Here is a 72089-nt window from a genome sequence, read left to right on the forward strand (position 1 = left end):
TTTTCACTGAATATCATGAACGCGACTGAACCCGAGCGAGCGGAGCGAGCTAGGGGGAGGGGAGGGTGTGGGAGGGGGGTGTCCCCCCTCCCACGGTAAGAACTTTTTGCATTTTGATGTTGCAAATGGTGCAATTTGATGCATTTTTTGCGCGTTTTATCGACGTGAAAGTCCCACTCGTTTAAGGTAGCAGTTTATTTTGATGTAGATTATCATTGAACAATTTGCCTATAAAATGGTATAATTTAAATAAACTTCTTGTATTAATTCTCTTCACTGAATATCATGAACGCGACTGAACCCGAGCGAGCGGAGCGAGCGAGGGGGGAGGGGAGGGTGTGGGAGGGGGGTGTCCCCCCTCCCACGGTAAGAACTTTTTGCATTTTGATGTTGTAAATGGTGCAATTTGATGCATGTTTTTGCGCGTTTTATCGACGTGAAAGTCCCACTCGTTTAAGGTAGCAGTTTATTTTGATGTAGATTATTATTGAACAATTTGCCTATAAAATGGTATAATTTAAATAAACTTCTTGTATTAATTCTCCTCACTGAATATCATGAACGCGACTGAACCCGAGTGAGCGGAGCGAGAGAGGGGGGAGGGGAGGGTGTGGGAGGGGGTGTCCCCCTCCCACGGTTAGAACTTTTTGCATTTTGATGTTGCAAATGGTGCAATTTGATGCATGTTTTTGCGTGTTTTAACGAGTTGAAACAGTCCCACTTGTTTAAGGTTGCAGTATATTTTGATGTAGGTTATCATTGAACAATTTGCCTATAATATGGTATGATTTAAATACACTTCAGGGCTTTTTACACTTGTGTTTCTTAACCCCGGACTTTCTCTGACCCAGGACTATCGTTAGTCCCGTACCAATTTTTCAGCTTTTTACACTCGCCAATTAGTCCCGTACTATCTCTTGTCCGGGGCTAAGGAGAAAACTGACCTTTTTACACTCGTATTTCTTAGCCGCGGACTTTCCAAACCACATGAATATTCATAATTACGCTGTGTACTGTGCACGTACACGCACGCACCGGCAGCACTTGATTGCCTCGTTTCTGATTGGTCAGTGAGGGTCGGACTTCGTCTCCGTCGCTTAGCCCAGGATTATTTTTTCGTTCTGTTTACACTCACTTGCTTGGCACCGCAATTGCGGTGCTAACCCCTGCTATTTGGTAGGGCCAGATAGTACCGTACTATCGGTGGGGCTAACCCACTTTGGCAAACGAGTGTAAACAGAAAGTGGGCTAAGGATAGTCCCGTACCAACGGTGGGGCTAAGCAAAATTTTACAAGTGTAAAAAGCCCTTTCTTGTATTAATTCTTTTCACTGAATATCATGAACGCGACTGAACCCGAGCGAGCGGAGCGAGCGAGGGGGGGGGGGGGAGGGCGTGGGAGGGGGTGACCCCCCTCCCACGGTGAGAACTTTTTGCATTTTGACGTTGCAAATGGTGCAATTTGATGCATGTGTTTGCGCGTTTTATCGACGTGAAACAGTAACACTTAATTGTTTAAGGTAGCAGTATATTTTGATGTAGGTTATCATTGAACAATTTGCCTATAAAATGGTATCATTTAAATAATCTTCTTGTATTAATTCTTTTCACTGAATATCATGAACGCGACTGAACCCGAGCGAGCGGAGCGAGCGAAGGGGGAGGGGAGGGTGTGGGAGGGGGGTTTCCCCCCTCCCATGGTGAGAACTTTTTGCATTTTGATGGTGCAAATGGTGCAATTTGATGCATGTTTTTGCGCGTTTTATCGACGTGAAACAGTCCCACTTGTTTAAGGTTGCAGTATATTTTAGTGTAGATTATTATTGAACAATTTGCCTATAAAATGGTATCATTTAAATAATCTTCTTGTATTAAACAATTCTCACACTGAATATCATGAACGCTGTCTGTTCAGCAATCAAACAGAGAAAGCACAGGGTGTAGATAGGGGCATATCCCCTCCCACACGAAGGTGATTTTGCGTTTTCAGACCTGAAATTCAGCGATCATGTGTAAATTTTTGGTGCAATACTTTTTCATCGAAGTGAAATCACGGAATTTAGCTCTTATTCCGAATGTACACCATCTGTATGTATAAAGTCTAGTGAGGTAGAGCTTAGGGGAAGGGGGATTCCCCCTCCCGCTCGCGGAGTTTTTGCGTTTTTAGAATTGAAATAAAGCGATCTGGGTATAGCCACAGTCTTTTTCTATGCATGGCGGAAGGGGGGGGGGGCGGGCGAGCAGGGAGAAGGCGTGGGCGAGTGTTATCTCCACCCTTCTCTTCCGATGGAGCTTTTGCCTTTTTAAGGTTGAAATTGAGATATCTCGTATACGCATATTTGATGGAACCAACATTTGGGAAATCAAAAAAAAAAAAAAAAACTGATGGGGCGGGGAGACTGAGGGAGGAAAGGGTCGATTAAAAGGGGAAATTCCCCTTATACATGAGGGAAGCTTGAGTTTTTTCGGAATATAAGTGATAAGTCTTGTGCACTCAGAATTATTCATATTTTTTATTTTAATCTAAAAAGTGTACTAAGCTAGGGAAAGAGGCACAGAGGGGGAGGGTTTGGGAGGGGGATACCCCCTCCCAAGCACGAGAAATTTTGCATATTTTGAATTGAAATTCAACGATCTGGTGCACACTTTGAGTGAAATATTCAAAAAATATCTTATTTGATGAAAGGTTCAAAAGGAGACCCGCTTCATGTGCATGCATACAATATACACGCATTTTTTTTTCCGCCTCCCAAATCCCCGGTCCAAATCTTAGGGGGGGCGACCGCCCCCATCGCCCCCCCTGGCTACGCCTAGTTATATAGGCTTTAATAGATATTCTACCCTCCTGCTTAGACGTTTTGGAGTAAGATCTATTTGTAATTTTCTCTGTAACTACTGTAACTCAACTGATTAAAACGTTTTATATCACAGGGATTCACCTCGATTTGTGATTTGTGTTATTCTCCTCCAAACAGTACAATTTTTTTTTTTTTTGTGAAATACAATAGCTGTTTTCATGGATGCATTTTTCCCGAATCCCTAACGCTACCTTGATGGACGATTACGTTATTTCATTTTTAATTAATACTATAAATAAACACCCTCGCAGCTTTATTATGGAAAGATCTGGTGCACACTTTTACTGAATTTTGTTCATTTTTTTCACAAACACACTCCCATGAAAACACAATTAAATATCCTGATCATTTTAGGGGGTGGGGCAACTAATGGGGTTACACCCTGGCAACTCTTCTTTTCCATCTCTCATCTTCTTATGCCAATATCAGGACACCCTATACAATTTATTGGTCTATAGGTGGCGCTGTTCATCCTGTCGGTCTCGTGGGCCTTCTTTGCTAAGTGTCAGTCTCGTGAACCTCTTTTGCGTAATGTCGGTCTCATGAGCCTTATATGCGTATAGTGTCGGTCTCGTGAGCCGTATAACTCGTGGGCTTATTTTACTTGATGTCGGACTCGTGGGCTTTATTTACACAGTGTTGAACTCGTGGGCTGTATAATCTGGTGGGCTGTATGACTTGGGAGCTGTATGACTCGTGGGCTGTATGACTTGTGAGCTGTATAAGTTGTGGGCTGTATGACTCGTGGATGTCGGTCTCGTGACGTGCACCCAAAATTTCTTGCTATTTGTGTTGACAAAAAAAAAAAAAAACTTACATGGAGAGATCATGTTCTCTGTAAAACATTTTCACGAAATACATGTATAGGAATAATCAATAGACTGAAATATTTTTTACTCTCTTCCACATTAACTATGCTTTACTCCAGTTTTATTTTACCGTACTTGAATTATGGAATTTTAGTGTGGGGCAACACGCATCAATTCCCCTTTTCGATAAAATTGTATCACTGCAAAAAAAAAAAAGTCATTGAGAGTAATCTCTGACTTAAATCCGCGTGCTCATACTGAGAATTTTTGTTTTGTGATAACGAATTATTAAAGATAAATCATTTATATTTATTTCAGTTGGGTCTATTCATGTTTCAAATATAATAATAATAAATCACAAGTATTTGATCAAATCTTTTGTTGCAATGATACGATACACAATTATCATACTCGATGTTCCAGTAATTATCACTTACCATTACTACGTATACAATTCTCGCCCAAAATACATTCGTTTTCATTGGCCCGAGGTTCTGAAACAGCCTTAATAATACTCTGAAAGATGTCCTGACTTTTCCTTCCTTTAAATCAACACTGACAAAAAGTATTTTTGTTATCCTCAACACGAAAACAAACAAATAGATAAAAACAATCTTTTTTTTTGGTTATTTTCATGAAAATAAATAAATGAATGATAAGTATTTTTGAAATCATTACGAGTGTGTTTTAAGCCAAATTTGAATAGAATCTTAAGTTCTTCTTCATGCCTTGGTGACCTCTCCAGATAACTGAATGTAGACATTGTCTTGTTTTGTTTCTCTCCCTTTCTTTGACATGTCTATCTTTAGTTTGATTTTCTGTCTGTTCCGTCCCTGCTTTCGTTCTTGTCCTTGTCATAGTCTTTTTTTCTGATGATTTTGCCTGACATCAGGATATCAAAATTTTCATACATGGAGTCCTTGACGGATCTTGAGATGCCCTCACCTTCGAGAGTAATTCACAGATCTTACCAGCTATGCTTTTCTTGTGAATTCCTCTTTTCCATGTAGTTATAAATTAAGATTGTATTGCTTACTTGTTTAGCTATATAAACCAGGGTTGATATCATTATAATAATTGTATTCATGAAAGGGAGATATTATTCAGAGGGGTGAAGGTTCAGGTATGAGTTTCTTCATTTTGTCTCCCTCTATATGAAATATGTTAAGATCGCGACTGCTGATCTGTAAATTAACAAACATGTCGGAAAAAGGAACCAGTGGGACTCGAACCTGTCATCTACTGCTTTCCGGGCAGCGACACTACCACCAGGCTGTCCCTGGTTGCCGGCAGTGACACGATGAACATGGAACAAATACCCAAGCTCCGAAATTCCGACATTGTTATGTTAAGTAGTCCAAGGCGGACAAGGCATATTTGATGAAAACATGAAGAAACTCATACCTGAATTGTATTCATGTTTTGTTGAAACTTACGTGATTCAAACTTCTTTTAATTATTGTGTACCCATGTAAGCGTTATGTATAACTTTGTATCACTTTTTATGGGAATACAATCATTTGAATTGAATTGAATTGAATAAACATCAGGGAAACAAAAAGAAAATAAGAGTGTGAAGGAGGGGAGAGAGAGAGGGAGAGAGTACGGCATACTGGTGTGGGCTGAGTGAGAGCGAATGCCTGATTGTCGTTGTTTGGATTTATACAGTTTGTTATTCCGAAGATTCGTTTTTCTAAAGATTCGTTAATCAAAAAATGAAATAAGATTCGCTATTCCGAAGATTCGTTAATCCGAAATTGAAATAAGATTTGTAATTTCGAAGATTTGTTAGCACGCACCGTTTTTACTTTTTCGGATTAACGAACCTCATCATTTTTGGATAACGAATCTTTGGAACAACGAATTTTCGGAATAACGCCACAAAATGTTCGGATTTACTTTTTATTTTTGGATTAACAAACCTTTATCATATAGGCATAGGAAATTTGCGTTTTTTCGGAGTAATGAATCTTCCAAATAACGGACATCACCTGATGTTTGTGTGCGTGCTAAATATAAAAGTAGACGGAGCTTTTGAAATGGGGGGGGGGGGGGGACCTTCTCCTCGGCAAGATTGTACCATTAGAGGCATAAACACGCCTCAGACCCCAGCCTCACAGCCAACGTTTATCTTAGCGTTAAATCTGTCATATGTCTGCACTCGCAGTTTGCTTAGAGTATTCAGTTCTGCGGCGCCTCTTCAACTTCTTTTGCCGTCTTATTTCGAATGTAATGAAGCGGTCCTCGGCGAAGTACTTCTGGTAAAGCGGTGCGAAGGCAAACAGGGAAGCGGAGATGACGTACATCACCACAAATGATAAAATGGCGGCACTGTACGATCCTGTTCTGTCTATCGATTGACCTGACAAAGAATATAGAGAATCAGGAATAACTTTATTGGGGCTGCTTTTCTCCATGCTATATCAAAGTGAACTTAGGATGTTGCATGATTATAATCAAAATGGTAAAAATTATGGTTACAGTTATAAGCAGGTGAAAGCACAATATATCATGTATTCATGTCATACGCCTGTCACCTTCCCCCCTTGGTGGTGTGAATGGGTGGGGAGTGTGAAGTGAGGTAACGTGATTCATGAAGTATTGGAGGAGACTTTACCCCCAATATCAGATATTCTTATGGTACTTTTTGGTATCATCTGACACCACTTGACATATCGCATCACCACACAGATACCACAGCCAGCTATTACACCAGCCTGTGGTACAGTAACACACAGAACTCCTACGTGTGCTATAATATTTGTGTGTGGTACATGTGTGATACCGACCACGTACCACACGGAGTACCACACGAGCCAGGACATGATCTTAGGGGGGGGGGGGGGCGGTTACTATGAGAGGGAGCGAAGCGACTGAGCCCGAGCGAGCGAGCGAGCGAGAGGGAGGGGATGTCCCCCCCCCCCACACGGTGAGAACTTTTGCATTTTGATGTTGTAAATGGTGCCATTAATTGATGCATGTTTTATCGACTTGAAACGGCCCCACTAATTTTTAAGGTAGCAGGATATTTCTATGTGGATTATTATTGACCAATTTGCCTATAAAGTGGTAGCATTTGAATAAACGTCTTGTATTAATTCTTACAATGAATTTCATGAACGCTGTCTGTTAGGTAATCAAACAGAAAAGGCATGCACACGAGGGTGTACATATTTCTCCTCCCACATAAAGGTGATTGTACATTTTCAGACCTGAAATTCAGCGATCTGGTGCAAATTTTTGGTGCAATACTTGGATTTTTTTCCAGCCCCACCTCCCCCCCCCCCCAAAAAAAATAGTGGAAATAATTACGACTTTTTCAGGAAAGTGTTAATAACAAAATCATGGCGTGACTCTCATTCCGCGAGTGCATCATCTGTGTCTATGTACAAAGTCTAATTAGGTAGAGGGGGAGGGTATGGGAGGGGGTGCTCCCTTCCGCTCGACGGAGTTTTTGTGTTTTTAAGATTGAAATAAAACGATCTGAAGCACACTTTTTGTGGGAAATTCGGAAATTGTCATTCCCCAAAGTGTGCTAAGTCTATAGAGGGGCCATTCAATGGGAGGGTGGCAAGATACCCCTCCAATATTTGAGGGATTTTTTTTTTCATTTTTAGAACTCAAATTCAACAATCTGGCGCACACTTCTGTTGGAATATCTGGAGATTTGTCAGAGAAGTGCAAGTCTGTGGAAGGAGACATAGCAGAATGATGTGGGAGGGGATAAGCCCTATTCTACCTCCTACATGAGGGAGATTCTGTACTTTCTGATCGCAGTTAAACGTTTTGGTGTACATTGTGGCATATATTTTTGAAACCTCAAAGTGTAGCCATAGTCTATATACTTGTATGCATAGGGGGGGGGGGGGGGGGCAAATAGGGAGAAAGCGTTGGAGAGTGGTATCCCCACCCTCCCCGTACGAGTGGGCTTTTGCCTTTTTAAAGTTGAAATTGAGATATGTCGTATACGTATATTTGATGGAATATTAGGGAAATTATCCAAAAAAAAATGATCGGGGAACTGAGAGAGGAAAGGTTGATTAATAGGATATATTCCCCTTGTACATGAGGGAACTATTGATTTGTCGGAATGAAAGTGATAAGTCTTGTACACTCGGAATAATTCGGAATCTTAAGGGGGGGGGGGGCGACCGCCCCCATCGTCCCCCCCTTGCTACGCCGGTGCTTAGACGGGAACTTTATGTAAGGGCGGAATCTTTCGAAATTCAAATTCATTGGTGTTGTGATATTTTCCATGACTTTTTAAACTTGTTTTCTTGTTTTCTTTTCTTTTCTTTTTACTAACCAAAAGTGTGTGCTGCACCCCTCCCCCCCCCCCCCCGGTTCCGCGGCCCCTGCACAGTACCTGTGCTGTCATATGTTTGTGTGGTACTACATGGTGTGTTGTACCACAGGGACTACCACACGAGCCTGTGGTACAGTAAAACACAGTTCCTGTGGTAACAAGTTGTGTGGTACATTGTGTGGTACTGTCAAGTAGGTATACCACAGAGAGTACCACAGGACTTTTTTTGTTAGGGATTGTCCGCATATAGACTGGTTGCCAATTTAAAAAAAAAAAAACAGTTACGAATGTAGCTATAGCGAGGTCTAATTCTGACGAATATTTACTTTACAAAAAGAGCAAAGAGCCCGAAAGGATCAGAATGTTCATTTATGTTTTATGAAATACAATAATGAATGGTAATTATATACAACAAAACTTAAAAGTTGTTTTGTGGTTTTTTCTTTTTGTTTTGTTTTGTTTTTGCTTTATTCTGTTCACGTTTCAAGGTCTTCAATTTCGTTGCTTTGACGCCCTGCCAAAACCCCGTTAAAAGGTCGACATTGAACGACTGGACACAACGTCCACTGAGACTACATTACTAAATACTGATTTTGTTTCGTGTTATAATATTCCTAAATTTGCGTCCCTACTGTCACTTATCGTCTCTCTTGAATGGCGTGCGCGTGGAAAAGTGAATACATTTAAGATATAAATGATTACTACTGGTCGATATGTTGACTGAAGGAAAGCTGTGCATGGGATTTACCACACGATATATTCAAGCATGTTGTATATTCTCACCCGCAAGAGATCCCAAAAGATAGCCGATTCCGTTACAGCAGACAATAATAGACCAGACCGGGGGCGCGCTCTCCGCCCTGAAGAAGTCGTGAGGGATCGAGTAGATTACCGCACTAGTAATAGGCACCAGCACTCCCCCGGCAACTGATGGCAGTTGGTAGAGAAATTGACAGAAACAAAAACAAAATAAAACAAATTAAAACAAAAACATTAAAAAAATCTCAGTGTAAGTTCTACTTTTGTCATTATACAGCAAAATTCAATAGAATTTGCCTTTTCGATGGAATACAAATTAATCTAATTTCATCAAAAATTCAATGCAATCTGATTTTAATTACTTAAATTCTTGGATCCGCGCCCCTGATAATAAGAGTCAGGGCCTGGCTACGTTTTTAAAGTAAGGGGCCGACTTTATGAGAACAGGGAGGTCGATTCGTTTTCAGGATGGAGGAGGGGGGGGGGGGCACTTTGCGGCAAGTTTTGTACCAACATCGACTGACAAGCTCGATCGACTGCTCGACTTCTTCACAGAAGTCCTTATCTTACCTGTCCTTACCTTCACAACTTATACTACTTCCATCAAATTTCCTTCGATTCTAAAGCCCGCCGCACACTACACGATTTTGCCCCGATTCACCGGTCTTAAGACCTTAAGACTAGAAGTGTGACGTCACAGTCTTGCCATTTTCTAGTCGTACGACTGGGTCTTAGCGCCAGTCGTAGAGATTTGACATGTTGAATTTCTACGACCAGTCGGGAGCTTCCAGCCATTCACAATGGAGTAAAATGCAAGCGCACGCAGTGCGCACTGCGCGCGCTTTACAGTCGGGTCGTATAGTGTGCGGTGTCCGGTCGTACGACCGGTCTTAAGACCCAGCTTGGCTTAAGACTTTAAGACCAGTCTGATCGTGTAGTCTGCGGTGGCCTTAATCCTCTACCAGTCAGCCTATACCTTGTATCATGACGACTTACCGGAAACAAGAGCCAAGATTATGGTGATGTTGTCCACTACCAGAAGACAAGTCATGACGGCTGCCCCAACGAGTGATCCGAACATTGAAAGGAAGATGTTTGGTAGAGGGAAGAATTCACCTAGCAACGACATGAACAACTTCCCCACGAGGTTAGACACGCCTACGATGACGAGTGCCAGAGAGCCAACTTCGATCGAATAACCAATTGAGACAATATAGCTGACCTTGAAAGCAAGACGGAAATGTTGGAATAGAAAAAGTGCATAATTATTTAATGATGATTGTTACATAATAAACAAAACATTAGGAAATAGCATTTATTCATTGTCACCATCGAAATATACAGATATATATATATATATATACACACACACACTCGCAAAGTATAACTGAGACGGCATTTGCCCGACATGTCAGTTTCTACATGTGAGTTGAACGTCAAAGACTATTGAAATCAAAATGATTGATACCAACAAAATGCACATACACAGGACCGGTATCCTTGACAATCACTTTGTTTGTTTGCTTGCTTCATTTTTTTTTTACATAACAGCCAATGAAGTCAAAGGTAAAATACACATGAGTAAAATTGCAACGGGGGTTGATACTTGTACATCATTCAAAGAAAGCAATAGTGATCAAACCTATTTATCAATAAGACAAGATCGTGTCTGGGGATACACATCTTTCTTGATAAAGCAAAAGTGATCAATCCTAGTTATCATTTCAGACAATATCGTGTCTGAGGATCGTGCCGGGGCAAGGTCAATGTTCCTCACCAGGTTGACATAGTAGAAGCAATCTGTAACCCCTTGCAGGAGGTAACCAAGGGAGATCATGTACACCTCCGGGTACATCAGAACCTGTCGCCACCTACTGGCCATAGTTTTGAACTGCTTTCCTGAACTACCCGTCGTTTGCTCGACCTCATGTTTAATATCCACCTTGTCCTCCCCATTGGCGGTTTGAACCATAGCTTCACCCAACCCTGTATGGCGCTCGTCTAGAGTTTTCTTGTCCTGCGAGTTGGGAGCAGGGAAACAGAGCACACAGGGTGTCCCGACTACGGCCAGCAATGCCGCCAATATGCGCAAAGTTATCCGCCATCCGAAACGCTCGATGAGAAACGTCTCAAAACGCGGAAAGCTCAACGCACCTGCAGTAAGGAAAAAAAAAAAAAGAAAAAAGAAAACTATCCGAATTTAGCATTTCATTAAGCGATGACATTTCGTGCAATTACATCATAATACAGTAGTACGTGTTTGTCTAACTTTTTCTATTGCAACAAGTTCAACTAAAAATCTTCTCTTTCAATCAGATTAGACAAAGCCTTTAATCTTGAGGCACAATATCTGGTTGCTGATGTGCGTTTTCAAAAACAAAGGAGTCGCGTTGGTTATCTATAGTATACAAATGATGCACACACTAACGCCACGAAATAATCCTGTGCATCAATTGTTTTATAAAATGGGTCGAAAACTAACAGCATTTTTCACGTACCTTTGTGGGTCAATACCAGTCAGCTCAAGAATCGATGTCCGGAGATGTTCGTCCCAAACATTTACGCACGTCGTACTCGGAAATCCCGCACATATAAGTACTGTACGTATAAGAGCATACGTACGCCACACATGTTATGCACACAAGAAAGGCCGGCCGGCAGCCCGAACTAGAAGTTGTTTACAGGATTGACAGCGCGTATAGTAGCGCGCGACGCACTTGTAACAACTGATTGAGTGCGCACTGCTAGTATCAGGCCTTGCATGTTAGTGAGAAATTAATCCACGCACACGTGACTCATTTCAGCGCTTCCAATTGGCTACATTCTTGAACCCATTTTATAATATACAAATAGTGAATGGTCACGAGTGCAATTCGCCTCGTTGAATAGAGCGCCTCTATCTTTCACCTCGTGCGAAATCTCGTTCCATTGCACGAGTAAAGACCATACACTATTTGATTTATGCAACGTCCAAGTAGATCTTTTTGGTCTAAGTAGGCCTAGAAGTCTACATATGTATGAAAAATATAGCCATACTTACATGTGTATCCACTGCGATTCTCTTTCTGGCTTGTGAAATCAGTGTAGATACAGGTCACGTACACTAGCACTACGTAGGCCTACGTCCGCGCATGCATGTACCGCACACGTACACTGCGCTAGCTGCATGCGATCCTCAATATGCAACACACAGTACACGCAGTACCGTACAATTTCTCGAACCGTGGAATAGAACGAAAAAATCGAACCAAGTTGCACGCAAAAATAGAACCAAAATTGCACGGCGCGTTGAATGGAGTACTTATTGAATATCACGTCACCAACAATCCTCCAATCAAATTACAAGGATCTACTTGGACGTTGTATAATATACAAATGATGTACAGGATACCTGTGCATCATTCTTTTTATAAAATGGGTCGAAAACTAACAGCATTTTTCACGTACCTTTGTGGGTCAATACCAGTCAGCTACATGTAGCACTCGCTCATCAAGTCAAAAAGTCAAGATGTCCGAAGATGTTCGTCCTAAACATATTACGCATTTCGCACTCGGAAATCCCGCACATATAAGTACTGTGAGATGTGTACGTATAAGAGTATACGTACCATGCGTACGCCACATGTATGCACAAGAAAGGCCGGCTGGCAGCAGCCCGAACTAGAAGTTGTTTACAGGATTGACAGCGCGTATAGTACTAGCGCGCGACGCACTTGTAACAACTGATTGAGTGCGCACTGCTAGTGTAAACATTGTGACGTCAGGCCGTACATGTTGGAGAGAAATTAATGCACGCACACGTGACTCATTTCAGCGCTTCCAATTGGCTACATTCTTGAACCCATTTTATAAATGGTATTAACGCAAATGCTGAATTTTTGTAGACCCATTAATACATATGCCAGCTTTAGGGTAACTGAAGTTTCGGGTGCGGGGTTTAGCAAATCAAGTATACCCAATTATAGTTACTTGACATCATTAACATGGTATCTATGACATTAATGTCTAATGAGTATCATGGAAATCTCATCCCCCGTGCATTAGAAGAAAAAAAAAACCCTCAAAATTAAGGTGAAACTTGTTATCGATCACGAGTCTGGTATAGGGTCCATGCTCCTTCCTTCTCTTAATCTCGGCTTAAATGGGTCTTTCCCTATAACGCCATCTTGCCTCACCGGGCGGCGTAGGCCTACTTGTGGCAACAGAAGCGAGAAGATCGACAGTCCTCGAACGAGCGGAGAGATATTAAGCCGTAGCGGGTTGACGGGATCGCTGTCTTTCCTATTTTCTTTTAACTATAGTCATGCTCTGAAATTCCCGAATTTTGCTACTCGTGTTTGGCAGCAAAATAAGCCAAGAGCAGAAGGCTAATTGAAAAAGCCTATGCTCAGGTAGAAGTGACTTTCTTACTAAGGGCATTTAATAAGATTGGTTCAAGTTTTCTCCACCCTTACGGACATGATAATATAGATTTTCCCGCCCAATTTCATCAGATTTGCATTCGAATGAATGAAAAGGCGTTCAAATTCAAGCGATTTTGTTCACTGCTCTACTCTCACGGTTCATTTTAATTCTTTGAGTATTCAATCTCATTTCATGTCATTCCTTTTGGATTTTATTTCATTAAATTTAGAGAGAAATTCAGTCAATTTAACGACTCGAAGTTGGCATTCAGTTGGATAGACGTTCAAATTCGTGACAATTAAATACCAGTTTTAATTTCTTTTATAGGAACACAACTTTGCACTTTGAGCGTTCGAATTCAATCAGCATACACAACTTCTACGGGCCTTTTTTTTTACTGTGATACGATTAGATGATACAATTTCATTTCATTTCAAAGTCTCGTTTACTTATCTTAATTGTATTGGATGTATTTTTTCCTGTCGACCTTTCTGACACTTTCAACTCATCCCTAACAGTACTATGGATGTAAAGCCCCGGTCACACAGCACTCCGCGTCTAAATCACGTACAAAAAGTTATGAAAATCCGGTGGACGTGGTCGTAAGTGATAATTTTTTTGGTCAATTTTGGTTTGGCCGTGCTTTGTACGGAATATGGCCGTTGGCGGCTGTTCCACTGCTGAAGCACTGCCTAAACACGGCTAACCGCGTCAAGCCACGTGTATGTACGCGGAAAAATCCATTTGTCAGTGATAACCCGCTATTTCCCGTGATACCAACGCGTAACACGCGTCAGATGACCGTGCTCTGCCCGTGACAGACCGATAAACTTTCGCGTCTTACCCACGTCTTACCGCGTCTCCCCAAGTTGTAATCACTGCCGGAACACGGATTATCACGTGTGTTTCACGTTTTTGCACGTCTTTACCACGTTTGCCGCCCGTGGTTGTGCGCGGAATAAAGTTTTGAGCAGTTCAAAACTTTTTACCGCGTCCGACGCCGTTCCAATTTTCCCACGCGTCCTGCCACGTCTATAAATCGACCGTAGCTCGTCTTAAACTCGACATCAACGCGAACAACATCGTCTGCTTCACGGGAGACCACTTTTTGACGTGTTTGGCCGTGATTAAGCCGCAAAGCGCTGTGTGACCGGGCTTTAACATTTAGGAAAATAGCCATATCCCAGAATACATAAGGGATTCTATACGTCCAAATCAATAATATTGAACCATTTTGATACCATTCCTTAGTTCCCCGTGTCCATAACATAAGTTGCCGCAATCGGATCAGTTGTAGATAGACCTATTTCACCAAAGGGTTATATGGCCAGTTTGGCTGGTTGTCAAGGTCATGTTTCATCCACTAATTCTGTCCGTATTCGAGATGTTCACGCATACTCTGTAATGCAGCAGCGGCTGGACACGGGGAACTAAGGAATGGAATAAAAATGGTTCAATATTATTGATTTGGACGTATAGGAACCCTAATGTATTTTACTTTATTTTAGTTTAGCGTTCGCTTTTGAAAGTTTGTTTTCAGCTGTGCAATTTCTGTGTGATTTTTATTTAAATTTTTAACTGATGTATTTATAATCCATTTTTCTTTAATGACGTGCAGTATATTATATATTTTTATTTATCTTAGGGACTGTAATGGAATTAACAGTTTTTACTGTTTCTTTTATTTATTTATTTCAAGGTGTAACTGCCAAAAAATTTGTTGTTGCAGTTGTTACATGTATTTAACTTTTGAATCTAAGATTGTTTATGTGTTTAGTATCGTTCTGTTTGTATTGTTGCGTATACATGATTTTAATTCTAGATGTATGTATTCTTCGCTTTTTACCATTATGTATGTATGTATGTGGACCCCTATGGAAACCAGCTCTGCTGATCAGGGTGTTCCACCCCATGAAGAGGAAATAAATTCAATTCAATTCAATTCAATTCAAAATCGTGTTTGATTAAAGTTTAAATGTATGTGTTTGAAAGTGGGGCTATACGAGTTATTAGCTAATATGAGTCAAAAATCACATTTCAAGGTATATTAAGTATGCATATTCAAACAGCTGAGTAACTTCAAAGAATAAAAGCAACAATGAAAAAGACTGCCCATACTTTGTAATTGTTTGCCTTATCGTGAATTTGAATTCCTTAACGCTCTCCGCGGTGGTGCTGATGCGAATTTGAATGGGTTTCACTTGCGTGTTTAATTTGAATGCCCTTTTTTCACCCTTGTGTGAGAAACTCATGTAATCGCATGCTCATGAAATTAAACTGAATGAACTAGTTATCTTTTTGAATGTCGATCTCGGTGATCATTCAAATTCACTCGAACTTGAATGACCGCATATCGTTAAATTGGGGTCATCATACAAGACCGACACCCACGAATCATACAGCCCACGAGTTCGACATTGAAAACAGGTCCATGGGTCATACAGCTCACGAGTCATACAGCCCATTAGTTCGACACTAGGCAAATAAAGCCCATGAGTTCAACACAAAGTAAAAACAGCCCACGAGTTCGACAGATACAACACGGGGCTTTTAATGTGTCGGTCTCGTGGGCCTTGTTCGCTGTATAACTCATGGGCTGTATGACTCGTGAGCTCTATGACTCGTAGGCTGTATGACTCGTAGGCTGTATGACTCGTGGATGTCGGTCTCGTGACGTGCACCCGTTAAATCGAATGCAAATCTGATGAAATTGGACGGGAAAAATTATAATTATTATGTACACTCACTGATCTAAAAAGGCTCTCGAAATAAGGTTCATAATTCAGCTGGCTCATTAATCCGAAAACGAAATTAGTTTTGGTATTTTGACGGTTAATTCCATAAGATTCATCATTTCGAAAATGAAATAAGGTTCGTAATTCCGAAATGTACGTTATGTGCTATTAAGACGAACTTTTCTTTTTCGGAATAACGAACCGCATTTCATTTGCGGAATAACGACCGTTCGGAATATACGGACCTTAGGAATGACAAACCTCCGGAATAACCCCACAAATGTTCGGATGAAGGACCCCTTCTTCATTTTCGAATAAACGAACATCTAGGTTTGTATAATTCGTGTGTTTTGGAATAACGAATATATGACCCGAAAAATCATAGTGTGAGCGACGATTAGTATTATCATCCACCTATACTGCTCCCGCTCTGCGTCAGAGCAACCGCCCGTATGGCGTTAGTTGTTCGGAAGTGCTCAGTCACGAGTGCCACGGTGACAATGCCGAGCGTTCCCGAGCCGATACCGCATAGGATGCTGTAGGAAGCGAAGATCGGCGGGAACTTGGGCATGAACGACGTGGTGAGAATGCCGATGGTTGCCGCTGCGAGGCTGACGAGAAGCACGGGCCTGTAGCCGACGCATTCGACCGCCATGTTGGCAGGGGGCGCCAGGATGACGGTGAATGCTAGCGGTAGGGCACCAGCCCATCCTGGAATAAGAATATAACACAGTGTAAATCTACATCACATTCATGTTGATATATACGAAAAAGTATATCAATGGAACATGAACGACACCATAGGAGTTGGGTAGCAAACGACTGAAAATCTGAACATTATGAAATGTAGGGCCTAGAGTTTTACATGACAAAATTGTTGTCTTTGTTATTGCATTTTTATTTGCTATATTCTTAAGATTTAAGCATGCATCATCTAATACAGTACAGATTACGATAATTACTGTTGTATGGACTCTTTCAATTTCAGAACCATTAAGACGGACCAAAACACAAACACACACACACACACACACACACACCAGGGGCGGATCCAGGAATTCCGTAAAGAGAGGGCGCGTTTACAAAATTAAAGGGGGTCGCACGCACCCCTCCCCCATTTTTTCTTTTTATTTCTTTTGTTTCAACAAAAAATAAAGGGGGGGGGGGCGTACGCCGGTTGCGGTCCTCCCTGGATCCGCCCCTGCACACACACGCACACGCACGCATACATACACACAAACCAGTGGTAGACTGATGTGGTTGTTCTTTTTTTTTTTCAAGATTATCGTTCCCGTGAGGAGTGTGCATATTGACTATCAGTTAGTAGAAAGTACAATTTTACGTCTGACGAAGATTCTACTAGGATCGAAAGCTCATGCCCCTTTTGACTCTCCATTTTACTCCACTGTGCTATGTCACCACTATTGAAAAAAAAAAACCTTTTTTTCAGCAGCTTTCTTTGTTTAAAGAGTTTATTCAATCGTTTTCCAAACAAGCTCCGAGTTACATCATTTACCTGCTGAAAAATAAAGTCGAGAGAGAGAGAGAGAGAGGAGAACACCAATAGAGTAAGAGCTGTAACCATGTTATACATTCGAGTTCAATCAATGATATAGAACAAGCTGCTAACAAAGTAAAAGACACAGTGTCAGAGGTAAACGGCACGGAAAGGTTTTTTTTTTTTCTCCTTTTCTCCTACCCTCTGGTTTACGGTGGGCTACTGTCTAGGTAGAAAGAATTTTTAGGCCAACAGCTGGCGAGATCGAGGGTTTGCAAGCTGCGCCCTTCTCGCAGCACGGTAAGAAATGCTTGGCTGGGTTTCCCGCGAATTTTGTTATGATTCATTTGGTTATCAATAAAAGCCGCACCCCGGTATTTGACTAAAGAGAATGTAAGTGACAGTGAGTAGTCAAATTACAGGTTATTATTGTATTGGTATGGGAGTGAAAGGTTAGAATTAAGGGAATCGCACTGATTGGCGAGTGATAATGTATGCAAGGTTAAGAGCGAGAGAGGGAGCGTGAGAGAAGATAAATAGCTGTGAAGGAGGAATAAGAGGGGAGAAGCTAATCCGACGCGAGAGTGGAAAGACCGTTTGTGCCCATTGGGAAGGGTCCAGGCTCGTCGAAATAGGATGGAGTCCAGGATAAGACTCGGCTGAGATCCGAGCTAAAAGGCTGTGAGGGAGAAAGCGAGAGAGAAATTGAACCTGTGATACTCCGAGGCTAAAGTATTCCTGCTGTTGAGCGGAATTGGCAGACGGGGTACTGGACGACAACTCCGAGGGCAGACGGCAACTCTCCGCGCGGGTGCAGGGCAGAAATAACTCCGCATCCTTATATTGTTACGAGCTGAGACAGCCGCATTGCTACGAGCTGAGACAGCCGCAGTGCTACGAGCTGAGACAGCCGCACTACTACGAGCTGAGTCCGGGACCAGCCGCTGCTCGGTGACGCAGTCACGGTCGTCAACAGAGACGCTGTCATCACTGGCAGGGCCAGACGGGTCGACGTCGGCACCGACGCTGCACCCTAGCGATCTACAAGACGCACGAGGGCGCCCTCCAGCGACGTCATAGGACACAGAACTCGGCAAGATAACGCCTGACAGTTGATAGTTACAGGAGCTCCGTAGGCAGTAGTACAAGTGTAGTGTAATTGTAACAGGGAGTTTGATGAGGTTGATTTGATCTAATGAATTCAGTGGAATATTTGATTTAAGTATATAAGCAGATAATTCATTTATGTTGCATTGCGTTGTGATGAGATCTGTCAGAAAACATAGAACCCGCAGAGGAATTAAAATTTTGTTTATTGCATTTTGAATCCAAAACAAAAATCTTCACGCTCGGTTATTTACGTGGTCTATACTAGAGTAAAGTAGCGCAGTAAGTTCCCCCTGACAATTTCTGGCGACCAAGAAGGGACCTTATGTTTGGGGAATAGTGAATGATTATTGGAACTAGGTGAAATTATAAGGCAGAGTGTTAGAAGGTAGGCAAAAAAAAAAGGGGGGTGAGGATTGTGCAGTTATCAGTGTGAAACTTTATTCATGCATATTCTGGTATGGTAATCATGTTACAATAGAGAATTGTGAAGGTAATTAAGAGTGTTGTGATAATTGTGTAGGGTAGTTGTGAAGGGTTAGTGACAATTGTAGACTGTAACCGGTTTGCCTGTATGAGTATTTTTGCTTAGCACAGGACGGTCCGTCAGAGCGCGTTGCGGTTTGGGAGAGTGCTGCCTGCCCCATCAATTCGTCCTAACCTCATCTGCCTATCCGTGAACGAGCTACAGTCAGTGAGTGTATTCTCCGAGGGAATTGACGAAGCAGACTGAGTGAGATGGAGCTTGAGAGATTGGCGAAGATTGGTGAGTCTCTTGGGTTTAAGGGTGATGAGTTGCAGGATTTCATAACCAGAGAACGGGAGAACGCTAAGGAAGAGCGGGCGAGAGAGAGAGGGAAGCGAGGGCAGAAGAGCGAGAATTAATTAAGTTAAAGTTGGAATTAGAGAAGGCTAAGGGAAACTCAAATAATGGGAACAATAGTTGTACTGGTTCAGTTGTACAGGCCCCAAAGCTACCGACGTTTAATGATAGTAAAGATCAGATGGATGCCTACCTTAACAGATTTGAGAGATACGCAACCACACAGCGGTGGCCGGAGGAGGCGTGGGCCACGAATCTCAGTGCTCTACTTACGGGGAAAGCATAAGAAACGTACTCAAGGTCGAGTGATGTAGAAGCACAGGATTATGGGGTTGTGAAGAAGGCGCTTCTTAATAGGTACTCTCTAACAAGTGAGGGATTCCGAAAGAAGCTACGGGTGGCGAAGTGTGACAATGGGGAAACTGCCAATCAATTTGTTGTTCGAAAGCGGAGTTATTTAGACAAATGGGTAGAACTAGAGGGAGCAAAACCTCAGTATGAAGCGTTAATAGAGTTGATGTTAATGGAGCAATTCCTTACTAGTTGTTCGCAACCAATGGTACTGTTCATTCGAGAACGTAGGCCGACAGCCCTAAGTGAAATGGTCGAGATCGCCGACCGCTTCGTAGAATCACAAGGGCCCACAAACCAGGCCTACTCCGAATCAGAGTAGTCGTCCCAATACAGGTACCGCTCGCCCAAAGCCGGACGCCAAGCCAAAGGAGGAGACCCCGCGAGACAAGCCCGGATGCTTTCTATGCGGTAGCACCCGACACTTCGCGAGGAACTGTCAGAAACGCCACAAGCCGGAGAAGCTGGCCGCGGGAGTCGACAAGTCGTCCTATCCACAGGCGCGAGACGGGAAGAGTTCGGGAGCGACGGCAGCGACGGACGAAAAAGGAGAGAGGGACGTGGTAGCTGACAACCGTCGAGAGGGAGACAAGAACCGGCGAGGCACGGGTGAGAAAGGGTATCTATTAATCGACTCGTGCTTTTCATGTAGTCCCACCACACAGGTACACGAAAAAGAGCAGCGAAAGGATACCATGCTACCGAGTGTAAGTGCCGCCTGTGGAGCGAAGCCAGTTCGGGCAACGCCAGTAGTTAGCGGACTTCTCAACGGCAAGAAGGTGACCGTCCTGCGAGATAGTGGATGCTCGACAGCCGTCGCCAAGGCCGAGTTGATCGACCACCAGCAGTTGACAGCGGAGGTTCGCACGTGTGTCCTGATTGATGGCACGGTGAGAGAATTCCAAGTCGCTAAGGTACACGTGGATACGCCCTACTATGAAGAGAAATTGGAAGTGTTGTGCGTGACTAACCCGATTTATGACTTGATACTAGGTAATGTCTCAGGAGTGAGAGAACCAAGCCAGCCAGACCGGGAATGGACGCCAACTGAGCCCGACGAGGATACAGCCCTAGCAGTGGAGACTCGGAATAAACGTCGTGACGTTACCAAACCACTGAGGGAACTGAGGGTGCCTGGTCAGAAAGAGGCGATAACGGCGGAGCAATTCCGGCAAGAGCAGGAGAAGGACGCCTCGCTCGGGAACATTCGGAGACAGGTCGAGTCAGGAGAAGAGAAGGTGAGCCGAAAGGGCAATACGACTAAATCTGTCATGAAGGGAAAGTTGATGTACCGGAAATTTTCATCCAGTTATGCAGACAGCAATGATGCAACATGGCAGTTGATTGTACCGGAAAAACTTCGACGACATGTCTTGTCCCTCGCTCACGAGTCCTTGTTAGGTGGACACCTGGCAACGAAAAAGACTTCGGAGAAAATCAGCGCAAATTTCTACTGGCCGGGGATGTATGCGGACACTCGTCGATTCTGTCGGTCTTGTGACGGATGTCAGCGCTCACTCCCCAAGGGAAAAGTCAGTAAGGTGCCCCTCGGCACGACCCCCTTGATCGACGAGCCATTCAGATGCGTCGCGGTTGACATAGTCGGCCCAATTACGCCGGTCATTGGACGAGGGAATAGGTATATCTTAACTTTGGTTGATTATGCCACCAGGTACCCCGAAGCGATGGCACTACGTAACATCGATACCCAAACCGTGGCGGAGGCTCTTCTCAGCATGTTCTCTCGGGTAGGCTTCCCGCGCGAAATGCTGACAGATCGGGGGACCCAATTCACGTCAGGGGTCATGAAGGAAGTAAGTTGACTGTTGTCCATCACGCATCTCACCACCACGCCCTACCATCCCGCGTGTAACGGGCTAGTGGAACGATTCAACGGCACATTAAAGCTTATGCTCAAAAAGATGTGTGAAGAACAACCCAGAGAATGGGATTGGTACCTCGACTCACTTCTGTTCGCCTATAGAGAGACGCCCCATGACAGCACGGGGTTCGCACCCCTCGAATTGTTATACGGCAGAGACGTTCGGGGACCCCTCATGATCTTGAAAGAACTGTGGACAGACGAGGACACGGTCCCCGAGACGAAGGCGGCGTACCAATACGTCATGGACCTCCGAGAAAAGCTGGAGAAAACGTGTGAAATAGTAAGCCAGGAGCTGATGAAGGCACACGAAGGGTATCGCAAAAACTACAACCGGAGAGCCAAGTCACGATCGTTCAAGGTAGGAGACGAGGTGTTGTTACTATTCCCTACCGATAAGAACAAGTTACTGATGCACTGGAAGGGGCCGTTCCGAGTGGTAGGTGTCGTGGGTAAGATGGATTACCGCGTCGACACTGGGCAGAGGGTGACAACCTTCCATGCAAACCTGCTGAAAAGATATCTGCGGAGAGAGGATGACCAGCAGGGCAATGTAAAAACAGGCACCCCGTTCGACGTCGCCGCAGCCTCGGTCGTCGAAGAGGATGACGACGAGCCCCACACCGATGACGCCGAAACGCACACGGACCAACCTAAACCAAAGCTTCTGGAAGTACCAACGCTACAGCAAACTCAAACCTTTGAAGACGTGAAGGTAAGCCCTGATCTCACGAGTAAACAAAAATCAGAAGTAAAGCAATTACTGAACAAGTACTCTGATTCGTTAACAGATGTCCCCGGGGTTACCAACGCTGGCTACCATGACATCGAGCTGACAGATCCGAGGCCAATCCAGAGTCGGCCATATCCACTGCCCCACGCCCTAAGGGAAGTCGTGAAGCGTGAGGTAAAAGAGATGCTCGACTATAGGGTCATCGAGCCTTCGACGTCGCCATACGCGTCGTCGATTGTCTTAGTGTCCAAGAAAGACGGGACCAATCGATTTTGCTGCGATTTCCGGAAGCTTAATGTCGTCACCGTCAAGGACGCAGAACCGATACCGGACCAAGATGAGATATTTGCCAAGCTAGCAAACGACCAGTACTTCTCGAAGATAGATCTGACAAAAGGATATTGGCAGATGCCACTAACAGATAGAGCAAAGCCACTGACCGCGTTCGTCACCCCGGATGGCCTCTATCAGTTTCGCACTATGCCATTCGGCCTCGTCAACGCCCCGGCGTCGTTTAGCCGCTTGATGAGGAGCATACTTCGTGGAGTGTCGTGCGTCGATAATTTTATCGACGATATCCTGATCCACACTGTCACATGGGAACAGCACCTGGACGTGCTTGAAGAAGTGCTGCGTCGTCTGAGACATGCCAACCTCACTGCCAAGCCAAACAAGTGCTTCGTCGGCTTCAACACCATCGAGTTCTTGGGCCACCAAGTAAGCAGGGGCTGCGTGAGGCCCACGCTCGACAAGGTCGACTCCATTGTGAGCGCCCACGCCCGGAGACGAAGAAACAGCTGCGCTTCTTCATCGGGCTAGCAGGATACTACCGCAAGTTCGTGCCGAACTTCTCGGCGACTGCGTCCCACTGACAGACCGCACTAAGAAGGGAGAGCCAAACAAGGTAAAATGGTAGAAGGAACAAGAACAAGCGTTCAGGAGTTTGAAGGCCGCACTGGCTAACGCACCCATCCTCCAACTCCCGGATGTCGCCAAGCCATTCATCCTCCGCACCGACGCATCCGACAACGGAGTGGGCGCTGTCCTCCTACAGGAGACCGAAGGGGAGAAGTTTCCAGTCGCTACTAAGTTACTACCTCGAGAACGTGTTTATTCGACGATAGAGAAGGAGTGCCTTGCCGTGGTGTGGGCGGTTCAGAAATTCGAGCCTTACCTGTACGGGCGTGAATTCGTGTTAGAGGTCGACCACGAACCGTTGCGGGCGATGAGAAAGGGGAAGGTAGCAAACGCCCGAGTGCTCAGATGGTCGTTAGTCCTACAGCCATACCAGTACCGAGTAGAGGCTATCAAAGGGAAGGAAAATGTCGGGGCAGACTATTTGAGCCGCATTCATCCCGATGAGTAGGGATAGGGCACAAATACAAAAAGGTGCTAATAATTAAGAAGTAAGTAATATCGCAAAGTTGAGCGAAAAGGGAGACTGAAATGTGTAGGCAAAAGGTTGGAGCATATACATAAAGAGAAAGAAAAACATAAGAAGGGGGTGAATTGTCAGAGGTAAACGGTACGGAAGGGTTCTTTTTTTCTCCTTTTCTCCTACCCTCTTGTTTACGGTGAGCTACTGTCTAGGTAGAAAGAATTTTTAGGCCAACAGCTGGCGAGATCGAGGGCTTGCAAGCTGCGCCCTTCTCGCAGCACGGTAAGAAATGCTTGGCTGGGTTTCCCGCGAATTTTGTTATGATACATTTGGTTATCAATAAAGGCCGCACCCCCGGTATTTGAATAAAGAGAATGTAAGTGACAGTGAGTAGTCAAATTACAGGTTAATTATCATTGTATTGGTATGGGAGTGAAAGGTTGGAATTAAGGGAATCGCACTGATTGGCGAGTGATAATGTATGCAAGGTTAAGAGCGAGAGAGGGAGCGTGAGAGAAGATAAATAGCTGTGAAGGAGGAATAAGAGGGGAGAAGCTAATCCGACGCGAGAGTGGAAAGACCGTTTGTGCCCATTGGGAAGGGTCCAGGCTCGTCGAAATAGGAGGGAATCCAGGATAAGACTCCGCTGAGATCCGAGCTAAAAGGCTGTGAGGGAGAAAGCGAGAGAGAAATTGAACCTATGATACTCCGAGGCTAAAGTATTCCTGCTGCTGAGCGGAATTGGCAGACGGGGTACTGGACGACAACTCCGAGGGCAGACGGCAACTCTCCGCGCGGGTGCAGGGCAGAAATAACTCCGCATCCTTATATTGCTACGAGCTGAGACAGCCGCATTGCTACGAGCTGAGACAGCCGCAATGCTACGAGCTGAGACAGCCGCACCACTACGAGCTGAGGCAGCCGCAGTGCTACGAGCTGAGACAGCCGCACTACTACGAGCTGAGTCCGGGACCAGCCGCTGCTCGGTGACGCAGTCACGGTCGTCAACAGAGACGCTGTCATCACTGGCCGGGCCAGACGGGTCGACGTCGGCACCGACGCTGCACCCTAGCGATCTACAAGACGCACGAGGGCGCCCTCCAGCGATGTCATAGGACACAGAACTCGGCAAGATAACGCCTGACAGTTGATAGTTATAGGAGCTCCGTAGGCAGTAGTACAAGGTGTAGTGTAATTGTAACAGGGAGTTTGATGAGGTTGATTTGATCTAATGAATTCAGTGGAATATTTGATTTAAGTATATAAGCAGATAATTCATTTATGTTGCATTGCGTTATGATGAGATCTGTCAGAAAACATAGAACCTGCAGAGGAATTAAAATTTTGTTTATTGCATTTTGAATCCAAAACAAAAATCTTCACGCTGTGTTATTTACGTGGTCTATACTAGAGTAAATTAGCGCAGTAAGTTCCCCCTGACACACAGGAATTCAGTGAAGAAGATGTACGTAAAATGATAGAAATAAAGCAATGGGGGGGGGGGGGGATAAGCGCTAGTAGAACAAGAATGTTGAAATTCTATAAAGGTGCAGACTCACTTGTGTGAAATAAACACATCGTTTATCTCACCAAAAGAAAGATAATTTATTCAGCATTAACATATTCAGGCACTGTATGTACGCTGTTAACATCCGAATACCGGTATAAAAGGTAAATATACAGGAGCACATGCAGGAAAGAGCCAAAAAAAAAAATGTGTGTATGTCGAAACAATTAAGTCTCATATTACTTTCTTGCCGTATATTATGGGTGAGTTGACTTCAAGTTTTATTCACAAAAGACGCCCACTAGCTTCCATGAGTAAAGACAAAAAACAAACAAACTCATTTATACTGTTTCTGTCGTTATCACTAGTCGAGAAAAATTGGCTATTACCGTATGGAATTTCTCGAACTACAGAGGTCATCATGTAGTCAAGGTATTGTCACAAAAGGTGATTATATCACTAACAAAATTACTTTCATACAATGAAAGAATAAAGAACATGATTCTAATATGTATGGTACGTAGAGGGCCTATTGTTGGATTGTGAAGGCTATGATTATGTGGAAGAACCGATCGCATAATCGGCCATCGGGGAATCATGAGCATGCTTATTTACAGATCTGCTAGACTGTTTTACGTGCTGAGCTCATAACATAAAGAACGATTCAGTGTTGCGTGTGTGTGTGTGTGTGTGTTTGTGTGTGTGCGCACGCGTTTGTTTGAGACGCTGATGGCGTTGTTATCTATCACAAGACAATCTTGATGTCCATGCATGGTTGAAGCAGGGAGGTAGAAGAGCCACTTCCCTCGTTGAATATGAGTCTAGCTCTTGAGTCTGGACCCTTTTCATCGATTCTATTTTCGCTGACTATACGCATCAAGCCGAGTGAGGGCGCGATCCCGAGAACTGCGCGACCGAGGGTCCAGAGCTAGACTGTGGTTGAAGTCCACAAGAATCGCTTTATGGCAACTGTTTTCTTGTGGGAAAACTCGATATCTTATCGTTGTCCGGTACTTTGGAGAAGTCTCGCTGTAAAATCAAGCATTAATTGCCTCCAGTAGCACTAACTTATACATAGGAGCGTCGCCATGTATGTAGTAGATTCTGTTAGTATGTACTAAGTGGTACAAAAAAAAAAAAAAATCCCACCTTTGATCCCTAAGGGGCTGCTCCAGTACTGGTTGAGGTGGGGATTCTTGTTTTTTACATTCCTAAGTGAGATAATGAGAAACCTCTTATGAAATATGAAAAAGTTTCAAGTTTAAGAAGGATTTGATGAAAATTGGTTTTCAAATGGCTGAGATATCAAAAACAGTGATAATGATAAAAGATTACAGGCCACGCCTTTTATTAGGATCTCTTTTTTACCTTGTTTTTTGGATGTCTCGGCCATTTTAAAACCGATTTTCATTAAATAAACTTTTAATACCCCTATAGAATTGCATGCTCTTTGACATCTCATAGAGTGGTTTCTGAATATCTCGCAAAACGTTGAAAGCTAAATCCTTACCTCGACCAGAACTGTACACACCTTTAATAATTCGAAAACTATTATATCAGATGACACTGTCATTGATATGAGCGATAGCTGAATAGTGTACAATTTAGTCGGAGGTGATTTGAATATGAAAGCATGAATCACATTATTTAAACCCATGATTAATCTTAAAGTTAGGTTCCATATTTTGGTCAAATTTGAACCCCCTGTACAAAATTGAACTTTACACACGAACCAATGATGTGTATTTGAGTGTGTACTTACAATGAACCTGAACAATAGACATGAATGCCACCTTTTCAGAGCTCTGCTGACTATAGGCTTCTGATGTCTTGCTCCAAGGCACATGAATGCTTTATTAACAGTTCATGATAGATTGCCCTGGGCTCTGCTAGTCTGAATTCATGGTAAAGGATAAAATGCATGTACATGAAAAAAAAAAGTAAGCACATGTTTTCATAATATGCTTGCATGGTACACTACATTTCAGGATGAATAAAGACTAGCTGTTATAGTGGGATTTCTCATTAATATGCAATAGAGCATTCAAACCCGGGGCATTGTTCAAGACCATTGTCTAAATGTTAACCACACACTCCCTTACACACCAACTGACTCCTGTGCAAAATCTAAGTTTTGTACAGAGGTGATAGAGCAAAATCTGTAACCTTACTTAAAAATAAATCTTGAATCTTATGAAACTTTTTTACGCTTTTATTCTTAAATTAGTTAACAAAATTGTGCACTATTCAGCTCTTGCTCATATCAATATCAGTGGTATCTGATAGTTTTTGAACCATTAAGGATCAAAAGTAGGAAACGTTTTTTGTAACACCGATATATAAACGACAGGTCTTCTCCTCCCCCCTTTTTTGTGTGTATGTGGTTATGTGCATTGTCTCTGTAAATTAATGTGTGTGTGTGTGTGTTTGTGTGTGTGTGTGTGCGTGTGTGTGACATGTGTGTGTGCGCCGTGCATTCTTTAAAAATAGCTTAAAGCCATAGATACGGAATGATGAAAAGGGTAGGGTGAAAGCTTCAAGACAGAAAGCAGTGTCCATATATACGGATGTCCTTCATTGCTTGATCAGCTAATCATAAGATGTTTTGAAAAGATACTGTATAACCAAAGGAACTTCGCTGCGAGGACCATCAGCACTACGAAAACACACACACACACACACACACACACACACACACACACACACACACATATATATATATATATATATATATATATGATAAAGCCCTGGAAATTGATTTGATATCTCTGGGGACAAGTAACGGCCGATTTGTACAAAAGGAATTAAAGTATCTTACGCCCCGTAATTTACTGAAAAGCTTTTACCTGTCGCAGTGGCACTGCTGTTGAATTCCTGTTGAAATGCAACGAAAAAGAGTCCATACGAGAGCAATGTGCCGTACATCACCAAGAATAACAGCCCACCGCAGGCTACCGTTATCCATCCCCGGGAAAAGTTGAGGTGTGCTTTTAATCCCGAACATACCGACATTTTGAATCACTGGACGCGGCTAGTCGTTCCGAGTCAAGAGAAGTATTACTTCAGTATGCTCTGATACGTTAAAGATCTGCGGTATTACAGGTTCCTACCTCCCTCTAAGAGCGCGCAGGCAAAACGATACTGTGGTGTATACATGTCATGTATGTTCATTGTCCCGTGTCACATGCGCTATGCGCTCCTCTTGTGTGCTCATAATATTCAGGGGTGTATTTTCACGATTTTTTTTTTTCTGGGTGGGTCGTAATCATATTTTGGGGGCCTTTTTACCATTAAAGATACGCAAATACGTTTAACGCGCACTCGCGAGCCTTCGTGTGCACAGCATCTCCCTAATAATAGACGTTTTAATACTCTGCATGCATTTTATGGCCCATTTACACTGGCGGCTTAACATCGCATTGTTTCTAACTTCGAAAAGTTAGGGTGAAAATTGGCTTCAACCTCAGAAATATGAATGTTCAAGAACAACGTGAGTGTCAAATATTGTATCTGTCACCTCGTTTCCCACGTGTGTGTTTTCTCTTTGTTTTAAGTCTACAGAGATAGACAAAAAGGAGAGGGGTATATTAGTCCAGTCAATCTAGCGCTTTTTAGGGGGTAACCCACCACTAATTGCAACAGTAGGAATTTCACTGCAGTGCAAGTCGTTGAGGCCTCCTGAACACCATACTAAAAGTCCCAAAAAATCCAGTGGGGCAAAATAGTAAAATTTGCATAATATGCAAATTAGCACCTGTAATGAGAGAAAATTGACAGATCTTAGCTTCCCGTTATCCAATTTTAAAGATTTAAATGTATAAACTTACATTTTGTAGGTCAATGAACACGATGGATGCCTTTTCGAATTGGTCATGCAAAAATAATTTACATAAAATGCAAATTAGCGGTAGCTGTAAGAGTACATTCATAACAACAGTACTCACGTTGGCATAACGCACGTTTTGCATAAGGGGACGCGGGGTTGAGGGGGTAACTTAGGGCGCCTCACAAGGGGCCGCTTTTAATGTGCACCCCTTTTTACTATATAAATATTGTAAAGCAATGTATCCTGCATTGATTACATTGCATTTCTTGGAAACAAAAGTACCCTTGCTATAAGGCACGATCGAATTTTGATAGCATGTACGTTTGGAACATATATATTTGCGTTATATTATGATATTATATGTTTCTATATTGCCAAGTGAATAAAGGGCACTTTGGGGGCACATGCCACAGGATTGACCTTCAATAAGCACCCTCTTTATTGCGTACATCTTATAAAGCAAATCTTCTTCTATCATTTTCGTGACTTTTCATTTATATAAGAGTGTATTTTCTGCATTGCCGGACCTGCTTTTAAAACCGCTCACGCTAGAACAAATGTATTTGGGTTGCTAATATCTGTATTTCGTAATAAAGGGGTGTGCGTAGGCGTGCATTTAGACACCTCCCCAGAGATTACCTTTGATTGTTCACCTCTTTGACAATGTAGTTATTGTAGAGCAATGTTTCCTCTATTAATTAGTTGCATTTTTTGGAAACAAAAGTGCCTTTGCTATAAGGCATTTCGAATTTCGAAAACATGTACGTTTGGAACATATATATATTCGCATTATTATGATATTATATGTTTTCTATATTGCTGTGAGGGTGCGTTGTTTTTTGGCACATCCCACAGGGTTGCCGTTTAATGCGCACCCTCTTCACTGTATAGATCTTGTAAAGTTAAGTCTCTTCTATCATTTCCATTACTCGTCATCGATGAAAATTGTGTTTGCTGTATTGCCGGGACTACTTTTACAACCATTCACGCTAGAACAACAGTATACGCGTTGCTAATATCTGTGTTTTGCACTTAAGGGGACGTGAGCGTAGGTGTAAATTTGGACACTTCCCAATGGATTACTTTTGAATGTTCATCCTCTTGACAATAAAGTTATTGTAGAGTAATGTCTTCTCTATTAATAAGTTGCATTTCTTGGAAACAAAAGTGCCTTCGATATACGGCATGATGGAATTTTAGAAACATGTACGTTTGGAACATATATATATTCCCGTTGTTATGACAATAAATTTTCTATATTGCCGTGATGGTGGAATATTATTTGACACATCCACAGGGTTGTCGTCTAATGTGCATCCTCTTCACTGTATGGATCTTGTAAAGTTAAGCCTCTTCTATCATTTCCATGAATTTTCATTGATAAAAAGTGCATTTGCTGTATTGCCGGGACTACTTTTAAAACCATACATGCTTTATAGAACAATGGTGTTTGCGTTGCTAATATCTGTGTTTTGTCTTAAGGGGGCATGAGCGTAGATGTAACTTTGGACCATTCCCAAGGGATTGTCTTTTGATGTTCACACTTTTAACAATATGGATATTGTAGAGCGATGTCTCCTCTATTAACTAAAACATATTTTTGAAAACAAAAGTGCCCTTAATGTACGGCGCGATCGAAATTTGAAAACATGTACGTTTGGTACACATAGTATTCGCGTTAATGATATTCAATGTTTTCTATATTGCCACGAGGGTGGTGTACTTTGGGGCACATCCCACAGGATTGACATTTAATGTGCATCCTCTCACTGCATAGATATTGTGAAGCAATGCTTTTTCTATCATTTCCACGACAGTCACTGACATAAAAGTGTGTAACTGTAACAGTATTGCCGGAACTACTTCATGCACGAAAGCACTTCGGTATTTGCGTTCATAGTATCCTTGCGTTGTAATTACGAGGCTTGAGGGGAGGTGTAATTTTGGAAGACTTCTTAAGGGATTGCTTTGGATAATTGTTCACCCTTTTGACAATATAGTTAATGTAGAGCAATTTTTCTTCTTGTAATTAAATTGCATTTCTTGAAAACAAAAGGGCAATTGCTGTACAACCGTAACGACTATATGAAGGCATGGTATATTGGAACATATTCGTGCTATGTGGTAGTGCATGTTTCCTATATTGCCCTGGGGGTTAAATGACTTTTAACACATCCCACTCTGTTGCCTTTGAATGTGCATCCCTTTGACTATATGATTATTGTAAAGTAGTGTCTCTACCATTCAAAAATCATGAAAAGTACAGTGTCTTATTTACCACCCGGCAAAACGACTTTCTATATGCATGTTCAACTGAGTTTGATTTGGCATATAATGCATGTTTTGTTAACCTGTTTTGGGACCACGACGGTCAGGGTAGGAGTATCTGGGCACTTCCCAAGGGCTTGCGTTTGAATGTCCACCTTTTTGACAAAATAGATATTGTAAAGCAACGTCCCCTATTACCTTAATTGCATTTTAACGAAAATAAAAGCGTTTGTGCTATACAGGCGGAAGAACTTTTCAGAGGCATGTACCCATGGAACATTTTTCGCGGTTGTATATTGTACCACGTTTTTCACTGCCGTTACTTTGAGCACCTCCCACAAGGTGGTCTCTGCAAGTGAACCCTTTGTACTGTATAGATATTGTAGATCAATGTTGTTATTTTATCTTTACCCCGGCAATTTTTATAGAAATAAAAGTGTCTTGATATGGCAGGAATTAAATTCAATACAATAAATTATTCAATTCAATTTTTATTTCATTTTTCGACAATAGACATCACTTTTTTGGAACAGAAAATGAGGTGCGTAAAACTATGTAGGATGAAAAGAATGTACAATGATTGTATAGCACCTTATAAATATTTATACGTAGTCATAAAACTCAAGTGATAGTCATAAAACTTTTTGAGACATGCACTTTTTGAACGACTGTAATTGCGTTGGTATTTGCGTTATAAGGTCATGTATAGAGGCAATTAATGTGGGCACTTCCCATATAGGAGGCTCCCTTCGAATGGTCACCACTTTAACTATGTCAGTGTAAGTCAAAATTGCAGAGCAATATATCTTCTGTTAACCTCATTGAATTTCATTAAATACAAGTTTCTTTGCTAGAGGACCAGAAGGACTGTTGAAAGGCATGTACTTATAGAACATAATTATGTATTTGCGTCGGTACATGATCATTGCATGTCTTAGACTGCCTTTGGAAGGGGTAACTTTGGGTACCCTCCACGTGGTTGCCCTCGTATGTGAACTATTTTTACCTTATTATATTGTGAAACAATAATTCTTCTATAACTTTCACTGAATTTTAATGGATAAATGAAACAAAAAGGACGTTATAGAGTTTTTTTTTTTTCGCTTCAAACAGCTGTATTCACGTGCGTATGATAATGTTTTGTACCGGGCCGTGAGGGTATAGGGATAAATTTGGGTACCTCCCTGCGAGTCGCTTTGACTGTGCACCACCTTTTATTCAAAAAGATATACACATTGTAGAAAAATATCTCCGCTGTCAGTGCCAATTCTATTTCATGGAAATAAAAGAGTCTTTGCTAGACGGCCGAACGACTTAAAAAAAAAAAGTTGAATGTTAGAACAACCGAAATCGCGTTGGTTGATGCATGTTCTGTAATTCGTCGTGTCGATAATATGATCGATAGGGGTAACTTTGGTCACTACCCACAGGGTTTCCTTTGACTGTGCTATCTTCAATATCTCAAAACCCTCAAGGATGCAAGAGCTGAATCATCAAGATTCGAATAAATCACCCTCCAAATAGAGTTCATTCATTACAAAATTGGAGATATAGATGTTGACACTTGTTTAATTTCGTACTTTGATTCTACGTAATTGATGGATTAGCTATCATTATCTGTCTGATGACAAAATTGTAATTTGCGTAATATTATTCATGCTAGGTTACTAATGCTGTAGAGTTTATTTTTGGTGAAGAGAAACTGAAATATCACATTTGAACACTCTTAATATGCTCATATCGGGCGCTTTGAAGCATTTGAATATTCCGTTGGCTCGGTACCCTTTCCATATCATGCAAACGAGGCCCAGATTATGTACATGGAAATATTTGCAGCGCACTAACTGACATTGTAAACATAGGTTTCAACACTTTCGGTGTTCCAATCTGAAACCTAGAAGCGTAGTTTTCATGAAAACACTGTATTTTTATCATTATGGGAGCTAATTTGCATATTATGCAAATGAGGTCCAGATTATGTACATGGAAATATTTGCATCGCACTAACTGAGGTTTCAACACTTTTGGTGTTCCAATCTGAAACCTAGTAGCACAGTTTTCTTGGAAACACTATTTTAATCGTTGTGGGAGCTAATTTGCATATTATGCAAATGAGGGTCTGATTGTGTACATGGAAATGTTTGCATCGCACTAACTGACATTGTAAACATAGGTTTCAACACTTTCGGTGTTTCAATCTGAAATCTAGAAGCATAGTTTTCATGGAAACACTGTATTTTTATCATTTTGGGAGCTAATTTGCATATTATGCAAATGAAGCCCAGACTATGTACATAGAAATGTTTGCATCGCACTAACTGACATTGTTAACATAGGTTTCGACACTTTCCGTGTTCCAATCTGAAACCTAGAAGCCTAATTTCCATGGAAACATTGTATTTTTTATCGTTATGGGAGCTAATTTGCATATTATGCAAATGAGGTCCAGACAATGTGCATGGAAATGTTTGCATCGCACTAACTGACATTACAAACATAGGTTTCAACACTTTCGGTGTTCCAATCTGAATCCTAAAAGTCTAGTTTTCATGGAAACACTGCATATGGGAGCTAATTTGCATATTATGCAAATTTAGCCGATTTGCCCCACTGGATTTCTTGGGACTTTTAGTATGGTGTTTCGGAGCCCATAACAAGATGCACCGCAGTGGAATTCCTACTGTTGCAATTAGTGGTGGGTGAAACCCTATTTTGACTGGACTATATCCCCCTCCCACCAAGGACGCTGTTGCACTTTTAGAACTAAACTTTAACGATCTGGTGCACAGGTTTGGGTGAAGATATCAATCAAAAAGTATGAAAATGATTTTGTTGCAGGAGATCACATGGCACGAATGTTAGATAAAACTGGTTAAAGTTATTCACCAAAGCAGTAAAAGACAAAATGTGACGTTCGTTATTCCAACAGCTGTCCGAAGGCTTGCCAACCCGGAAGAGAAATAAGTTTCGTTATTCGAAATACACGAATTCCGTTTACAACCATGATACGTTTGTAGATCCGAAAATGAAATAGGGTTCGTTTATCCGAACATCTGTGGCATTGTTGCGAAGGTTTAATTTTCCAATGATTCGTTTATCCGAAAATGAAATATGGTTTGTTAATACGAAAATTAAACAAGGTTCGTTATTATCTAAAACAACAACAACAACAACAACAACAACAACAACAACAACAACAACAACAAATTCGTACTAATGTACCTTTTACGAGGACCTATGTACGTGTATTTCATTTTCGGAACGAACCTTGGAAATAACGAAACTTATTTTATTTTCGGACCACAACGAACCTTTTTGGTAACTACCTGTAACCGCAGCACAAAGACAGAAAGAAGAAACATAATGGAAAGATACATCATAATAAAAAAAAGATAAGTTTATATAACGGATATTCGTTTCCTTCACTTATTGTTTTCTTTTACAGTCTTCGACCCATTTCCCCTCTACATTTTATTTGTCAGTCTGTTCAACAGTATTTTTTTTTTGTTGTTGTTGCAAGAATTCACTTTAAATTAGTTTCTGGGAATCCAAGCAGTAGAGGCTGGGTGCCTGCAGAGGCTGCACCTTTTACCGTCCGCCTAATTTTTGTTTGTTAGTTGGTTTGTTAGTTCTCTGAAGGTTTCTATCCTATTTCGAGTTAGGTGGATCTGAAACTGGATTCTTGCATCCTTCATCCTAGGGTTTTGAGGTGTTAAAATGGCAGCCAAAATGGTCGCCAAAAATTAACGTTTCCGTAATATTTCCTTTTAAGAAGTGAAAATTGAAAATAAACTAAATTTTAGCCCTATTTTGAGAGTACTGAATCCGGACCTAGTGATGCAGCTTTTTCATCCTTTAATGTTTTGAGCTTTTCAAGATGACCGACGAACTGGCCATTAGAATGGTCGCCAAAATGACGCCAATTATTCTGAAATTCCTTCATACTTTTTTTTTTTTTTAACATATGGTGAAACTTGAAATAAAATGATGGTTTCACCCTCTTTTTGAGAGGGGTGAATACAAATCTGGATGAAGTAACTCTTTCCTTGAAGGTTTCAAAAATTGAAAATGGCTGCCAAAATCTAAAATTCCTTGTAAATGGTGAAAACTTGTGCTTTTAATGTGATTTTAGTTCAAATGGAACAAATAGTTTGTATTCTGTTTACATTTCAGTTCAGATAATTTGTCAAATCGGTAAGAATTGTATCAACATGGCATCCACAATGTTAAGATATCCCAATAATAAATGTCTGAAAGAATATTTTCACGCTTATCCTGAAAAGGTTGATATTAACATCCCCTTTTATAAGAGATGAAAGTCTGACACCTGCACGAAGATGTGACTATATGATAGCTTTAATATGCCAAAATGACATACAAAATGGCAGTAGAGATTACCGACAAGATGGAGCCAAAGATGTGGAGTCACTCTATCTCGCTTATTATGCAAATCGTGTGAAACTCGTTTTGTGTTTTCATGAAACTGCTGAATATCCCTAAATCAACAAGGATGCAAGAATCGAATCATCCAGATTCGGATTCAGCACCCCGGAAGTTGAGTGATACCATCAATTTCCTTTTCGATTTTGAATTTCACTTGATAACTGTCCTTTCTATGATTGCAGGATACAACACAAAACAACAGCAATGAAACATTGAAGATCATTGTTTCTATTATTTTATTTTCTGAACAATTATTGCTCACAATAATGGTTGGTGAAATCTTCAAAGAGAGATGTCAACATGATTTTGAGCAATACATACATGCCATGCTGCATCACTCTAAACATTATTGCATAAGATCTAATCTAGGCATTTGATCACTTCACCCTGTATAGATATTCCATTCATGATCACTTGTCTTAGACACTCTTCAATACAAAATCTTGTAAGAACATAATCATTAATACATGTTGATGATAATCATTGCTGAATTACTAGTATACAAGTATAGCAGCTGAAACACTCCACAAACGAATGCCATCTTCAACATTTTATCTTCTCTAAATAACAACTAAAAAAAAAATGCACCGAAATGCACCGTGAAGCACAGCTTCAACTTTTGTGTAATATTTCAGGAACACCAACACTGTGCACTACATCGTTATAATCAGCCGAGTGCCACACATTTAAAGGGATGGTATAGTTCTGTTTGAGATGGGGATAAAGGATTTATCTTTTTGCATGACAGAAACCACATATATGAAATATTAAAATGCATATGATTCTAAAATAAATTAAAAGTTAATTTGATGAAAAACATGGTTTTGAAATAGCTGAGATATCCAGGAACAAACTTAAGGTAAAACAAAGAGGCCCTATAAAACGTGTGATTCACCTTTTTTTAAGGACCACTTTGTTTTTGGACATCTCAGCCAATACAAAAGCAATTTTCATGGAATAATTTCTTTATTCTTCTTAGAATTGAATACTTTTAAATATTTTAAATAAGTGGTTTAGTATTATATTATCATCTTACAAAAACTTAAAACCTGAATCCCCTTCTCAACCTGAACTATACCATCCCAAATCTGCACTGCAGTTTTCTTCAAAGGTGATATTTTTGAAGCAGCTTCACGGAAAGTAAATGGCAAGTAAGGGAGAGAGCCTGCTTTTTAACCCCTTTCCAATATCTTGAAAATATAATTTTCACACTGTAGTGAGCAGCATGACATTCACACTAAAATACAGAACTATATGTTCGAAAAAAAAAAAAGCCCAATAGCAACAGTAATTGTAAGAATGGGAATGCCCCCCCCCCCCCCAGTTCTCTTAAACAATGATTACTGGACAATGTCTGCTTTTGCTAGGGAAGAAGTTCAGTGAAGCCAAAGCAACCGTACAGACCACTGAAATCAAAGGGGCAATCTAGACAGTTTAGATAATTTCACATCATGTAGTACATAAATCTATGGCACCATGTATACATTTGTGGAATTGATTGCGGTCCTTTGGCAGATAAACCAACACTTTGAAACACCCAAAACATGATACTCTGAACAAGATGTCATGACATAGAAGGTTTACACATTCCAGTAATCTAACAACGTAATTTGTGATGTAATTTACAGTCATTCAGCAAACTGTGTACTGCACAAGTTGTAATACAAAGCACTGCAGTCTATAAAACCACAGGTATTGATGAGCATCAATTACGCATACCTAGAATGCATGCCTAACAGTGATAAAAGTTGCCATGAAAACATAAAAAAAGGAAAAAAGAAGGAATTACAGGAAAAGTAATGGTGCATTACACCATGGGAAGAACCTCACAAAGAAGTATACAAATGGTAATACGCTGTATAAAGTCCATCAAATAAAACTCTTGAGTAATCACTGGTACATAAAATGCAACATTACACGCTGTAGAACTTTTTCAAACTCTAGTGTGGTTTGCCTCATCGGCTCTGGTAGGCACCTACAACACATTGCCATACCATAACATACATCTAATTCACCTGTTGCCTAATGGTATTAGAGATAGAATGCTTAATAACACTGTGTGAGAAGGCTGGATACTCTTCACGTAATGTACAGTACATTATATGTCGTACTATGTTCTTGATAGCTCACATACTGTATGTAGTATAAAATACTTTTGACTCTATAATCACATCTTGGGGTCTAATATTACAGTGTTTACCCCTAAGTAATATCATCATCTTCTTCTTCTTCTTCTCCTTCTTCTTTGTCTTCTCCTTCCTTCTCTTCTTCCTCATCTTCTTTTTCCTTTTACTGTTGTGACAGCACAGTTGAAAATTTTCATTCTGCAAAATGGTTCATATGCCATTGAAGGTGTGTTTTCATCCATACGCGATACTACCTGTAAATGACATGTATTTTGCGCTTGTGATATATCGCGAATCGATTACCTTACCTTTCCTGTGAGAAAAATTCATGAGTGGTTGACATTAGCAATGAGAACCACACTGACAGGATGAGAAAGAAATTAAATCAAAAAGAGAACAATTCCCAACCTTGGATACCATACACATAATTCGCATTATTTTGCACTGTGAGAGGCGATATGTTCATGAGTTGTTAAATTGGCAAATATCAGTCTTGAGGAAAATCAACTTGAGGAAATTTACAAAAATAAAAATACAGCATAAACAGTATTGATAATGTACACTCTATGTAACAGTTCATATTGATAGTAACATTGAGTGATTTCAAGTGCTAGTGCTAGTGCTATCTCAGCACTAGCACCGGCGATAAAACAACTTGAAATCACGTCGGTGTTGGGAGTTCACCTCAAAATTATGATGTATTTCGGGTAGTTGGTGCTGGGCTTGGTGTTGAATGTCGTCTGCTGAACCGAGCTCCACCATTTGTGTAAGCAATTTACGTGCATTTTCCCCATTAACACTAGCCCCTAGGGATTATCATTTTCGTTGTTTCAGTGCTGGTGTTACTCCATTGCCGTGCGAGACCTGCATTCATGTTTTACGTGCAAAGTCAATGCTAATGTTATGGTCGCCCTCGTCATTAAACATACATGAACACTCTCAACATGGCTATATAAATCTGAGCCAAGGAGCAAAATTACGATAATTGTGATTTCAAGAAGACATGAAATTTGTGGTATTTTAATCAGTCATCCTCACTATGTGTCCAAAACTAAGCCATCATGGCTACACCTTTTTTTTAATTTGACTTTAACTACGCGCTATCACTTTTTTTCATCACGCAATTCCCATGGACTTCGCAGCAGTGCGTGCGATGCTAGCACCTAGTGTTGGGATAGATGGTTTTGATCGTTATCGCTTTGTTAATGTGATCGTAGGTGTTGGAGCTCAATTTACGACTGTTATTTGGGGGCTAGCACTAGCTCTAGCACCGATCTTGAAATCACCCATTGTGTTCTATTTCCTTCCCATCAAGCCATACTGCGATTTTAATAGTTCTTCAGGGCATAGATATAATTTCCTTGGTCACAGTAATCAAGTCTGCACCTGCCATGTACTTCCCCTTATTCCCTGGGGGAGCATTTCAGTCAGCTATTAAGACTCATAAAAAAACAAACAAACATAGAACATTTTAACTTTTAGCTTCCTACCTGGTGCACGTACGTGCACCTGGAATCTAGACGAGTACTAACATAGAAATGTCTCAACCAGGGATACACTCTAGATTAAAGAATTTCCTCCTTGATTAGAATAACACAAGTTTAATGTATTTTACTGCGTAACCTTACATGACCCTTGAGTCGTCTGGAAGACCCTCCTTATGACCACTGCATGCTCGGTGCAAATGAATTGCAATATTGGGATATGCACTAACACCTAAAATCCTATGCACAATACTCTAGAGCATAATCTACACTAGTAAAACCACATATACATACATAGGTAGGTACACACACACCAGGGAGGTGAGACAAAATCTCACCTCCCTGCACACACGTATATGGATCAGCAGTATAAAAATACACTGAAATCTGCAGTAACATGTTCACTGCAGTACATGATCTTCACTACTATAAAATCACTCATCTCCATTAAGGTTGATATTATGATGAATCAAATATTCTTCATCAATCCCTAGAGACATATCACAGGCAAAAATATTCCTATAAATGAAGATTTGAATATAAATGAGATATAACTCTGAATAGTCAAGTTAAGCATCATATTTGATGATAAAGATATGACTAATAGGCCACTCTTGGGGAGTATTTTCAGTGGCATTTTTTCATTACCTTTTGCTGACAACAAAGCAAATTTCTCACTCATTTGCAAACACAGATAATTACCATACAAACTACAAATTTGATTGGTCTGATTACTCTGTTAAAATTTTCATCACGGAGAAAGACACTTATGGGTGAAATAAATCAGTAATAGCTGTGTCACACATACATTTATTTAATTAAATATATATTTTCAAAATTTTTTGTTTTCTGAGGTGTCAGGCTGTGCTAACTTATAAACTCCAATATGACCAGTGTAACACATGTAATTATCAACTTTACAGATACACAATCATGGCATTACAACACACAAATTCATTGCACTGTCTATAACATATCTTTGACAAAACAACCCAAAGTAAAACAAAAGTAGAATGATATCAATGAGACAGACAATCACATGGACAAATGTCAAATGACATCAAGTATATGACAGTCAAGCAGAAACAATGCTACTTTAATACCACTCTGTTAACCAAAAAGAGGCAAGCCAATATTATCAATAAACCTGGCAATCTTTCTCCCTCTTCTCCCTCATAAAACATACAAACAGACAATCAGACACGCACACACACACACACACACACACACATACACACACACATACACACACACACACACACACACACACACACACACATACAGAAATCAACTGCGATCAGGAGACAAGACTGGTATTTAAATTCAGACCACTTTCCCAGAAAGTTGTCTCAAGGCAGCACTGCTACTGTACACCTTTATACCTTTCCTTACCAAAATTTGCATTGCAAAAACAACAAAGAGATGCCAGGTAAGACTAGTCAGTTTAGATCAGACTTTGAAAGACAAAACATTTTTGCCTTAAAATGATACATAGCCCATGAATTTTGTATGTTCACGGTAACTTACTGAAATAAATTATATTAAAAAAATAACAGCAAGGAATGCTACTTTTGAGGAACAAAAAATAACAGCTTTTAACGGAAGTTATTGAAATGCACCGACTCCCAGCTTCACTGTGTGCAGGACAAAAGAGGATACAAAACTCCACAGCAGCCTTTGTGTAGGGAGGTCAAGATCAGAATTCAAAACTTTGGAACATTTGTTGACAAGATGTCATGCAGCCTATGAATAAAACATTTGTTGACAAGATGTTTATTCACGATTACTGCAGCCTATCAAAAATTTTTACAGGGCGTTCATGCACACTGTCACCAGCCTCGCTCCTAAAACACCATCCTGTGTACTCCTCTTTAGTGAAAATATCATTTTTTTTTACTGCTGGCCTGTTGTGATTTAAGGCCAATCCCGAAACAAACTGGTGACAAATGCACACTGGTGCTACTGCCCCATCCCTAAAAAAACAAAAAAACAAACAAACTAACTAACTAACAAACAAATAAAAAAACAACAACTAACAACAGACATTCTGTAGGGTAATAATCAACTTCAAGAAAACCATTCTAAAGGCTCACAAGGGATCTAAAAGGTATGTTATGATAAACATTTGAGTGTGGAAGGCAGTGCAGTGGCAATGAAAACAAAATGATGGAAATCCATGTCTGGAATACTCACTGGAAACAATCACATGATCTATCAGAAAATTTCATGGTATCAGTGGAGACAAACTCTTTGTAAATGTTAATCAAAAAGATGCATCATTACAAAGATGTGTACGGTACATTGCAGACATAACATAATATTGCATGTATTTAAAAAAAAAAGAAAAAAATGAGGCATATCATATCTGTATGATTTTTGTAGATTACTCAATATACATAAAATTGTTTCAGTCAAATAAAGTGAGGAAACATGAATGAACTCATCATCCATTAATGCTCTCACACTGCACAGAACTATTTACCTGATTCCTCTACGTCAACATCAGCAGTATATAATAGTACTATTTTCTCGCTACAGATTCATTCACTTTGACATATTGTTACAGAAAGAAAAAAAAAATGTCCCACTTACTCATATGTAGTAAAAGCTATTGGCACTTGGGACAGCCATGAAGAATCACGGCTCATGTCTGATTCATGATCAATTTCTGCACCATCTCCTATAAGTGAGTTTGCTTCTTTGTTTACTTTGTTTTCCATGGTATCAGTCAGTCAGTCCACTTTTAAACTAAGCTTAACACCAGAAAATTAAAGGGGCTATTTAACCAAAAAAAAAAAGAAAAAAGAAAAAGGTCATCGGCCCCACCAATTGGTTGGGGTTGAGGCAAAGTTTCTGCAGGTGAGAAACGCCTATGCTGGTTGATCTGCCAGATACAGGAGCACAGACAGCCCGTAATGTAGCCGTAGTTGATATACCTAAAGGTGTAACCTTTTCCACTAAGCCAAGATATTGGAAAAGGTACTGTCTTGCGCTAATTCAATCTGGGTACAGCATGATATATCTTACGTAGAGACAGACATTACATATCACAAAACATAGATGATTCTCTATGATACTTGGAGCAATTAAAACTCTGCAATAACAATGAAAAAATAAGAATTGACAACAATAAAGCAGAAGTACAAGCATATTAACATTTTGCTCAATTTATGAGTGAAAATTCACCCTACATGTATGTAAGTTAACTTTGAATAAAATCAAACAGACAGAACAGTGAAAGCTTCATTAAAATCTGGCATAATATCAGTGAGTGATCACATAAAAAGTTATTAAGCTTTAGAGTCATAAAACATGTATCCCATAACAGTGATATTGGACAAATATGGGAAGAGTTGCTGAGGTATTGATGACATGATTTTGTAAGACTCATTGCACACAATTTTCCCCTAAGTTTCCTCAATTGGACGGGAATTCTAGAAAAAAAAAATGGAGGGAAAATTTGACAAATTTTTAGCAAGATGACTTCCTGTGTGTGTGGGGTGGGAAAGGCTGGAGCAGAGTGCCATAGTTGCTGCTTTACTGACAGAGAGAATGATCTACTGATATCTTCATGGTCTTGTCTTATTTGCATTACTTGTTTGTGATCACAAAGGCTGTTGCAAAAAAAGAAAGAAAGAAAGAAAGAAAGAAAGAATAAAACTTCAAACTATCAAAAAAAAACTTCCCTATTTTGTACATCCAACACAAATGAAAATTTTACTGTTCTATTTGTTTGACTGTCTTCTTCTCAACCTGAGCGCAGACTGGTGTTTCCCTTTAAGTTGTTGCAGCCAATAGTCTTATTCTACAACTATCTCAAGCATCACTCCAAATTATACAACACCTGAACAGATTCTAGATATCCAATTTGGTTGACAGCTCATCACATGACATGCAGTTTAGAAAGTGCCATTGCAAGCTGTCGCTTTTGAGCCGTGCAATCTTTGTTGAGCAAAAAATGGATATCACACGGCTGACGTCACCAGTTTACATCATGTCCTCTGTGAAACTCACGACTGACTCATAGGTTTTGCACCACTACAGGCTTCTGATGTTTCAATAAACATCCCTTTGCAGCACGCACATAGGCACTCACTTTACTGTTAAAAACTTCAGCCGACCGCTTTTTGCCATTGACTGACTGTACTATGCCACCCATTTGCCTTTCATAAAAAAATACTTCCCCTTTCTGTACCAAATTCAAGAATCAGTGTGTATCACATCCATTGATGTCCGAGGTGTTGTATAAATAAAACAAACAGCATGGTCTTTACTCATAAAATGGAGAAATATTTTGCACTCAATAAAAGATGAGGTGCAATATTGAATTTGGCTTCGCCTCCTTGAATAGAGCTCCTCTATCTTACACCTTGTGCGAAATCTTCCACCATCGCACTCGTTCATACCATTCACTTATTTTGTATACATGTACTAATGAACTCAAAGTACATGTAACATCTAAATTCTAAATAACATTAACAGTGTATAAAATGAAAATCTGTTAGATATCTCATAGAAAAAATATACATATATATGTACAGAATGGAAATGCAGATAAAAATGTTACTTGTTTTTGTTTTTTGTGTATGAGTTGTGTCAATGATAATCAACGACAATAAAAATGTACGCTACAAGATCAATGTTCATACTTAAGTACTGTTGGGCAGGCATTACTTTCTCATAATCTTCTAGTGTAACTCACAAATCTTGGTCTCTAGTAAGTCCGTTGAGGAACATTTCCTCTAATGAACATACAAATTAACCCTCTTCCCTTGCATGCTAATGTGTAAGGAGGAGGGGTGGAGTGGGGTAGTGGGAAGAGCATGATTACATCTACACTGAAAAATGCTTTTGCATGTGAAATATCTCAATTCCATCCACCAGCTCCAACCATGCCTGACAAGGCATTGTATCTTGTCTGACTAGGATTCTTCACATCAATGATACTGTATCTTGTAAGCTGCTGGTGCATATTCTAGCAACTGTTAACCCATGAGGCCCCACATGCAGAATTCAAAGAACTGGACACCCTTTTATGTGTACTAGTTGAGGGAAACATAAGTTCACAAAAACCCAGCACAACAAGATGGGCCCACCTTGAATGATATTAACTCCCCCTGCAATAGACAATCTCTGCTATCTGCTTTAAATGTGGACTGGTCATGGGGACACAAGATGGGCCCACCTTAAACAATACTAACTCCTCCTGCAATAGACAATATCTGCTCTTTGCCATGGCATGCGGACTGGTCATGGAGACACAACAAGATGGGCCCACTTTTAAAGATATTAAGCCCTCCTGCACTGGAAAACTTCTGCTCTTTGCTATAACATGTGAACAGGGCATGGGGAAGAGGCAATTTCTTCACATCAATGATATTGTGTCATGTATTAAGTAAGCTGCTTGTTCATTTTCTAGCAAGTGTTGACCCAGGATGCATGGAGACATCCGGACTTTTGCTTGCAATGTGTTAATCAATCTTACTGGAGTAGTCTGCACCAGGCCCTTCACCCTTCCCCATGGAGTCTCGTTGATGTGATCCCTTACCCCTTTCGATCCTGTTCTGCTAGCGCTGGGTGATGACAATCGCAGCCTTCACACACACGAACACACTATTAGGAAGATCACGGCTGCTCCCAAAGCATAGCATCTTGTGTCAACAATTTGAGGAAGAGCACTTCAAGTCGACGATGCCCTTCAGGAGCAGAGCCAGCTGGGAACGGTCTACCTTGTCGGCAAACTGCTGACCTGTACCAGGATGGAAGAACGATGTAAAGCAATGTCGGTATTGTGGAGCCACATGAGTTCCACTCTCAACACATGTCTCAATTTCACGGGGTAAGTTTTACAAAAATCAGATGCAACTGAGCATGAATTATGATGAAAAAAGTGGAATGAAGACACAAGCAAATGGGTATAGACTATATAAATAGACTTGACACTGAACATAACCTAACTGTTCATGACAGAAATGAAATGACACACACAGAGAATAAGAACATTTTGTCACTAAATTACTGGTATCATCGGTAAACAACTTAACTAGTGGAGTCGACAATAGCAAAGCATGCATTATTATTTAGGGAATTTAACCAAAAGAAAGAGAGAAAGAAAAATGGAATTGCACTTTTTTTTGAAGATAGGGTGACAGGAAACTGCTTTAACATGTCTATGTACAGTCTGGGTGAGCAACATAATACCAACATTTCAAAAGCAAAGATTAGAACAGGAAAATTGACAACAAAATCAATTGCACTAATGATAATGTTGGTATTAATGGTGATTGCCTGAAGAGTATAAACAATTGGAATAGCAGATCAATTTAAAAATGTGCATCATTCATTACAATAAGGATAATGTACAAGTACCAGTTTTGCTTGGTTTCTAAATGGATGATACAGTGTGTCGACTCTATGATGCAGAAATGGAACATACCATTCCATGACAGGGATTCTAAGGCTTTGTCTAGGGAGGGGCAGTCTTGGTTGTGATGACACGCTCTTTTCATCAGCTCACATAGAGCATCCTCGCCATTAGCATCTGCGAACACAAAAGAAGTGACAGCAGTTTCAGATAAAGATCTAGAAAATAGGATATGATATCTCTCCATCCTTTCATTCACTTTACAGATTATCTAGAGATATGGCATAGTACATTAACATGTGCACACATGGCACTTCATATACTGCACTGTCCTGTATGCACACTTGGCACTTTATAAACTGCATCCTGCTATCGAATCTATCTCGTACATTTCCTCTCCAACACATTCCCTAGATGCTCAGCTTCACTGTGTGTACACATTGGCAATACACATTTACTATTTAATAAATCTTATCACTGTCTGTAAAACTATTCAATTTATGACATAACAGCTATTTAAAGACAACATTGCTTTCTATACAATTGTATTATTTGGGTATTGAACTAAAACAAATATACACATTTCATTAGGTCTCAACAGAAATTATAAAACAAATATGCCATTAAAGTCTCGATGGCGAGAAAATACCATACAGCACACCTTTAGCATATTCATATAAAAATGAATACTTTGGGGTCAAATGCTTGCTAAATCTAATAACTACGACAATTTTTCCACATTCTAGTGATAGCATTAGCCCTACCAGTGCTTACATGATTGTAGTGATAATGGCACCATGTTCTACTTCAATTTGTAGCTTTTATCAAATACATTTTTTTTTTTTCATTTCGGTTGTCTTTTCTTCAAAGCTCCATCCTGTTAGCAGCTATTCTTGCAGTAATTCAACACATACATGCAATCTAACTAGGGCAAACTAAAAACTCTTATGTACCTTTAGGTGGGACTATACAGTGTGCAATAACATCCCTCAGACATCGGACTCCATCATTTTCTTTCTTCTGCTTGACTGGCGGCTGGGTCTCACCGGTCCTATTGTCCACGGATTGTCCCCTGAAGAGTATTCACGCCATGGTTTAAAGTAGAATAGACATGTCACCATCAACAACTTTGTATTTCAATTACATTTATATTTTACATGAATATATTCACAAGAACTTGCTTTATTTCTTTCCAAGATTTTGCAACCCATTGTCAGTTTCTCACAGTTTATTCATGAATGTTGTCAGTCTGCTAAGGTGCACAATGCATGGCTGTGACAGTTCAGAGTAAAGACATTGCGAAGGAGTGAAGATATGGGGGGTGGATTGGGGTGCCCCCCCCCCCCCCCCCCCCCACACACACACACACGTGGTAGGGAAATTTGACAAGCTTATACTGTATACGCTGTTATTTTCACGCGTACAAATATTTTCGCGAATGAGGTCATAGACATTTTCACGAGATGTTTTCGCGAACTGACGCCGACGGTAACGTAAATGCACTATTATCCTAGCGCATGGAGACATTTTCGCTTGTTGTTAAATTCGCGATCCAACTGAGATTCGCGAAATTTGCGACAATTAAATCCTCGCGAAAATAACACCTTATACAGTACTTGATCTGGAGCATTAACACACTTTTTACAAATAATACTTTCTATTTGGGGGGGGGGGGGTCAACATGGGAATTGATTTATCAGATTTATCAGTATCTTTCTCTGGAGTCCATCTCTCACCTGCTGTGTATTCTCTTCCTGACGATGGGATTGTTTGCCTTAGCAACCGGTTTCAGCATCACCTTGCACTCTGGTATCCGCATGTTGGTCAGCTGCTCACTGTGCACTTGCTTTGCATTGTCCAAGATATTCTGCAAAACATGACAGGTAAAGACACAACACTTCTTCAATACTCTTCCTTTTAATCCCCTCCATCTCTTTAAAGGGGCATTCCAGATGATTTTCATAATTTCACACCATGTAGTACATAAATCGACAACTACATGTATAGAATCGTGGAATTTATTGTGGTCCTTGAGAAGAGAAACCAGTTAACTGAAAATCTTAAACAAATTACACTGAACAATGTTGATGACATCAGAGCCTCACATATTTCGAAAATGTAGCAGTGTAATTCCATTACAATACCACTTGCTCAACAAATTCACCTGTGAAGAATACATGTATATGCATGCCTTCTTCTTTTGTTCTGCTTCCTTGAGCCCCAACTCATGCATTCTTATGGTGAGGCTGGCATGTCATCATCCTTGTTCATTGCAATTTGTTGTAAATTTTTAAAACATTCTTATTCCTCAACCCAATCACTGCAAATTCTGAAACTCTGTACTCGGTATAACTAATCTATAGTTGTTCAAATGTTAAAGTCTGAAAATCATCCAGAGGTCTCCTTTAAGTAGGTGACAGAACTCTAATGTATCATCCTGAGCTATGGCAAAACCAAATGAAAATTCATTTTAATGAAGATCATGATTCCAGTTGATGTGATTTATCCAAGCTTTCTTAGATTTTACTTGCCCACATGTGTCATTCTGTAAGCAGATAATGATATATACTGTAAAAGTGGATATTTTTGTGTGAGTAATTTTTCGTGCTTGGCCGGATAAGATGAGTTCTGCCTGTTTTTAATTCTGTGGAATCGAGACATCAACTACTGGAACACATGGAAAGCAGAAACATTTGTGTGCTTTTATTTTCACACAAGTTTCAGGTCACATAAAATGCACAAACTTTTAACACCACGAAAAATTCCCACCTTGACAATATACAGCTGTAATACAATGGATCATCTGACATGATTATGCACTGCTATACAATTATATGGAAATGTGGAAAGTTTCATATATACATATACGAAACACCAGAAATATGAAATTTAAGGATATTATGATCTATCTTGATGATGCGTTCTCAAGAATTAACACTATGTATACAGGTAGTTATAGACATCATAATCATATAAACTTCTCATACCGAATGAGACATCTCATGATGAAATGTACTCACACAAGCATCAATCATGTTTGGGGAATAACCTGTATGACTACTAACGTCACCTTGTCTAGCATGATGGCTGGTGAGTGAAGCTCTGTGTTCAGAGCAGAGTTCTCCCTCAGCCACGGGTGAGATACCAGCTCTTCAATGTTGAGTCTCTCCGCTGGATCCACTCTCAGTAACCTGTTAATAAGGTTTGCATATGCACATACCAATGGGACTATCAAAGTAATTGAACAGATTTGCCAAAAAAAGATGCAAAAACTTGCTGTCACCCAGTGAAAGTATGTGAATTCAGAGTGTAGCATCTATAGTTCCATCAGTATGAAAAGAACAGTTTGCGAAAAGACCATGCAGATAACTCTAAACAGAGAATCAGTCTGTTCCATCAAACAGCCCTAAAACACAGAAAGCCCCAAGAAATTTATGTTACCGATGTATTAGTAATCAAAATGGATCTTTCAAGCTTTTTGGACAATCTCTTGACTGAAAAGAAAGCTGTATCATTTCTGAACCAAGTCAATATTTTATCTAAGTTCCATCATACAGTGTACAGCCCTTAAAAAATGATCAACTTTGCCTTCATGTGGTATGGTCCATTAAACATTGAACAGCAATACACACTACTATAAATGCAATGTATTGAGTATATTGCTACATGTATGCCACAGGAGTCACAACAACAATTGAGGAATTTTACGAGAAACATGATGACGCACCTTCATTCAAAGTGAAGATAAAGATATTATGACAACCAGTAATAGTAATTAGGAATGGAAGTACTGCCTGAATCCATGATTGCATGTTCCTGACGAGATACATTAAAGGCCTGGTAGACTGAGGAGATACATTAAAGGCCCGGTAGACTGAGGAGATACATTAAAGGCCCGGTAGACTGAGGAGATACATTAAAGGCCCGGTAGACTGAGGAGATACATTAAAGGCCCGGTAGACTGATGAGATACATTAAAGGGAACGCAAACCCAAAGAGCAATGTGGATTGAGTGAAAGCAGTAACATTAGTAGAACACATCAGTGAAGGTTTGAGGAAAATCGGGCAATCGATGCAAAAGTTATGAATTTTTAAAGTTTTGGTGTTGGAACTGCTGGGTAAGGAGACTACTAGAGGTAATGACGTATGAGTGGACTACAATATAAAGAAAATATATATAAAGGGAATTCAATGAAAATTCATTTTTCGTGAAAATTACTCATTCTATCAACTTGATACTGACATATGTTAGGGGTGGCACTTATTCCCCCTGCTTTCTGAAAGTGGTTAGTCAAGTACTCTTTCATTTTGCTAGAAAAGTGAAATTTTGTGGAATTCCGTTTATATTTTCTTTATATTGTTGTCCACTCATACGTCATAACCTCTAGTAGTCTCCTCATCCAGCGGTTCCAACACCAAAACTTAAAAAATTCATAACTTTTGCATCGAATGTCCGATTTTCCTCAAACTTTCACTGATGCGTTCTACTAATGTTAATGCTTTCACTCAATCCACATTGCTCTTTGGGTTTGCGTTCCCTTTAAAGGCCCGGTAGACTGATGAGATACATTGCAGGGGTCGCACTTAACTTTTTTTTTAACTAGCCAGGCGGACTACTTAGAATCAATTTTGACACTGAAGCAATATTTTGGCTAGCCAGACGGACTAGTAACTTCAGAATTTTATGATTTTTAGCTAGTCTGACGTGATTTTGGGTGGCCAATGGCCAGCGGACCATCGCCAATTTCGAACCCTGTAAAGGCCCGGTAGACTGAAGAGATACATTAAAGGCCCGGTAGACTGATGAGATACATTAAAGGTCCGGTAGACTGATGAGATACATTAAAGGCCCGGTAGTGAGGGGATACATTAAAGGCCCGGTAGACTGATGAGATACATTAAAGGACCGGTAGACTGAGGAGATACATTAAAGGCCCGGTAGACTGATGAGATACATTAAAGGACCGGTAGACTGAGGAGATACATTAAAGGCCCGGTAGACTGAATGAGATACATTAAATGACCGGTAGACTGAGGAGATACATTAAAGGCCCGGTAGACTGAGGAGATACATTAAAGGCCCGGTAGACTGAGGAGATACATTAAAGGCCCGGTAGACTGATGAGATACATTAAAGGCCCGGTAGACTGAGGAGATACATTAAAGGCCCGGTAGACTGAGGAGATACATTAAAGGCCCGGTAGACTGATGAGATACATTAAAGGCCCGGTAGCGAGGGGATACCATGGAGTGGGAAGGCTGGCCAGGTTTACAAATGTGTAGATATATTTGAGAATCCCTGCAACAAATTGTGTACAGCTTTATCGCTGATCTCTATGTAAGTACATGCACAGGCGAAGAAGTATGACTGGACCGTTATGGATGACTGATGTGAGCTCATGCTTTGATGCCCATTTACTGACATGTGGCTGACGGGCGCTATTCTTGGTTTTTGAATGCCACCAGTGGGCAGCGAATTCACTTGGACTACCTATGTTTCCCCACGCTACCAGGGCTTTAATGCTGCATGATTATGCCATGAAATTTTGTGGGGTGTAAGGCTAGCTCACCTCTTCACCACATCCTTGGCCTCATCTGAGATGAGGGCCCACTCCTCTGATGGAAACTCGTACTGGCCTGCCATGATCTTGAGTCGCATGTCCTTGGAGAGCTGGCGACTGGGCGTGTCCGGGTAGAAGGGCGGGTAACCGCACAGCATGATGTAGATGATGACACCCATGGACCACATGTCACACCCCTGCCAATGATTTTGATGATTGACATATTATGTATAGGTTTTCTTTGCTTGCTGTGATTTATGGTACCCATGAACTATTTTCCTCGATGAATGTTCTTTCTTTGTCATTCCTTTCAAACATTATATTGCAATCTCAATTATGCAGGTGGTGGAGAGTAAAAACTTTAAATTGTCCATCGTGCAACAACATATTAACCCATGAAAGGCGAGTCCTAAGTATACTCGGGCAGGTGTCTATGGGAAATGTGTGTCGTAGCAATATCAGCCCGTCCTCAACGGATTAATGTTGATAATTTCATCCCAGCATTGTTTTCAAAATACCATGACGAAGCAGCACCCCATTTGATTGTAGACTGTTCCATGTTGTCTCATTACAGGAAGTTACACATAGATCACTGCTAGAAAAACAGTAATAAAAAAGTATACCCCTGGTACATTTTGTAAGAGGATGGCCAATCTAAACAAGAATGAGCAGCTGTAGCAAGTAGGAACACATGCACATTGGAACTTCCATTACCCAGTCTGATTGAAAAAAAAAGTCTCCTCAGCTACACAGTAGTCACAATATTCGCAACATGACTCTATCACTTCTTTTTCCTTATATGAATGAGATGCATGTAGCAGCTATTAAAGACAATTCTGAAAGGCACTGAAGCAGATCTACTCAGTTCAGATTTGAATCTAGATTGACAAGAGGTTCAAGACTCCTCGTTGACTCCTTGCAGTGGGCCCTGGTAGCTGTCATATGACAGGCGAATGACAACACCAGCAATACAGTTGAATCCCATAATAATGAAGTCCTCGGGATTGGCAGTTTTCTTTCGTTATAACGAAATTTCGTTATAACCAAGCAAATAAACAATAAAAACTACTTAGATTGGATAATGTTGCAGCCTGAATCTTTACTTTGTTGTAACCTGAATTTTGTTATAACCATGTTTGTTATAACAGGAGTGCACTGTACTGGCAGTACGGTAGTTAATTTCATCCTATCTTCAAATAATCTCTAACAATTACTCAAAATGTACACAAAGAAACACTAGAAAGACTTTTTTAAAAGTTTTTATCTCAAAGTTCCTCATATAGAGTAACAAGGCATGATGGCATAGCCATTCACTGTTATGGAAATTGGTTTTAAACAACCTCACCTAGCCCAAAAGTATATGCTTGCACCTGGGTTCAAACTCAAGCTTTCACAAAAGGCTGTGACACCATAACTTTGGCACTCCATAATGAAACGGTTCACTGATGCAGACTCTCACCTTGTCATAGGTGTATGGCTTGGGGGCCATTTGGATGACATTCCTTTGCTCTCTTCGCTGTCTCTTCTGGGCTTCTAGAACCTGGAGTAGGCAAACATTGAGAAAACTTTGATTACAGCATGGAAAATTCCTTTTGAAAGAGGCTGGGTTCAGTCACTATATTCAGAAGTTCATGGATGGTATGTTTTACCTACTGTGAAAGAAAACTGCTGATACACACAGACTATTATACGCCCTAAAAACTTACAGAACCCACCACATGGATGGGGGTCACAGTGATAGCAATAACAAGAAGCGCTTCGTTTCTAGTTGTGATGCTCCCCAATGCCCACATTATCATCCTGGTACCATGCAATGTACCTATCCATTTTACATTATTACATGCTGCTATCTTTCAACACAAGGATCATTGCATTCACTTCTTTCCTCAGCATGTCCCTTCAGACCTTGTTCTACACGAACTTGCACAAAATGAAACGGAGCATTCTCTTCTCTACACTGAAATTGTGCCCGTTTCAAGCATGAAATTAAATGCCCTCCATGCATAAACCCCTTTCACACTTATAAATTATGTATGCTTTGTTGCAAGGCATGGAATCAAATGGCTGTGAAAGACAGAGCACGCAGGCTTACCTGAGGTGCTACATAGTACGGAGTGAAGTGAGGTGTCATTAGGTTTCCATCGTCAACTTTGGCAAATCCAAAGTCTGACAGCTTGACTGGGGAGTCCTGAAATTGAAAATGAAAAGTTTGAAAACAATCAAAACAGAACCACGTCTGTGATGACAATGTTCAACCAAACAAGTCATCATCATTCTATATCTGGGATCATAAACAGAGTTTATCACAGTACTATTTCTCCTGGCTGTCATAGCTTCCAGACTATACAAAGACCAAAAAAAAAAAAAAAAAGACACAAAAACCCCTTCCTTATTTCATTGATCTCAGATCTCAACTGGTTGTAGTCATTCTCATGAATAATAATAATAATAATAATAATAATAATAATAATAATAATAATAATAATAATAACAGTAATAATAATAATAATAATAACAATAATATGAAATATTTTTTTAGCGCTTAATACAATGTGTTTTGAAGCGCATTACAATCATCAAAACAAGAAGTGCTTGAAATATCCAAAATTGTATGACTACTCTTGACAGATTCCTATTGACAACACTAGCAGTTGTGATTACCGCAATTCAAAATGTATGATTGTCACAATGCCTGTACAAATAAACCCACATGTGCAATACTGTCACCACTGAAAACTTTGCCTTTTCATAAAACATGTGAATGTAACACACACTTACCGGTAAGCACTTTTGAAAAAAAAAAATAATAAATTATGGCGATGGATAAATTTATCATATTCTCAATGATTTATCATGCACATTCTCATACATGACAACACGAGTGAAAAAATCTACTATAAAAGTGGAAATTTTCGCGGTGTTGAAATTTTCACACATTTCGCGCAACCAGAAACTAGCACGAAAATAAAAGCACGCAAATATTTTTGCTTGCCATATGTTCCCGCGCGTGATGTCTTGATTCCGCGGAATTAAAATCACGCGAAACTCTTCTTGCCCGGCCAAGAGCGAAAAATTAGTCGCACGAAAATATCCACTTTTACAGTAATCAAAACAAAAACACAGTCAACATATCACAAATTTGATATGGTTGACTATAAAGCCAGGGCTATGATTTGATTAACACAATTCTGTGCATACAGCAGAACTCTGTCCTGTCTGCACACATGTACATAAAATCTTCTTTGACATCATCAATTTCAGGAAACATCAGACTATTCTCCATGTTTTCCTGCTCTTTCACTAGCCATTTTTAAAAGCATTGCTTAGTTGCAATATACAGTGCACTCCCGTTATAACAAACACAGTTATAACAAAATTGCGGTTCCAACGAAATAAAAATTCAGGCCGCAATATTATCGGCTCTATGTCTTTTATTGTTTATTTGTTCGGTCATAATGAAATTTCGATATAATGAAAGAAAACTGTCAGTCCCAAGGACTTTGTTACAACGAAAGTCCACTGTACTGGAAATCAGAAAGTGGTAAGAGTGGTAGTACCTCTGAATTGTCCTTCAGTAGCAAGTTCTCTGGTTTGAGATCTCTATGTGCAATGTTTAGACTATGGCACCTTTCAACAGCAGACGCAATCTAAGTGTGCAAGGGAAAAATAGTAACATATCAATATTGAGACATATCAATATGATGGTATACAGTTGCTGTGTCTGAATCTCCTAAGCGCAAGCTTGGCTAATCAAGTTGTTTTCAAATACCCAAACATTTATAGCTGACAAAGATTTATTGAAAGATAAGATGTCATTTGTATGCAGGCTCAATATCATAACAATATATCAATTTGATACAGTAAATAATGATTGTTATGCCAGAAATGTTCATGTGCCATCAGATTCTTTAGTTTAAAACATTCATTACTTGCCTGAAACAAAAGTAACAGAAAGGGGAAAAATCCATTAACCGTTGTCACTAATAATTACTTAACTGTACTTTTATTCAAGTACTATTTCAGGTGACATCGAAATATTGATTTTACCACTCTATGGAGGTGCCGAAGCGCAACTTTTATTCTCATACCAGGTGCCCGTTTCATAAAACTTGTCAGCAGTGACAACTGCCACATTTCTATGACAAATTTGCTCTCAGCCAATCAGATGCAAGGATTTCAGTAGCTTGTTACATCTATGACAACTTGTCACTGATGACAAGTTTTATGAAATGGGCCCCAGGTCATTCATACTGTCTCCAATAATGACATGTTTATAAGAAAAGAATCACCACTAAGTTCATCTTATCTATTGCTAGTAAAATTCTTCTTGAATAATTGTTGCCATTAATTCTCTACGCAATTATCTCTGTGAGAAGCAGGCAAGGTAGACATTACATACAAACTAGTAGACATGCTTGTTTAAAATCCTCCTACAGAAAAAATTTCTGATGTCGTCTAGCATCAAAGTTATCTCATACTGGTAAGTCTAGTACCTGCTTAGTGAGTATGACAGCCTGCCGTTCTGTGAACCGCTTCTGTTTGCTGATCCGGTCAAACAACTCTCCCCCGTCCATGAGCTCCATGACGACCAAGAGGCGGCTCTTGGGGAACGGCTCTCCCGGGAACTGGACCTCGTTGGAGAAGACTTCCATGATCTTCACGATGTTGGGGTGGCCGCTGCACCGAGCGTGGAGCATGACCTCGGTGCGGGCACTGGGCTTGTCTGGGAGGAGTTTGAGGGCGAACCGCTCCTGGGTGGTCTTGTGCTGACAGGGCCGAACAGGACCATTGATGCCGGTCCCCAACTTCTGGGTCCAGTCAATGGAGTAGTCCTCCAAAATGGAAGCAGTCTGATGGTAAGATGTCAGAAATTCATCCAGGGAGCATTAAACATTTATCAAGAAGTGTTGCCATGGAGGACAGAGTGAACCAAAAATATGCGCAAACAAACTCAAAACCTACATGGTGAATTAATTAATGTTCATGAAACCCTGATTCTTATCCTTGTCCAGCACCTCACAATCAAATGTGATGTGTTGGCACCTGCACAAAGGTTCGATCTCCCATGCCAAAGTTCGGCCGTGCGCAAAAGTGTTCAGGTTTTTACATGTAGCAGCTGTTCATATTTTCTACGGCATTCTGGTTGAATCATGCATGGTCGGTTTGTGTTCCTGACATATTTCTAAAAAAATGAAAAAAAAAGAAAAAAGTTAGGCCTCTAATGCTACTTATGGGAAATTTGAACATTTGACGTGCCCCTTTTTGCCCCCCTCCCCCCAAAAAAACCCCTAGAAAACATGGCCAACACCACATTTTCAACAGTGGGGGGGATCATGGTTTCATGAGCTAACAAAAAAAAGAAGGCCTTCAGCGCAACAACAGGTGCCACTTCTGCGAGTTCTGGGTTTCTTCAGCTGACAAGCAAAAAAAAATAATAATTACATTAAAAAAAAAATAAGGTCTTCAACCCATCTTTCTCATACTCATAAGAGCAAAAACGTCAAAAGGCTTACTGCACTCAACCCCTGTTGACTCAAAGTTATCGGCATCAATCTATTTTTCTTTCTGGTGTCACTTCTGTCTGGGGTTGAACAAAAAAAAAAAAAAAAAAAATGGGGCCCAAACTGGTGACGCTAAAAGAGTTATGTAACGTTAGATTATTAATGCCAAATTTATATATTCCTGTGAATGCAGGGCTGCCAACTCTCACTCATTGAGAGTGAGACTCACTCATTTTGGTCCTTTCTCACTCTAGATCTAGTCTAAAACTTTATTTCATTTGCATGCATTTCTATTGATCCCACTCATTTTGACTCCCAAATTATAGCATTGGCCTATGGGAGTCTCACTCGTAGTCTCAACTAGTTTCCAATGGTGGCAGCCCTGTGAACGGGTGCAAAAAAAAGTGGGGCAGGGGGCCCACGCCCCCCCCCCCCCCCCCCCCCCTCATTATGCTATGAAGACTTTGATTGAGGCATGTTAAACCAGCTCAGCTAGACGACTAACGTTAAGACTAAGAGTTTGATAACCAGCAGCAGCGCATTCGCCACATAAATTAATGACAAAGAATCCAGCAAAAGGTTGACTGCGAAACCAGACCATAATCATATACCACTCCTTACCAATCATTGTTGTCCAGCACATCGCACTGTCATGTCAAGACTATTGCATTGTCTGTAGGCCTACTCTGGAGTCTGTCGACTGCAGTACAACGTTAACTATAAACGAACGTTACACTTCACACGCAACCTTGTCAAGGCTAAACTTTTCTTGGTCAGTGACAGTAGAGATCAATCATTCAAACACAATTATTAGTTTACCTTTATTTTGATGGATTGGCCACTCATGATTTTGACAGGTTGTAGAGGCGGCTACCAGCACTAGTCCGTAAATGCTGCAAAAACATGCCTTGTTGAAATTATAGACAGCTCAGCCATGCAGTGCTGGGGATCCCACTCTCCAATTTGTGCTCATTCATTTATTGTTACTGTTTTGTGTACGATAATGTGCGGTGCGGCTTGTGCATAGAGCTGCATAATGGCTTGTGCTATTGCTAGCCTATAATCAAGTCGTTGTTGGCCATTCTCTATTAATCTTATTTAAAAGTAAATACATGTACATTGTACTAGTAAATGAATAATGATTGCTTTTTCGCCATGCATGTACTGTTTACACGACGAAATAATTTCATTATCACATTCCACACTACTGGTTTGGTGTATATAGCAACAACAATCAGCAGTGCAGCCGAGGTTTCCCTTTCATACAGGAAAGGCACGATACTCCGGATCCATGGCCAGTTCCTACTCAGTACCGGTATAGCAAAATCGTCAATGCACAACTGAAAGTAATAATTTTATGATACGTTTTCTTGTGCACACAAACCCAAGATGGTGTTTCGCGCACAATGTGTCCAATTAACTGGTTGCGGAACATATTGCATGGTAATGGGTGCGTTAACGGCCATAGGGCCTACACGTCCATTATTATTGAGAATCAAATGTAATCAAATTTTCAAAACAAGATCCAAATGCAGAAACCGGTTCTTGTTTTACTTCCATTTTACCCCGGATTGGTGTTTCGTTTGCTAGGTAGATTTGTTATCTCGGGCCCCTGACCTCTTGCCCCTTTATCAAAACTTTGAAGCTGACTGATACCTGAAGGATTTGTCATCATGAAGATGAGGAATTAAAGGGATTGTACAGTACTGGTTGAGGTAGGGATTCATGTTTTGAACATTCCTAAGTGAGATAATAAGAGACCTCTTATGAAATATGAAAGAGCATGTAATTTTAAGAAGGATTCAAGGATTATTTGATGAAAATTGGTTTTCAAATGGCTGAGATATCCCAAAAAGTGCTAATAATAAAAGGCGACATGCCCCAACTTTATTAGTATCTCTTTGTTTCACCTTGTTTTTGGATATCTCAGCCATTTCAAAACCGATTTTCATCGAATAAACTTTTGATACCCCTTAGAACCACATGTTCTTTGACATCTCATAGAGTGGTTTCTGAATATCTCACAAAACGTTAAAAGCTAAATCTTCACCTCGACCAGAACTGTACATACCCTTTAAATTCAGGAGAAGTTTGAACCCTTGCCCCCCCCCCCCTCCCCCCAATGTTTAGGTCTGCTACGTCGACTTTGTCGACTTTGTCTTTAATGAACGTTTAATAAAGTCTTTGGTCCGCTATTTGTTCGTCACTGGTTTCTTTACATGAATATTCATGCGGCTATTGCCAATTCATGTATATTCAAATAAGAAAATATAAGATTTGAAAACTAATACATAGATAAAAAACATTGAAATCTAAAGATTTATGCTGGGTTCAAACTTTCTGTGTTAAAAATAAACTTTAGTATACCTATACGTTATTGTTCAGTTATTCACAATTTCAAATTGTGTTATGAAGAGATATTTTCATTATATTAATTGGCCTAATAAGGTGTGTGTGATCTAATTTTAGTCGGCCATGCCCGTCTTCATACATTACAACATTTGGCTGGTATATAAAATAATGTGATACCGATATCAATTGGGAATAGGATGTGTAGGTATATAGGTGGTAGGACATTAGGAACAGGTTATAGGATAAGATTATATAGGATTAGGGTACATTAATCCCAGATTGTGCCAGTATAATCTCATAACTATTTATATTTTTTAAGTACCCAATAAGAAATAAACATTAGACGTTCTTCAAAGGTTTTCTGGACGTTCTAGATGGATATGAAATGGTATCTAAACGTTCTAGAACGGGTCATAACACTTTTTGAACGTTCTTTTAGGCGGTTTTTTTTGAACGTTCTAAATAGACGGTTTTCAAAGGTTTTCTGGATGTCCGCGAACGTCCGCAGAACGTTCTGAATATTCTTAAAATGTTTTGCTGACGTCATTAACGTCCAAAAGGTTTTCCGCAGGTCCTTAGAAATTCCGAAAGGTTTTTTGTTGGTTTTTTAAATGTTTAAAAAAACGTTTTTATAACGTCCATTTGAAACGTTTTAAATACATCGAAAACCTTCCACAAAAAGACGCTCTGAAAACGTTTTGACAAAATGTCCAAATGACGAACTTAGAACGTTTCAAGAAAGTTCAGAAAACGTCCAAATGTTATAGCTGGGATGGACTTTACACAGTTCAGACGCACGTTGCAAGCTGAACAGTTTAATGACAGATCAAGGGCCTAAATACCACGTCTTAGCCGTTACAACTTTCCTTCAATACAGCTGTATTTGATTTTTTTTAAACCGTCTGGTGACTTACACTAATAATAATTTTCCCAAGCATTTGAGCATGTATAGGCCTATAATATGTGTGCATTTTTTTAGATGATTGAATTTTAGTTCTAAAATGAATGCAAAGTAACCCCCCCCCCCCCCCCCCGTGGGAGGGGAACTCTCTCCACGCCCCAATCTTGAAAACGGAGTGACCGTCGCCTTCAAACATTGTCAAAAGAGCAGAGGGATGATTTATACATACATTTAAGACAGGAGGTCGCTGGAGGATAATAGGAGAAAGCCGGGGGGGGGGGGGGAGAGCTCTCTGACAATAATGTGCTACCCCCCCCCCCCGCGTCCCGTTGAACACTTCAGAAGTGGACCCTCGCGGAAGAGTAGGCTTATACACATCAAATTTTCACCATTAAATGACGTCACACGAATTTGTCGGGTTTATAATATGATAGACAACGCTAACAATTGGGTGTGAAATTTTCTTCCATTGTCTCCTTCTAACCAAGGAGGTGGGCACCACCTCACGATGAAATGAAATGAGATGAAAGATCGCAACATATTATGATCTGTAATTTTAACCTCAACCTTCCTTCCTTTATAATGCCATTATGTAGCATCGATGGAGGTCGATTTTGTTTTTCTTTAGATAGGACCTCAAAATGGCAACAGAAAGATTTTTATCATGATGATTTTAGAGGAAGATTAGACGGACAGATCTTTTCTTTTCAACACGGGTGCGGTACATGTGGAGCAAGTCATAATCACGGAGAATGCTACAGGGGAGACCCAAGGGGTGAAAGGGGATGATTATAGAAAGATCATTGAAAATCAATCATGAATTGAATTGCTCAGAAGTTTAATAGCTAAACAGCTTACAGGGCTGCAAAATAGCTCTAAGGCAAAATATGGGAATTATGTGAGTTTAAACTTGAAAGTCTTGACAGTTGGCTGAATGGAGGTTCGTCAGGGCCGGCGCAGCGTTTTCAAAAGTGTGGGGGCCCACTTCCGGGTTTCATGAGCTAACAAGCAAAAAAAAAAAAAAAAAAAAAAGAAAAGTCCTCAGCTCATCTCTCCCCGAGTCCACTTCCGGGTTTCTTCAGCTGACAAGCAAGTGACAAGCAAAAAAGGAAAAAAAAAAAGGTCCTCAGCTCATTCTCTTCCCTCCCATTTCCGGGTGTTATAAAAAAGGTCTTCAGAGAAAACACTTAACCTTACCGCCGCCATACTTCAAGATCTCTATCTAATGTATTTCTATTTTAGTGCCACTTATGTACTTCCGGGTTGAAAAAAGTGTGGGGGCCCAAAGTGATGACACCTTATGTATTCTTTTGTATGGTGCACAAAAAGTGTGGGGGCCCGAGCCCCCACGGCCCCCACGGCTGCGCCGCCCCTGTTCGTGAAGTTCAATAGTTGGGGTTGCTGGTCGCAGTTAGGGGCCACTGTAACCCAGGTCGAAAAACCAGTTGGCAACTCGTACTGGTACCAGTTGATTCCCAGTTAAGGCAACTGGTTTCAATATGGAAATTGGAATGAGTGACTAGAAATCAACTGGTATCAACTGGTATTCATTCAACTGGTATCAACTGGTATTCGTCCAACTGGAATCAACTGGTACCAGTTGTCAACTGGTATCAACTGGTACCAGTTGTCAACTGGTATCAACTGGAATCAACTGGGATCCAGTTGACAAAATTAATTCGGTGTTGAATTATTTGGTGTATGGGTGTTTGGTGTATGTCAGGACATTGTTAATATCTAACCTAACATAATCCTACAGCTAGTCTTAAAACCTATACCTACCACTACATTTAGGCTTAGCCTACATCCTAGACCAGGTTAGTACCAGGGACATTTCATTCATATATATAGGGCTATATTGCTGTAATGATTTAAGACATGGTTACCAAGTAGATTAAACTTTTATTATAAAAATATGAAAATACCTCATCAGAGATACAAGTTGAAATTGTGAATATCACGGCAATAACATTAGATAAATTTCTAATGCATTTCAGACATTTCTATGTTTATTCAAATCATAAAAAAAAGATAAATCTAACAATATTTTCTCATTTTCACGAAGATAATTTGAATAGCTTATGAATATTCACGAGCAAAAGAACCAGTAAAAACCAATAGAAACCAACTGGTATCAACTGGTATTAGAATTTCAATGATTTAGTGGGTGTTAATATGGAATGAAGTTATAAGCAAGTCCAGTCTGTTCGGGTATCAAATTGTGTAAACTAATTTGCACACACACCGAAACACACACACGTGCGCACACACGCACACACACACACACACAATCACACACACAAACTGGTCAAAATATAGTCTGTCAGTTGAAGTGTCAACTGATCTTAATTGGTTCCAGTTTCATTTAGTTGAAGTCATTAAGAGTCCAAGTTCAATCACATCAAATGTTTTGTTTAATTGTGTTTTGTTTACTTTTTAATGTAATGTTTTAACTAAGTTTTGTTAACCTTTTAATTCAGTTTCAATAGGTGAACTAATTGAAAACTGGTATACAATGAGATATGAACTGGTATATAAACTGGTACCAGTAGACTTGTCCTGGTTTCAACTGGTAAGCAGTGCAACTTCAACTGGTATAAAACTGGTACCATTAAGACTTCAACTGGTACCAGTAGACTTGTGCTGGTTTCAACTGGTAAACAGTGCAACTTCAACTGGTATATAAACTGGTACCAGTAAGACTTCAGCTGGCACCAGTAGACTTGTACTGGTTTCAACTGGTAAGCAGTGCAACTTCAACTGGTATAAACTGGTACCAGTAAGATTTCAACTGGTACCAGTAGACTTGTACTGGTTTCAACTGGTAAGCAGTGCAACTTCAATTGGCATAAACTGGTACCAGTAGACTTGTACTGGTTTCAACTGGTAAGCAGTGCAGCTTCAACTGGTATAAACTGGTACCAGTAAGACTTCAGCTGGTACCAGTAGACTTGTACTGGTTTCAACTGGTAAGCAGTGCAACTTCAACTGGTATAAACTGGTACCAGTAAGACTACAACTGGTACCAGTAGACTTGTACTGGTTTCAACTTGTAAGCAGTGCAACTTCAACTGGTATAAACTGGTACCAGTATGATTAAACTGGTATCAACTGGTACCAGTACATCTTCAACTGGTATCAACTGGTTTCAGTTAGAATTGCTTATTTTGTTACTGGAAATTTGGAGTTACCTTCTGTTTCAACTGGTACCAGTTGAAACCAGTTAAGACCAGTTAAAACCAGTAAAGACCAGTTAAAAATGCTTACTGGTTTCTACTGGTTTCAACTGGTTTTTCGACCTGGGAAGTTTATCAATATCCAGCTGCGATCTGGCTGGAGCCTGCGTATGTCGAGGTGGCTGGTGGTGTAAAGTGACTGGAAGTAAGACTAGCAAGTTGCTTCACCTGCGAACCAAAATAACAACAACAACAAACCTAAACCTGAGTGAGGATTTTGAAATCGAACGAAAGCCATGGCGGCAAATTACATGAGACAGAAACTTACCTCGTTTACTGAGGTGGTGTTTCCTACTCGGAATACCGAAAGACGACAACACCATGTGTTAAAGCCAGGTAAGTGGATAGCCTGTGCAAGACGGTCAGGAAATTCTATCAAAAGTGGAAGGTTGCGATGACACTGTTTGGTTGTGTGGTTCCACTCGTTGACTTTGATGTTGGCTAACTTCCCTTACAGTAGTGCCTGCCTCACACAATATAGAACATCTAACGTTAATGGGATTAATTCCCAATGTAATGGCCCAAATTAACCCTTGTCACTTTTCCCGTAAGCACGATAAGTGAGGCGTAGAGTATTAGTAGATTTTATATAAAGTTACAGACACACAAAAAGCAATAAACAGGCCTCAGATGTCGGAGCAGATGCAGAGTCCGAGTCTGAAATTGAATTTGTATAATTTTACACAGGGCCAGGCCCCACCTGACCACACCAGTGACCAGGGGGGCCAGGGCTCATTTACTGTAAACACGATATTTTCGTGGTGTGAAATTTTCACGAACTGGAACCAACGGCCTTTTTTGCGGCATGAAATTTTGTGAGTTGCCCCTATTAACAGTAACATTCAATGCATGTCTAGTGAAGTGTAGTGTAGACAAGAAGTTTTGTACAAGAACTTTCGTGTGCATTTTAATTTCGTGAATCCTGTGGCTCTCGCAAAATTCACGAAATTCAAATGCACATGAACATTCATCATTTTACAGTATGATAGCCAATTCGAACCCAAACAGAAGTGCCATTCAAAAATGGATTTTCATCAAACTATCTTTGAATTCCTTTTAGAACTGTACGCACCTTGATATTTCACATTTTAAGCATAGCAGGGTTCTCGCCAGGAATTTCTTCACGCTTGTCGGCATTTATGCACGCTGTTCTGGGGGTGGGTATGGGAGGGGGGTTCCCCCTCCCTCGCGAAGTGCGGAAGCCTTCGGTAATGCTCAATACAACACAGATAAATCGCCGCTAAAATGCCACTATTAAAATGCGACATTTTCACGGAGATGTAATGAACGTTGTGAGGGGCATGTTCTCACAGAAACAATGCAGAAACCCCATACCTTTTGTTGGCGGCAGTTCCTAAATAATAAATGAAAGAGAAGTATGTGCCGATGGTGGAGGTTCCGATTTCTTTTAGGCCTTTCCTGTTTCACTGTTGCAATAATTAGCCGCCTCTGCATCACAACAACGCGCGCCGTGTTGCTCTCTCGCCGTCTGCTCGACCACGTGGTACAGTTGTAGGCCTATTGCATGCAGATGCGCGAGAAGCGATTGAGAACTTTCGGGACATCGTTGCGCTTTCCTTTCTGGGTATACTGCGGTAGTTTGGCCGTGACACCAATGAGATATCATACAAAAATGTAATGATGGTCATTATTCCGAAGGTTTGTTTAATCATAAAATGAAACGATTCATTACTGAGTACTTCGAAGGTTTGTAATCGAAAACAACAACAACACCAAAGGTCGGTACTACAGATGAATGTTCAAAATAAAACTGATTTCGTTCGAAGATTAACAAGCATTTTTTCTTTATTGTTTTCCGATCAACAAACTTTCAGAAAGGAATCTATCATCTATCATCGTTATTGCTTCAGAATAACAAACCTTCAGAATAAGAAAACACCCTTTTGGGGCCGTTGTTGTATTCCGAAATTGTACTGGCAGAACATTCGAAATAACAAAACTGATTTTGTTTGGATATAAACGAATATTTTCTCCTTTATAATTTTTCTATGAACGATCATTCAAAATTAAGAATGTAGAGTATTATTTTGCCGTTATTCTTTCGGAGTAACGAACCCTGAGGGTAAGAAAACTGTAACCGTTTTCATTTCTTCTCTATCGTTTTCCGATTAACGATCGTTCAGAATTAAGAATCTAAAGTACATGTGTATTCTATCGTTATTCTTTCGCAGTAACGAACCTTCAGAGTAAAAGAAAACTATAACCGTTTTGGGGCCGTCGTTTTATTCTGAAATTTCACTGACGGAAACGTTCGAAATAACAAAACTGATTTCGTTGTGAAATGAACGGACATTTTTAAAAATCATTTTTGGATTAAAGAACCTTCAGAATAAAATATAGCATTATTTTTTCATTAATCTGTCGGAGTTACGAACCCTAAGAGTAAGAAAAGTGCAACTGTTTTTTTGGGCAGTTTTATTCCAAATTTCACTGGCAAAACGTCGAAATGACGCACTGATTTCGTTTTGAAATTTACGGACATTTTTCTTTATTCAATTTTCGGTTAACGAACCTTCAGAATAAAGAATCTACAATTTATTAGTTCATCATTACTACTTCTGTTGGAATAATAGACCCTTAGAGTATGAAAACATGCTGTTTTGTGCCGTTGTTTTGTTCCGAAATTTCACTGGCAGAACGTCCGAAATAACAAAACTGATTTCGTCGTGAAATGAACGGACATTTTTTCTTAATCATTTTTGGATTAACGAACCTTCAGAATAAAGAATCTAGCATCATTTTATCATTAATCTGTCGGAGTAACAAAAAAAAAACGAATCTTGGTGGCGATAACTGATGCTGGTGTAGAGAAAAACAAAGACAGCTCGCTCAAAAGATGCTTCCTTCTTTCAGTTTATTTTCTCCCCAGTCATTCCTATCGTTCTCCCTCCCATGAACCACTGCCATGCAGGGACGATGAACAAAACAAAATGTTACCGATGCTGCAATGAAAAAAAGAAGAAGAAAGAAACACGTCCTCAAAGCAAATTATCTACACTTTTCCAGTTGAACAAATTTATGTTCGTAATGAAGAATTAAAAAAAAGCACGACCTCAAGCAGTGGGGAAACTTGATATCATGGCTTGTGGAAATTTCCATGAAATTTCCACGAAAGCCAGGTGTCAGATAAAGAATGTCACGCGTACTGCCACCTTGCTTCAGTGGTCGTAAACAGCGTGTACATAGCATGTAAACCAACTGGGAACATTGATGAATGATCATCATTTATTTTCTGCCCGTGAAGGCCCCCTAACCCACCTTTTAACAAACCAAGCCAGAAGCACGTGGAGCATTACGTATACGTTGAACTTGAAAGACCATCATGACAGAATTACTATAAATTTCGGCCCGGAGAAGGAAAATGGAATATTCACGAATGATGTTTACGAGTCCATAGAAATTGAAAAGGCTAAAATGGAACGCATGGCTTTTTAGATTAAAAAAAAATAACCCACTGAAACTACCAAAACCTAAATAACAATTTGCATTTGCTTACTCCATTGCATGTTATTTTTTCTTTTCTTTTTTTAACGAAAAATGGAGTTAATTTTCTCTCTGCGGCAATACTTTGAACGCATCTAATTTTGCGTCATTGCCGATGGCCAGCTTCCTAAAGAATTGATACGAATCCTTTCAAATATACGAAACAAAGTCTAAAGATCCTGGATCCTGGCGGTGAATTTCGGTGGTATTATAAATCCTGCTCACTATCAAAATTTAATCTGATGTTCCTTGCGCCATTTTACCAACCAACTGTTCCTGAAAATTTCATCCTAATCTGTTCCTAAATTTTGACTTATTTTGCGAATAGAGAGACAGACAGGCAGACAAACTAACAAACAAACCAAAGCAGCAAAAAAAAAAAAGAATACAACCTTTGGCGGAGGGGGGCATGCATTTCATATCGTTTGTTTTTGCGTAACCCGACAACAAGCATGACAACAAGCGAGCACGTGTCAGCCTTCCTCAGCCTCCTTCGGCCTCCGACCCTCTCTTTCCGTCCTCTCTCTCCCTCTCACAATACACTGTACCGTTGTACACGCAGGCAGCTGTAAGTGGCCGGCTGGGTGCTTGTGCATGTGTGTGTGGATCCCAAATCAGAGCGCATGTGAGTGAGCAAGTGTGTGTGGTGTGTATCAGCAGGGAGGTGAGACCTCCCTGGTATCAGCTAGTACAACTGTACGTCACTCTGTTGAGCCGCGTTGTTGTGATCGGTGCGGTGACTGCGTGGGTAAATTTTTGCGCTTGTATAAGTATGTAAACTGCTGCTGCTTTCAACATTACTACAAAATGTAGCTTCTTTTCTAGCCAGATAATAAAGACTGAAAAAGGCGAGAAATTGGTCCGAACTTAGCTCGTCAAGCAAGTTACCCTTGTCGGCACGTTCACGCGTGGTGTTACCCTTGTCGGCAAGTTTTACCCTTGTCGGCAATTGCTTCTTCAAACCGCACGCTTGTCGGGGCCGACAAGGGTGATATACGCTGGCGAGATCCCTGCATAGGCATGTGATAAGTAGTTTTTCATCATGTTGTAAAATGTTTTAAAAAAGTTAGAACCTGAACCCCCATTCCTACTAAAACTAATTTATACCATCCCTTTAATTCTAATTTACATTGTGTACAATGTATTTCATCACCCCCCCCCCCCCCCCTTAGTGATTGAACTGTCAAGTGACGGTACCAGCAAACCATTGTTTCAAGTGTCTATGACTCAAAGTGGCTACTAATACAGGTACAAAGTTGGGATGTCTGCAGGCTCATCAACCATTTGTGTACTGGGAGACCTTCCTAGCTACAAGTGTGTGTAGCTACATACAGTCACATTCAATTTATTATATGGGGATGTCCCATACGTAATGCATTCATCCTAGATGTAAAAATGTATACAGAGTATGTAGCATTATTTAATTGCCTGATGAAAAATATGTTTTTTATTTTCTCTCTTTCTATGGTATCTAACTTCTTTAAGCAATAAATTAGAACTTCCAAAAATAGCACTCCATTGGACCAATAACCTAAGTAATAAAAAAAAAATGAATAAAAATGTCCCCAATTTGTTAGGTATTGGACATCTCATGATAGGACACAACCTAATTTGCATAATTATTAATTACATAATCCCTAAATTTTCATACCAAGTCAAATTGTTTGATGAACTTCTTATGTCCATGTATCAATCAAATATTATTTGCTTTCTTTTGAATACACGTAAAATGAATTTTTATAAATGTCTCGTACGAAACGCTGTATTTCACTCTCAATATCTCATGCAAATGAAGCCCTCAAAATTTGCTTAAATTTACATTTTATAATTTTTCTCACTCATGGAATTTGAAACTTCAACTCATAAGCTTCAAATGATACCATACATTTCAGTACCGGTAGTGAGCAAAGATGAAATTTTGCCTTCTGAGGGGACCTTATGTTGGATTTGCCCATAAACTGTTAAAAATGATGATATTGACAGTATGAATGCCAAATGGATGGATTTCCAGAAAGTAATGAAATAACTTGAAGATCCGACAACAATCATGGGGTAACATTCAAGCATGGGTTGTACACCAATAGTACGGTAACACGTAACATGTTATGCTCATCTGATGTACATTACTTGAAGCACTCTTGTATTAGCAGCATAATACATGGTTAATACAACATTGTACATGTATTTGAAGGGAATGGAATCTGAATAGACATGTGTACATATTGTACTGTTGTAAATTCACAAAAACTGATTTCTTCGTGTGCATGTGCACTTTAGATGGTCACACTTTGGGTGTCCAAAAATGCAATGGTGTCATTTTTATTGTATAGTGTACCATAACAAAGAAAATGATAGAAGTTTTGACCCAATTTTGATTTTTAATCTTCTATGCTTGAATTTCTCCAGGATTGTTAAAAGTGCACTTATCTACTGTTTGCTTATTTTCCATTTATCAAGGTAATGAGATGGTGTCCAGCCTCCCTCTCCAAGTTTCTCTGTACTTCAATGTCATGTTCTTTCCAATCTGGGTGGTTACGTGCATGGTCATGCTACAGCTAAAGGTAATTGCTTGCACTCCATTCTGCTGCTGTGAGACGGGTGTGGCAGTGAGTTCAGATGTATGACTAGTCAAAATAAGGAAGTGATAATATGATTGTGTCTGCTTTTAGTAGTTATTTCCATGTCGCTGCAACATTGCTTGGGCTACAAGTGTACCTACAATGTAGGCCCATGTATATTCTTATCAATGAATTGTTTGTCTTTCCCATTTTATGTTCATGTAATTTCTAGGAAATATCTTTCTTCAATTCTCTGCTCAAAAAACAGTAATTGCGTGTGACTCTTAAATATCCTTTTGAGGCAGAAGAGTGAATACTTCATATGAATGCACAAACACCGTTGTTGTAACCTTTTGATTTTTGATTTATTGACAGTCAAAACTGTACTATTTAGTCTTCATTGTCTGATTAAAACAACAACAAAAAAGAAATCATTACAGATACATTTGTATGTTAGGTTTAGTTTGTAGCATTTTGCTCCAAACAGCTTGGTCCATGCTTCATTAACTAGAAATAACAGCTCAAAGATGATAACTACTTTAGCATTGTACACCAATAAAGTACAACAACAACAACAACAAATAGACATTTGTTTTAACCCTTTGATTCTCTTCCTTTGTTTCCAGTTCTCCCACCTGAACCAGATATACCAGTTTGTTACCATCACTATGTATGTGGTTCTAACAGGAGTTGAGGTCATCAGACTATATCTTGGTTACCTTGGCAACCTCCAAGAACGAGTGAGTGCTTCACAGTGTTTTAAAACTTGACTCAGCATCTTGCACATTGTAAATTGTTGGCAGAAAGTGCTGGGAGCAAAAAGCGATGTGAATTCTTATTCTTTGTGTGTGTTGAACAACCAGCACACAACAAAAAACATGAGTACATGAATACTTGTTCTTCAGTACTTATACAGCTGTATGGTAACAACTTCTTGAATCTGTTCAGCTACAAAGTGAAGGGTTGTGTATATATGAGAATTGATATTTAAGAGCAACTATCTGTGAAATTGAGGAGATTATGTGATTATACCATGAGGCTGATAACTGCCATTTTTTCCTGCTGTTTGGATATCTGTACTAGTAAAAGAGAGTACAGCAATAAAGCAGATACATCTGTACATGTGCACTGTACATTGGAATACTTCCTGTTACTGGAAAGCACTGTGTCACTATATTCTAGTCAACTTTCTTACATGGAGTAAAAACAACCCAAAGGAGTTGGTAGTTTAATTCAAATCAGATGTGGAGTAATAAAATTATTATGGTAATAGTTGCACCTGTCAGTTGTAGCCACATTATGCAAATTACAGGAGGCAGTGAGGTCAATGGCAGACAAATTTACCATTGGTTTACTCCAATAATATCATATAAGTCCTGCTTCTTTGCAGTACCTTATAACTTTGATCAACTGCAGCCCTCTCCCTTTAAAGGTCATGATTTCTTGGCTGTCACAATGACATTTAGGCTAGATTAAAAAAAAACAGGTGTTTCATTTTTCATTGATTTGATAAAAAAGAAGTGAAGTCTCAGAGCCTAGTGAAGCACTTAAAGTATTGAATTGTGATTAATTTGAAATATTAAAGGTCCTGTTTACCTTTGGGAACAGTGATTTCAAAAATGTTCAAGATGTCATATTTGATGCATCGTATGTATAAGTCTGTTGTGTCACAAAACATCCTGCCATATAAAATTTTGGCAATAAAACCTAAAATGTAAGGAAATATCAACGTTTGTTTTCAATGAACCGTAACTGTAGACGATCTAGTCTTGAAACATTCTTATTATAACTATTGTTGAACATCAATTATACGGATTCAAATTTTTACAGTGGTTGTTTCTATCCCTGACTCACATTTTAGAACTATTTTAAAGCACTAATGCTGGGTTTTATTTTTATCTGCAAATGGTAATTTATGCCTTTAATGATTTGTGAAAACATGTAAACTTTTGATATTCCATTTGACTTTGTTCTCTTAGATCTGATTTAAATTAAACTGCTTCATTTTGTATTTGAATTTACTCAATTGAACTTGAATATGGCATTTTGTTTTGCTTTGTAAGTCTATGATTATAGTTGATATTGGGCTGCATTTATTTTTACAATAACATAAATGGAATTCCTGAAGAATGATTCTTGAAGGGAAGATCAAATAATGTAGTTTTCACTCAGCAAGGACGCTGTAGGTATTCTGTTTAAAGTTAGACAGTTAGCTTGTCAAAAGAAAGTTGTTTAGGTGTTTGTCACCAGCATCAAGAATCAGGAATCAGGAAAATGCCAAACAGATCAATGAAATTACTGAATCTTTCAAATATCAAGATAGATGACAAGAGTTTTTCATGAAATTGGCAAAGATGTATTTGGAATGATTTTAGCAAGTGATTGTATAAAAAAGCTGAAGAAGAAAACAAATACTGATCAGATCTTCGGAAACAACCTGATGAACATCAAGGGCAATGGGCCTTTCGTGATGGCAATTTATTAACTTGCACTATTTGCAGGCAGTATAAGAAACTATGTACAGGAATTAATTTCAATCAGTTTGATTAAGTATATTCTTGACAAAATGAAAATAAGTACAAGCTGTAGTAATTTTTTATTGTAACTGTGTGTGCATGTCTGTGTTGTGTGCTTCCTACCTTCAAACATTAATGCACTTACATACATGTACATTTGTACATGTACTGTCCATACAGCCAAAGAGATTTTTTTCCTCTCCACCACTAGAGGGCGAACTCTACAATGGTGTCTGAGGTTTCATGGGGGCTGCCATTACCCACTTAGTAATGGCGGACTTTGCACGCTTAAGTAAAATT

At 40.1% G+C, this 72089-nt stretch overlaps 3 protein-coding genes across 3 annotated transcripts in view; 1 reads left to right on the plus strand and 2 right to left on the minus strand.

Moving 5' to 3' along the window:
• Positions 1–5813: 5813 nt before the first annotated feature.
• LOC139742361 (monocarboxylate transporter 12-like) lies at positions 5814–19141 on the minus strand. Its single transcript, XM_071652943.1, has 7 exons — positions 19137–19141; positions 18267–18409; positions 16291–16581; positions 10509–10885; positions 9728–9953; positions 8756–8899; positions 5814–6028 (listed from the first exon to the last, which is right to left on the minus strand). Exons 1-7 carry the CDS (start codon positions 19139–19141, stop codon positions 5814–5816), a joined length of 1401 nt encoding a protein of 466 aa, XP_071509044.1.
• A 25256-nt stretch (positions 19142–44397) lies between these two features.
• Positions 44398–57684, minus strand: LOC139741985 (MAP kinase-activated protein kinase 5-like). The gene is made up of 11 exons (XM_071652552.1): positions 57542–57684; positions 55715–56071; positions 54779–54868; positions 53314–53409; positions 52681–52761; positions 51231–51418; positions 48731–48851; positions 47397–47527; positions 46614–46732; positions 45733–45837; positions 44398–45045 (listed from the first exon to the last, which is right to left on the minus strand). Exons 1-11 carry the CDS (start codon positions 57566–57568, stop codon positions 44954–44956), a joined length of 1407 nt encoding a protein of 468 aa, XP_071508653.1. The 5' UTR covers positions 57569–57684; the 3' UTR covers positions 44398–44953.
• Positions 57685–63420: 5736 nt separating this feature from the next.
• The window catches only part of LOC139741995 (transmembrane protein 17-like), a 9283-nt gene continuing 614 nt past the window's right edge, over positions 63421–72089 (plus strand). The window contains exons 1-3 of the mRNA XM_071652562.1: positions 63421–63547; positions 69173–69276; positions 69900–70013. Of these exons, the coding sequence (XP_071508663.1) occupies positions 63448–63547; positions 69173–69276; positions 69900–70013 (318 nt within the window). The 5' untranslated portion in view covers positions 63421–63447. The remainder of the gene's footprint in view (positions 63548–69172; positions 69277–69899; positions 70014–72089) is intronic.

Source organism: Diadema antillarum, unplaced genomic scaffold, assembly GCF_040938485.1.
Source record: "Diadema antillarum isolate AM-2024a unplaced genomic scaffold, OU_Dant_1.0 scf00000032, whole genome shotgun sequence".
NCBI classification, from domain to species: domain Eukaryota; kingdom Metazoa; phylum Echinodermata; class Echinoidea; order Diadematoida; family Diadematidae; genus Diadema; species Diadema antillarum.

Bases quoted from the DNA above. Each gene is read 5' to 3' on its own strand.
- LOC139742361 (XM_071652943.1), bottom strand. The intron at 16,582-18,266 runs GTAGCACTGCGG...TTCTTATTCCAG, and splicing joins TAGTGCGGCTGTCTCAGCTC to GATGGGCTGGTGCCCTACCG. The intron at 6,029-8,755 runs GTGAGAATATAC...ATTCTTTGTCAG, and splicing joins TCTTTTGGGATCTCTTGCGG to GTCAATCGATAGACAGAACA.
- LOC139741985 (XM_071652552.1), bottom strand. From the start codon at position 57,568: ATGAGTGGCCAATCCATCAAAATAAAG. The intron at 54,869-55,714 runs GTACTAGACTTA...TTGCACACTTAG, and splicing joins CTGTCATACTCACTAAGCAG to ATTGCGTCTGCTGTTGAAAG. The intron at 52,762-53,313 runs GTAAGCCTGCGT...TGCCTACTCCAG, and splicing joins CGTACTATGTAGCACCTCAG to GTTCTAGAAGCCCAGAAGAG.